General features: G+C 40.2%; 4 protein-coding genes across 4 annotated transcripts in view; all 4 read left to right on the top strand.

Moving 5' to 3' along the window:
- Positions 1–1498, top strand: part of LOC113040519 (uncharacterized) — a 7039-nt gene extending 5541 nt beyond the window's left edge. Inside the window, exons 13-17 of the mRNA XM_026198840.1 lie at positions 51–368; positions 460–669; positions 768–855; positions 997–1057; positions 1143–1498. Coding sequence (XP_026054625.1) covers positions 51–368; positions 460–669; positions 768–855; positions 997–1057; positions 1143–1331 — 866 coding nt within the window. The 3' untranslated portion in view covers positions 1332–1498. The remainder of the gene's footprint in view (positions 1–50; positions 369–459; positions 670–767; positions 856–996; positions 1058–1142) is intronic.
- A 5347-nt stretch (positions 1499–6845) lies between these two features.
- LOC113040518 (uncharacterized) lies at positions 6846–13898 on the top strand. The gene is made up of 4 exons (XM_026198839.1): positions 6846–7177; positions 10553–10615; positions 11873–12071; positions 13165–13898. Exons 3-4 carry the CDS (start codon positions 11876–11878, stop codon positions 13896–13898), a joined length of 930 nt encoding a protein of 309 aa, XP_026054624.1. The 5' UTR covers positions 6846–7177; positions 10553–10615; positions 11873–11875.
- Positions 13899–26407: 12509 nt separating this feature from the next.
- On the top strand, positions 26408–34572 carry LOC113039913 (vitellogenin-like). Its single transcript, XM_026198077.1, has 34 exons — positions 26408–26462; positions 26548–26568; positions 26674–26825; positions 26899–27150; positions 27234–27395; positions 27537–27685; positions 27787–27937; positions 28048–28205; positions 28289–28454; positions 28538–28663; positions 28749–28967; positions 29053–29270; positions 29350–29447; positions 29546–29670; positions 29802–29903; positions 29989–30108; positions 30249–30435; positions 30521–30623; positions 30703–30888; positions 30974–31085; positions 31167–31359; positions 31438–31727; positions 31814–31858; positions 31977–32054; positions 32152–32358; positions 32445–32587; positions 32680–32818; positions 32911–33040; positions 33131–33311; positions 33418–33512; positions 33599–33693; positions 33787–33952; positions 34044–34205; positions 34371–34572. The coding sequence occupies exons 1-34, from the start codon at positions 26423–26425 to the stop codon at positions 34472–34474; spliced, it is 4875 nt and encodes a 1624-aa protein (XP_026053862.1). The 5' UTR covers positions 26408–26422; the 3' UTR covers positions 34475–34572.
- Positions 34573–45722: 11150 nt separating this feature from the next.
- On the top strand, positions 45723–52774 carry LOC113039914 (vitellogenin). The gene is made up of 28 exons (XM_026198078.1): positions 45723–45792; positions 45921–45941; positions 46403–46554; positions 46667–46918; positions 47007–47168; positions 47258–47406; positions 47488–47638; positions 47721–47878; positions 47951–48116; positions 48197–48322; positions 48408–48626; positions 48712–48929; positions 49010–49107; positions 49218–49342; positions 49421–49522; positions 49627–49746; positions 49857–50043; positions 50127–50229; positions 50314–50499; positions 50586–50700; positions 50789–50978; positions 51064–51353; positions 51447–51491; positions 51575–51652; positions 51737–51943; positions 52033–52175; positions 52271–52409; positions 52497–52774. The coding sequence occupies exons 1-28, from the start codon at positions 45753–45755 to the stop codon at positions 52620–52622; spliced, it is 4068 nt and encodes a 1355-aa protein (XP_026053863.1). The 5' UTR covers positions 45723–45752; the 3' UTR covers positions 52623–52774.
- The last annotated feature ends 19049 nt before the right edge of the window (positions 52775–71823 follow it).

Below are 71823 nucleotides of genomic sequence, written 5' to 3'. Positions count from 1 at the left end.
TTTCGACCAAATGTGTAAATTTTGCGAATTAATAATCGGCGTCTCTTCAGGTGTTTCTCCGAGCGGCTGCTGGGATGTGACTTACTCCTCTAGAAGAGTCTGTGCTTTAGTTGGCTCAACAGTAGACATATCCTGCTCATACTCACATCCTTCTGGTCATACTGTAAATAAAACATTCTGGCATTACGGTCGGCCTGACGTAAAGGATCTGCGTGAGGAGCATCAGCTTGCTGGTCGTGTGGAGTATGTGGGGAACAAACTGAGAATCAAAGAGCTCAAGAGCATCGACTCTGGAGAATATCGATTCAGGTTCATCACTAATTCAGACCAATACTCAGGATCACCTGGAGTCACTCTTACTGTTACAGGTAACTGATAATGATGAATGAGGTTTTGTTTTCTATGTCAGTCAAATTCAGTGTTGGGCTCAGCTTGACTTATTACAATTGGGTTTTTCAGATACACAAGTGACAAGGAGCCCATCCACTGTCTCAGGAGAAGTAAAAGTGATATTAAACTGTTTAACTAAATGCACTCTGAACAACAAACATACTTACATCTGGTACAAGAACGGACGACAGGTAACAGATGGATTCACTAAAGTCAACAAGCTGTACCTGGACTCAGTCAGCGATGAAGAACTTCAACAGTATTCCTGTGCTGTGGGAGGTAACACATCTCTCATGATACATGTTGTTGAATGTAAAATGACTGTTGCAGCCTATTTGAGTGCAATTGCTCTTTTGAAATAAATTTGTTTTGTACAGACCAAGAGGAGAGCACAGCACTAAGAAACACGGCTGTCATACTGTGTGTTTTTCTGACTCTTGCTCTCATAGGAATCCTGTGGTACAGGTCGGTAAATTTCATTTGAAGTTTTAGGTTTTTGAAAAACACCAAACAGTAAGATTATAAGCTATACTGAAGGGAAATATATAATATTATATATGTTGTAATAAAAAATGAATTAAATACAAATACCTGTGTTTCTTTAAGGAGGAGAATATGTAACTTGTCTAAAACTCACATGATTGAAAAGGGGGAGGAGGGGGTTCAGGTAAAGTTGGCTGACACTAAATTTAATTTTGCATACACTTATTTAAAAATGCAGATTTTTTCTCATATTGTCTTTCCCCCATCAGTGTGACTCAGTGCACAACAACACTGCACCCTCTGACTTCACGCAAAAAGCAGATGCCGACAATCAAGACATTCTTTATTCCAGCGTTAGTTTTGAAAAAAAACCTGCATCTTCAGTCCCATACTTTGGATCTCCAACAGACGATACAGAAGCAGAGGCTGTCCACTATGCCACTGTAAGGTTCAAATAAAACACTGTTGCCTCTGGTGAGCTAATCATGTTATTGGATTTGGTATGTCAAAATAGCACAATTGACCATTGCCTTTGGCAGCTGATTTCCTACACTGTGGTTTTCTCATGTATCTCTCTATTTGCGTAATAAAATATTTACAGCACAAATCAATATTTGTTGTCCATTCATAAATTTTTCGGTAAGTAGACACTAAACATACATTTTGAGATCAAAAATCAGCAAAAGCTTTTCTTTATTTATGGTCTTCAGTATACATCACCAGGAAGGTCTGGCCAGAGCTGGCATTAAGATCAACAGCAAGGTTTCCATCAGTGCTGCAACTGAGAATACGTTGCTTCTTAGGGTACTAGAAGAGTTTAATGCCAACATGGAGCTTTGTTCTGTTACTGACCAGAGATATAATTGAAAAGAATAATATAATTGTTAAAAATGTACTTATTTGTTTCAGCTTACGAATCCTCGGCTGTTTGAGTAAAGTGGTATTTGGCCTATAGATATGTTTGTTGCTACTAAGCACTCCTCAGGAGTGGCTGCTCAGCTTCTGATTCCTATTAAGTTTGAGAACACCAATGATTTGGTTGGAAAGTTATTCACACCTTCTTTGGTCTCAACAACTGTTATCAACCTGCACAGAGGAATTCTGAACATCTTTTAGCTCAACCTCAGGAAGAACCAGAACATCTGAGGTTCAAGAGGTGATACTTGATGAAATGAAGATTAATTATCCATAATATGAATCTAGATGTTAAATATGAATCTTCATTCTGATGTAGGATGGAGTTCAGGGCATTTGTGAGGCCCAATATCTGATCACTGAAGATGAAGGAAACAACTGCACCACATTTAAGGTACACAATATATTCCCTTTAGTAGTCTGAAATGGCTATTTGTAGATTGTCATTCATTTTTTATTCTTCTAAGGAAATGGATCTTAGATGCTGTTCCTGTAGTCTGCACCTTAGTCAAAAAGACCTTCTTGGCAGGCAAACTTTCCATCCCTGAGTTCACTCAGGTCATTTTGTCCACTGTGCACATGGTCACTGCTAAGTTGGACACCATTACGTTGGTCACCCTGCTAGCATTAAATACATCACAAAGTTTCATCACAGTATTTGGAAACCAAATAACTTTGTTTCCCATGAGAGTTCAATTGGGTGCAGTTTTGCCTCTGAAGGCTATTGCCAAAAAGGAACACAAACTGGTTAATCAGATATTGAGTCATGCTTTGCTTTGTCATACTGATTGTGAGCTCCAGTCTTCAGGACACACCTCCCAGAATGTTTTGGGTGTCTCCTTGTTTAACGAAACAACACACACCGATGAGCTTTAAGTAGCAAGAAGTCTAAAATGTTCAGATATTTAGGTCCCAAGGACTGGAGTTTACTATATGCATTTAATTTTACATTTCAGGATTTTTGCAAACTAAGATCTCCACCAGGGGTGCGCATGGGTTCATAGATTGTGCTTTTTTGAGTTAAAGCCAAATACAATCTAATTCTGGATAGTAATCTTATGCCCCAGGTTTGTACAACTAAATATCATAATAATATTATATCCGATTACAGTCCAGTGACTTAAAACAGGACATAAAAACCTTTTTGGAAAATCAATGACAAGCTCTGCCATAACTCCCAGAAGAACTGGGTTCTTATAGACCGATTTCACTCTTAAATACAGATAAACAAAATTCTGGCGAAAACTTTAGTATGCACTAAATACAGTAATTAGAAATTAGGTGCATCCAGATCAAAAGGGCTTCATACCAAAACGTAACTCTTCCTCTAATCTTAGGTGTCTTTTAACATAATTTACTCTTCCAGAGGCTTGCAGCAAGATCTAGCCATTCTGTCACTGTATGCAGAGAAGGCATTCGATAAAATTGAGTGGCCTTACCTATTTGCCGTATTGAAGAAGTTTAAGCTCATATATAATTTAATTTCATGGAATAAATTGTTGTACTCTAGTCTGTGTGTAAAAGTTCTAACATCAAACAAGTATTCTTGTTTTGAATTTCACAGAGGTACAAGACAGGGATTTTCACTGAAACTACCTTTTCTAGTATCTTGGACAGAAAAGGAAGATTCGGGACCTGTCTGTAATTAACTAGTTCTTTGGGGTCTAGTTGTGTTTATTTCTGTTTTGATGAGAGGCTTAAAACAGCAAGTTTGAAGGTTTTGGGGACATATCCTACATGCTCTACACAAAATCTACAGGTGGCAAGTCTTGTGTACTCAGACATGAAAGCCTTGACAAGGAGCACACCTCCTGAGTTTGCTCTTATGTGAGTTTACGCTATTTATTTATTTATTTATTTTTGTAACATATAGATGTTTAAATCTTCAATGTCAACAATCTATCTTGGTCTTTTTTAGTCCCATCCCTTGCAGTGTTGCCATCAAGAATTAACCATCAAATTGTATCTATAGCTTACTACTGGAGGCCATGTACTTGAGCTGGCAGGAGAAGATCTTAAAGCAATGCAGAATGGCATTGCCTTCCAGTATGCCAAACCCCTGCTGTTGACCCATGGAATTTAGTCTGTACTGTACTCTGCTGCAGTGGCTGCTGATAATTTTAAGGGTAAGAGTTTCAAAAGTACAGCAGTCTATTTAAAGATTGATTGGAAATAGAGAATGGCATTTATACAAATCCACAATATTTAATAGAGAATGCACATTCGTATTGAAACATTTATTTTTCTTATTTGCCATTATGTCCAGTCCAGGCTCTTATTACACCACCTCTAATTGAAACCATCATTGTTGCTCATCTAATGAAAATGTCAGGTTAACCAATGAGGTTTCACCAAGCATTGTCTTACAGACTTCTGCTGTAATTGGACTGAATACTGGTTTTGTTCAAGCTGTATCCATGGCCAAAGAAAAAATCCATACATTTTTGCCTCTAAAAGTGGAGGCAAAGTTTGACATCACAAGTACGAATGTCATGCGTTTCCTGTTGTACTTCCAGTGCATGATTTGACAGCACAGTACAGACTATTTTTTGTCAGTATTTGAGTTATTGTTAATCTTTTCACCATGGTCTGTCACGTTAACAAATGGGGCTAATGTGATTCTTGTCCGACACTAGTTTTTCAACTTTGGCAGCAGTTGAAAATATCAAAGAGGGCAACGAGGAGAGAATTACACCAGTGGTACCATAGACGGTAGTTGTGCAACATTCCCAAGAAACACTTACCTCAGTTACTGTTGTTGGCAAGTGGAAAATCTGTGGAAAATTGTGTGGTGTGTTTCTGGCTTTAAGTAAAAATTGTACAATCCTTTTTTTTTATTTCAGAACTCTAGGAACTCTCTAGTGGAAAAAGCATTGAAAGTTTTAAGCCTGTTCAGGAATGATGTATTTTAATTCTATTTTATTAAGTGGCAAATGTCTTTGCGTGACTGCAGTCTAGATTCCTTGAAGACTTGGATCCTCCAGTGTTTTTTTTATTTTTATCATTGCACGTGTTGTCAGAGTTGATCGCAAGTTTTTGGGTACCAGCTCACTGCTTACCTGGACAGGTGCACTTTAAGGGTGCAAATCATTTTGGTCTGCTTTGCAGTGAAGGACAACTGGAAGATGAATGCTGATGGTGTATTACTGAGAAAGCACAATGTTGGTGTAAGAAATTTTATTAATTTTAGTTATCTCTTTTTGTTATGTCAGGGATGTACAATCCTGTTCCTGGCAGGCCAATAAACTTCAGAGTTTAGTTCCAACCTGCCCCAACACCCTTGCTTAAAAGTTTTTTTGTAATCCCGAAGACCTTGACTAGCTGGTTCAGATGCCTTAATTCTCTGCAAGATAGTGGCTCTACATGAGTATGATTGGGCACCCCTGTGTTAGGATAAAGCATTCAAAATGTGCCTCTATATAGCCAAGGACTGCTTGCAGAGTGTCAACAATATGCAATTACTATCAATTATCCTATACTATCCATATTGCAGTGGCTGGCCACCAAGATCCAAGTCTTATTTCCTATCTTAAAGCCAAGTGTGAGAGCTAACCCCCAGTTATCACCACCTATGCCAAAAGGTTTGGTTTCTCTTAATTTCACCAATGTCCCACTTAATAAATGTCAACACATTAACACATTTTTATTTTCCTTTCCTATTCAGGTGTGGCTGACTACATTCCTGCTGCAGCTCAAATGACTGGATTGGATATTACCAATGAAAAAAGATAAAACACTGAGAGGCAGATTGAACTGATCATACTTGTCCCAAATGAAAGGACCCTGGACATCATTACTAAGACCCCAACAGTGATCAACAATCTAATGACTGGTTTACTATACCATTTTGGAAGCACTTTCTAAGATTTGTGAAATTGCAGATGACTTTGTCAATGTCGTGGTTCGTCCAATTACTTTTCCGTTTGAGGCTATCCGGCCTATCCAGAAAAGGATGTCACAATCATAATTTTAAACATTTAGTTCAGCTACAAATGTATATATTTTTTATTTTTTTATTTAATTAAGTTTAAATTAAGTTTTGTATGTTTCATTTATCTACATGCAGTCAGATCAGAAACACCTTGATTACATTCAACCATAAGAAGTACAACTACGAAATTCCTCTTGCTACCAAGTCTTAGTTCAAGACTGCACTTCAGCGCATAAATTCATAGTCCTTATGAAAAAGGATTATGTCTTTGAGCATGAAGACCTAAACAATCAGGTGGCAGACATGTAAGTCCAGCTTACCGATATTACTAGAACCATTATTCAAAAGTAGCCTCACTACACAATACAATTTTCTTCCACAACAGTTGACATATACCAGCAGAAGAGTGCAGTGAAGGTTAAAATGAATGGAATTGAAATACCAACCAACATTTCGTACTGTACCAGCACCAAACAAGTTGAAGTTCTCTTCACATTATTTTAATATAAAAGTATATTGCTTGCATCAGAAATTACCTTTTTTTAAGTCTTGACATGTTTTTTTTATATATATATATTTCAATTAAACATGACCTGGGAAGGGAGTCTTCAATTATTTCATGCAATTTTATTAGGTTTTTTCAATGTTAAAACGTAATTAAGTATTGAAAGTAAAAGTACAATTAAAGGGAAAATGGAAAAGAAGCAAATATATATATATATATATATATATATATATATATATATATATATATATATATATATATATATATATATATATATATATATATATACACATTTTCATACAAAGCTTGAGCAGCAAGATTGTGTTCAGTCCTAACTATTTCTTCCATTTTGTATTTTTGGGTAAGAATAAGAAGCACTTCAGGAGGACTTAGGCCATTTCCACACTGTAAAATTTTTCCAGGATTTCACAAGATATAACTGTAATATTTCACAGTTAATTACATTATTACCACTTCACAGGCTTTAACTGTGATAATTCACAATATAATACCGTATTTAGACTTTTACTGTGAAAATAATGCAGACGCGGGGCTTTTACAAGAAACTACTGTGAATGCCGTCTTTTTTGAGTGACAACTGCGGCGTTTAAATGTGTTTAAATGTCAAACTTTATCAATTTGATGTTTTTTATATGATAGTGCATGTAATTTAAAAGTATGAACCAAATTAGCGTTAGTTGTAGGTTCTGTTGTCATGTTTTTGTAACTTAGCTGGAGCAGACTCGCGTCGACGTTTAAGCGCGCAAATTTGAATGAAAAGACGTTGGTTGTAGTGTTAATTATACCGTATTAGGTTAACTGTGAGATGTCTGATTAGATACAACGTCGAACATTTAACTTTAGCTTTACTTAAAGCTTATCTTAGTTACTCTAACAGCGTTCTCTCTTTTACCACAGCTTCTACATTGACCGACGATAAATAAAGTTATAAGGTAAGATGTGGCCTTAATGTGGGTATTATGACAGTTATTATCAACTAGATAAATTATGAGGTTTGTGGATTTGGGCAAAGGTGGATTAAATTCATCTCAAATTAGTAACTTTATAATTTTCTTCCCTGCTGTGTGTGTGAAACGGAGCAACCGTTGTCTTTCTCGTCAACAGAAAAATGAAGTGCGCATGTCCATGTATTTTATTTTTATTTTTTTTTATCTTGTCTCTGGAATTTTCCACTGCCAAAATAAATGTTTTGCGCGGCAGTTTTCCCGCTGTTAGACCAATGTGCACTTATCTGTGTTTTGCCAGTACATTAATGTTGGTTATAACTAGACAGTCCAAAGTAATTGCAGTGATTTGTATCTGTAGGATATACGTTTGTAATTATTGTCTTTTAATCGTCATCTGGTAATGGTGTTTGTATATTCAACTTAAATACAAACCGTATAGTTTAGTTTCCAGTAGCCTACAGGGTGGTGATGTAGCTTTCTAGCTACACTACACACTATTTTAAAGTTAAAAACCCAAGTAGTCCTTAATAGATTCTATATTTTCACATTTATCTTTAACTAATGTGTATATATTGTTCATTACTTTTTATGTGGTTCAGTAGTGTTTAGTAATTTAGGTGTGGGTGATCCAAATACAGTATGTTGGTGTTATAAGGGCAATCTGCTAGCTACATCCAAAATTGCTAGTTTAAAAAAGCCCTGTATTTAGTTTTTCTCAACTGAAGAACACAATGTTCAACTGTAAATTCAGTTTATGTGAGCATGTGTCTGAGACTGTTAGTGAGTTTATTCAGCACTCAAAGCTGCATAGCAATGCTCCTAACTTTAAGTACAACTGCGGTGTGCCTGATTGCTCTAGGATGTATCGCAAAACAAATATTTTGACAACTCATATGTATAGAGAGCATAAAGGGCTTGGATCATCTGTGCGACCTTGCAAGCAATTTGCCTTAAAATGTGTTGCTCCGTTTTGTACAGTTGCATGTGACACCGTAAGCTCCCTCATCAAGCATTTGAAGTCACACATACATGAGGGATTAGAAATCAAATGCCCAGTCAGAGGTTGTGATTGCAGCTTTACAGTTGCATCCACTTTAGCCTCACATTTTTCAAGGAAACACAAAAATCTAGATCACACCTTGTTAGATGTGTCCGATCCTGCTGAGCCTAGTAGTCTGCATAGTCAGCCATGTTCTGATACTTCTGTTGTGGATGATAATGAGCCAGAGGGGCCATTTGCTGTAGATGAAACTCTCTATTTGCAAAATCTTGCCCTTCTGTATCTTAACTTACAAGGAAAGTTATTGCTACCAGCCAGTACCATACAGACAATCATTGAGGACTTTCAAAATGCCCATGAAATTGGCTTATCACATTCCCTTATGATTTTAACTAAGAAACTGAAAGAAATTGGAATCCAAGAGGACACTATAAGCAACATCATTGATGAAATTAACAGGGAAGATCTTCTTAAGGTGGGTAACAGGGACATTTTGAGTACAGACCAAAAAAGGAAGGGTTTTTTTAAAACCAGTTTCAACTATGTTGAGCCTGTGCCTTTTCTTTTGGGCAGTGATGAAAATGGTAACGAGTGCTTTTCCCAGTATATTCCCATCCATGAGACGTTAGCTATACTGTTCAAAAGTAAATCTGTAAGAGAACAATATGTCGCCACACATTTGCAACCAGCTACTGAAAATATAATTCAGGATGTGAGAGATGGAGAGGGATTTAAGGGCAATCAGCTGTTGAAAACAGAGCCTTCCTCTGTTGGTGTGATCCTATATCAAGATGCTTTTGAGGTTGTGAATCCACTTGGTTCAGGGAAAAAAAAACACAAGGTTTTAGCTGTTTACATGACCCTGACTGACATTTTGCCTCACAATAGATCCACAATAGATCAAATGCAACTTGTCCTCCTATGTAGGGAGAAAGATTTTAAATACTTTGGCATGAACAAAGTTTTTGAACCATTGATCACTGACCTCAAACTTCTAGAGGAAGAAGGTATTTTGACAAATGATGGCAGAGTAGTAAAAGGAGCTTTACTCGCCATTTCAGGAGACAACCTGGGATCACATTGCATTGGGGGATTTGTCGAAAACTTCAGTCGGGCAAGCCATTTCTGCCGCTACTGTGAGATTGACAGAAATGCATTCATGAATGAACCATACACGTGTGGGACTTCAAGAACTGCACAATCCTATCAAAGTCATTTGCAAGGTTTAGACACCAGTGCTACTGCTACAGTATGCGGCATCAAGATGGACTCTCCTTTTAACCAGCTTAATTATTTTCATGTTTGCCAGCCAGGGCTCCCGCCATGTCTGGGGCATGACTTGTTTGAGGGTATTGTGTCTTATGACCTTGCCTTGTTTGTTGGTCACTTGGTTCAGGAGAAGCACTTTACCTACTTACAATTAAACAGATGTAAAAATCAATTCAAATATCAAGGAAATGATGCCAGCAGCAAACCAGCAGACATGTCTCCTGGTAGTGAACGCTTAAGTGGACATGCAGTTCAAAACTGGTGCTTTCTGAGGTTGCTACCTCTTTTTGTGGGTGACAGAATTAAAGATCCTTCTGAAAATGAAGTATGGCAACTCATTCTGCAGCTGAGAGAGATTGTGGAGCTTGTTTGTGCACCAACCATTACAACAGGCCAAGTGGCATATCTTAAAGTCCTTATTGAAGAATATATCTTCAGTCGTCAAAGGCTTTTCCCTGCCAGTCCATTAAAACCCAAGCATCACTATCTGTGCCATTACCCAGAGCTGATTCTTCACTTTGGCCCACTTATACGCCTGTGGACGTTACGGTTCGAGAGCAAACACACCTTCTTCAAGCAGTGTGCTAGGAAATTGCACAACTTTAAGAATCTTTGCAAAACTCTTGCAGAAAGACACCAACTATTGCAAGCCTACCTGAGTGCAGGCAGACTCTTTCCTTCAGATGTGCATGTTGATAAGGGTACAGAGTTTTATGTGAGTGATTACAATGACAGGATCAGGGCTTCAGTAGCTGGTCAAAATTTTGAGTCACAGTCTGCAGTAGCTTGCAATGAAGTCACAGTGAAAGGCACAGTATACCGAAAGGGGATGTGTGTTTTGCTTGAGAGTACTGATAGAGAACTTTCTGTGGGAAAGATTAATCTTATCATTGCTCTTAATGAGTCTGTGCAGTTTGTGACTCAGAAACATACTTTTGTGAAGCTGAGCGACATGGGTGTCTATTGTGAATTAGGAGCAGCCCAAGAGGATTATGTTTGCATCGAGCAAAAGGATTTGCTTGACTATTATCCTCTTCCATCATATAAAGTATATGATATATCACTAATTGCTCTCCACCATTCTTTTCCAGAGGCAGTTTGAACTAGCACTTGTCAGAGGTAGCCGGAATTGATGTGACGAGTGGAGCAAGCAGGTAGAAATGCACACACAAGAAGTAAACTTATTGGGTGTTCCTTTTAATAACATTTTTTTAAGCTATGGCACAGGTTCTGCTTTACTACCATATGTTCTGTAGTACATGTTCTCATCACAGTGATTAACAAAAAAAATAAATAAAAATAACTGATTGTAAAACTGTTCATATTTTAAGCTTGTTTAAGCTTAAAGTCATTCTTTTATAATTCATCACACGGTTAAAATTTATATGCCCAGAGCTGGTGGTTTATAGGTGTGATAAAAAAAAAAAATGCTGAAGAAAAAAAGAAAATGATACCATCCCTGCCTGTATTAAATAAACTATTAAACTATTTCAATAGTATATTTGTCTAAACTGTAATTGGTTTCTTTAATATCCTAGTTCATTACATCCAGATTCAATTAATACATTCCTTTTGTCAATTACTTTAGACAATGTTTTGCTTACTAAATGTGTTTTTCTATATAGGTGTAAATAGTTTGATTGTATTTCCCAAGTTAGTATATAGTGTATAGTAGTGTAAATAGTTAGTTTATAGTGTATAGCAGTGTATATAGTTAGTATATAGTGGAAAGATATCTGTTGTGGAAATGTTGGACAACTTGTACATTTTATTATTTTTTTCCTTATATAGCGCTTTTAACAATGTAGATTGTTTCAAAGCAGCTTTACAGAGATAAGTGTATAATTTAAGGTTACAGAGATTGTTTTGGCTTTATAGCAGTGTTAAGTTATTTTCCGTCTAAAGTTAGTTTTGATTGATCCGCTTCTGTCGCAATGATCATTTGTTATTAAATCAGTGGCCGCTAAGTTTGAGCAGACATACAAACAACAGATATGTAACATGTAACATTAAAGTGTGAGGAAACATAATTTGTTTGTAATCAACATGGAAAATGGACAGTGTGACTGAAAAGTGCAGTAAACTCTTGGAAACTTTTAGTTTGGTCAGGAATGATTGAGTTATATATATATATATATATATATATATATATATATATATATATATATATATATATATATATATTTATATATATTTATATATATATATATATATATATATATATATATTTATATATATATATATATATATATATATATATATATATATATATATATATAATGATGAGTTATATATAGTTCCACTCTTTTAGGTATAGTCTGTTGCAATAATAAAGCTCAAACATTGTGTATATAACCATAGTAATTTGACAAATGGAATTGTTTGTATGTCTGCTCAAACTCTTTTTTCAGAAAATGGATGAAGTAATGATGAAAGAAGTGGTGCTGTCATTCATACCTGGTCTCTCTGAAGAAACTCTGACTTCACTGCTGTATGGGTTGCAAGAGCTTGGTGTGGAAAGCAAGGAAGACCTTGCTTTGGTTCAAGAAAAAGACATAGAGAAATACCTTCGACCTATTCAGTGTCGAAAGTTACTGAATGGCTTTAAAGGTAACTATATTTTTGATACTTTCCCATTGAAAAGTTGAATAATCTAAAGTTAAATAAAATTGAATAGAATAAAAATAAAGTTAAAACTAATGCATATAATGCATAAAATTAAGAAAAAAACAACATTTTTGAAGAAAGGCAGCATTACATAAGTGTAAATATAGTATGAATATAGCATCTACTCGGTCGGTCAGTTGGGTTAGAAATCTGCCCAAAGTAAACAATTTCTTGGCCAAAGTTTTTTTTTGTTTTTTTTTATTATGATTTTGTAAATTCGTACCCGCAGAGCTTCAAACGGCATCCGACCCGTTTTCCGACAGCTGCACTAATTAAAATCCGCACCCGACACGCTTAAAATAGAACCGACACTCGACCGAAATAAAATAAGTTTAGCCAATCACATTATAGACACAATTACAAAAATGTTTATTGCCAGGTCATACAGAAGTTATTACACGACAATTAACACAAGGACAAGTTCAGCCGAAGCTGTCATAAGGCCGGTACTTGAAGAACATGGCTAACGTTACCATAAAACTGAGTAGCCTTATCACATTTTACCAATCGAACTGATGCGGCTACAACACTATATCTGCCACGCAATTTCGTATAGCCTACATCTGACCATTTTGGGTTCAAACACGCCTTCACACCACACATCCTGTACTGAACAGTGTTACATTTGAAAAATACTGTTCGATAGAACTGCTTTCTTACCACAGTTATCTGCGTGCTTCCTCGGCGATGAAGTTCCACATCTGCGGCTATCCAACACGAAAATGCATGCAGCAAATAAGCCTTTCACAATATTTTCTTCAGATAACTCCAAATTTCTCCCACACACATGCATGGTGTTTGAGACTCACTGTATGTCATGTCCATGTACTGAACTCTTGTTATTTAACTATGCCAAGATAAATTAAATTTCAAATTCTAGGGCACCTTAAAAAATAAAAAAAACATGAGCAAAAATAAGAAAATACATTTTTTTTTTGTCAAAGACTACATCCAGATCGGATTCAGAGCGATAATCAAACACAGATGGAGTACCTTCTCTCGCCCTTTATGTAATAATCTGTTCTCTTGTGTGTAGGACTCGCAATAGTTCAACTGGAACTGGTTCCTGTCACTCCAAACGTTGTCCCCAGCTCCTTAAACACTCCTTCCAACTTCCCATGCACTCAAGACACCATTTCATCTCCATCCTTGCCGCTTGGCAGACCATGGCATGTAGCCTTCGAGGTCAACTGGGATAGGATGCCAGCAGCTATTCGAAAGGCACTGACAAATAATACAAGACCATCACCAAGCGATAGAAAAGATATGGTTAGGGCAGTGGTTGATCAGATGTTGGATCATGAGCCTAACCCAAACAGAACAATGTGTCACAACATTGCTCGAAGCATTGTAAGGAGCCATCCGAAATGTTTTGCTGACGTTGCAAAAAATGGAGACATGCTTGGAGATGGTTGTCATTCTTTTCTGCAGCAAATAAAAACTAGGGTGGAATATAAAACCAGGAACAACACACTAGTGAGACGACGCAGAGAGAGGACGCACAGTCAGGTACCAGATGAAGGCAGAGGCATGACAAGAGGCCCTGTAGATCAGTACGGCTGTGTAAGGTGGTGTCCTGTGGAAGTCCCAGTTGGCGAAACTGAGCAATCATTAGATGGCATCAAAAGTCATCTCCTCAACATCTACTCAGAGGAAGGCATGAGTGGTGCTGAGAGAGCTGAACCTCTGATGGAGAAGACCTATATCATCCAGCGACGCTATCTTAATAGTGTACCTGCGCCAGCCATTGCAGTTGTAAAAGAAGATTGAGGTATTTTTTCCCTATTCCATCTTGTGAAGCACATGGCTCATTGAATGGGTGGAGTATAGTCTCAATCATCCGAAATGTAAAATGCACATCTCTTTCAAAAACAATCCAAAACTATAAAAATTCCCTTATTTTACAAGGCAGTATGTATGTAACGGGTTGCGACTATAGCCGCAGTTATAGGAACTTAGTTCTAGGAACTGTCCACTTCTAAACAGTTCTAAGAACTACTCCCCCCAAACTCGGTTTTGCTGTTTGCGTTCACACTGGCCAAGTGGCCATAGGAACTGGTAGGAGGGGTAAGGGAGTGACGCAAGCACGGTAAATTTTATTTTGACTGCGCGACAGACCTTTATTTTGGCGGCGCTGAGAACGCCAGAGCAAACAATGCTTGCATTCTCTGTGTTTATTAGTTAGCAATCTGTCTAACAGTACTGTTTAGTATCTTATTAGAAAGAACTGTTATAGAAAGTAGACAGTATATGAAAAAAAGGTTATTAGCCTATGCCGTGTGGTTGATGTCCAGTGTTGCTAGCTGGGCAGATAAACATAGCCTAATCATGTTTGGCTTGGTCCCCTCAAAGTTGTGTTGGATTTTCTCTTCAGCATAAAGGGTTAGAGACCCATCTATCACTGTTTTTCATGTTTGTATATTTAGTTTATGGAGTAAATATATAGGCTATAATCTGTGTGTTTACATTCTAGCTGTTTTAAAAATGGGGGGTGCTGGGGTTCCCAGGGTGTTCCGCGTGCGTCCGGTCAATCAGCGTACACTAACGTCACGGATAGTTCCTATAGTGCTGGTTTAGACCCTACTCTGAAGTAGGGCCTAAATTATTTCCTACAAATGGAGTTCCTAGAACTAAAATCGTTCCTTGTTCCTGCGGTGCGAACACGCCGACATCCGGGTACTTTAGCCAATAGTTCTAAGAACTGTGAAAAGGTTCCTCCGGTCGGAAAGCAGCTAAACACAGGTCTTTCTTCAGGGTTATTGTCCACAATATCTTTCTTTTGTTTTGTTACAATAATGAGTTAAAGGGGTCATGTTATGTAAAATTCACTGTTATAAGTTGTTTGAACAGCAGAGTGAGAACAATGAGCCTATACTGGCAAAAATCCACTCGCTCGTTTTTGAGGCCATATTCCATCCATGCAACATACACAATGTACCTGAAGCATCCAAAGAGCACCTGTATATAATTACAACAAAGATTCAGCAGCACTTCTACTCCATTATCTTCAGGTATATGTTCCCACTTTACTCTTCTGACCGATGTCTCCATCCTCGTGAAGTTTCGAGAGGCCCTGGAGAACAAATTCAACACCATTCTGAAGTTCTGCCAAGAAGTCAACTGTCATCAAGGCGTGAAAGATGTTTTGGCTTGTTTTGAACCGGAGGCTTCAGACAAGGCTACATGCATTCTTCTCCTTCTGATGGCGTACTTCAAAGAGCCCAAGGATGCTATTGTGCTTGATGTTGATGTAAGTATATTTTCACTCTCACATTAACATAAGCATTAGGCCTATTGTTTTTTGTAAATGGTAATAGGACTGTACTTATATTGCATCTTTCTAGTTTTCTGACCACAAAAAGTTATTCACTCTACACTTCACCATTCATACAGGTGCCAACCGCTCATCAGTCCAAAGAAACCAGTCACATTGTCATGATCACATTCTAAACTTTACCAAATGTGTACTGCCTAATCTAAGATAAATCAATGGGGGCCAAGGGAAGATTTGTTCACAAATATAGCTACTATAGGTACAGATTATTAACAGTTGAATCTTATTCTACTGTTATTTTTGCAGCCTTGTGCCACAGCCACTGATGTAGAAGGGACTGTGATGCTACCAAGCACCCCTCGCTTGATTGTTCAAGGTAATGTTGATGTCTTCCTCATTTTGAATGTATTCTGTCAAGTCATCCACAGATTTGTTGTGAGCAGTTTCTTGTAGTAACTATTTTCTTTCAACTGATAGTTCCTTCATGAAACTGCTCACAATAAGGTCTGGATTATCTTAAGTAAACCAGGTCATGATATCTGGAAAAAGACATTGCTGTTGAGTTTTTCAAAAAAACATTTTTGCACTTTATGATGCTCATGTATTAATTTAATTTAAAGGATCTAAATGTAAACAAAAAGTCAACATAAACAATCTGCTATCACTCCCCAATTGAACGACTTGGTCTTAAAAAAGTTTATATTGCAATTCTCTTGGCTTTAAAAAAAAATAATAATCTATTATGAAAAGGACAGATTTTTAATATCCAAAAGAAACTTTTAAGTGATAAGGTGTGTGGTGGTGTGAATTTTACTGTACACCTGAAACTTTATTTACTTATTTACTGTTCAACATTTGGAATGTATTGACATTTTCTTTTAAAGAAATGTAACACACAGTAGTTAGAATATGCCACAACTATTTTTACTCTAATTAAAAATAAATAAAAAAAATGATTCCTTTACTGAACAGTTGTCCATGATGAGTGTATCTGGTTTTGTTTCAGGTGACATAATGAAACCAAGGGCATGGATGCTGTCGTTGGAGGGTCAAGTGGTCATGGGACCTCACCTTGACTTTACAACTGGTCTGGCTGCTATTTTTTCCAGCTACTACAATTTTAACTTGAAGTATGCTGAAGATGCTGCTTGTACTCTGGAATTTATCCAAAGGTAACATCTACAGTAATATTGTACTTGAGGGCTTGCTTTTTATTTGTTGGGTTAAACGAGGAATGTTTGGATGTATTGTGTTTTGCAATCCGCTCAGGACCACAGCAGCCAAACGGTGATGACCCCCCTTTCTCCCCCTCAAACAAGTGGTGTGTTGCAGACTTAGGCCCCGTCCACACTAGTGCGTTTTCGTTTAAAAACGGAGACCTTTTGCTACGTTTGCACCTCCCGTCCACACTAAAACGGCAAAAACGGAGACCCAAAATGGAGAAGTTTAGAAACGCTGCCGACCCGTTTTTCGTTTTGAATCTCCGGAGGGCGTTTTAGTGTGGATGGGTCAGAACGGAGGACTTTAGAAACGATGGCGTAGTAGAGGCTCACGATCGGCTCAATGATTGGGTGTCGTCAGTCATGGCGTATATCTTTGCTAGCAGCTGTTGTGCAAGTAAATTCTGCATTTTACAATGCTATAACTGCCTAGATGCGCCAGAGGCAAGCTACCATTCCAGCGATCTGTGACAATTCCTGTGTGCAGCGGCGGTACCGACCGCACATGGAGCGTCGGTTTTGGGTTAACCCGGGAAGAACCAGCGCATGGTGGGATAATTTTATCTAATTTTATTTTATCTGCTGGGCAATATGGCCAAAATTTCATATCCCGATATAGCTCATTTGATATCCCGAAAACGATATACATGACGATAGAACAATTTTTCTGTTAATTCAGTTCATGAATAGTCAATATAAAATTGTAATCTGGAAATGCAGTTTGAAATGATATACAAAACAAATAAAAGGTAGTAGGGACTAAATATTTATTTTATTTATTTGTTTATTTATTGCAGCGTCTGTGTCTGGAGTTTGTTTCGAGCGCTTACGTCACCACTCAACGCTGCTTTTGCTCGTTGACTTTCTCTGTATTATTTTTCGTGGTTCTTGCGCAGGTGATAAAATAAATTAGTATTGTTGGAGTCCGTTGTTGGCACTGGGAGCCGGTAAACTTTACAAACAACTGTTGTCTGGTCCACTTCGGTCTTCTTATATCCAAACCACATCCATGCATGCGAGATGCGACAGAAGTCGCCCCTCTTTTAGGTACAAGCTCCTCGGTTTGGGTTGGCTGCCCTTCGCGAAGACCCACCCCCCTTAGTTACTGTCGCTATGTCCGACAAGCTACGCTGCTCTCACGCACACACCATGTTCTCACGCAGTGAAAAATACATCGCGGAGCAGAGAGGAGACTGACAACACGCTGACAGACAGGACAGAGCAGGTTACTTCTCAGTTACTTTTGATATTAAACATATTAAACAAAGTCTCACCTTTCGAATTTGGTATTTTTTTTTAATAAATTTAAACGATACATACCGTTTTGTGGCTCTTAAATGTGTCTGACAGATCGCTGTACAGCATCAGTTAAAGCTGCTCGTGAACCGATCATCTCTTCCTTCTAGTTCATTTATAGCATCAAATAAACATGAATGAACATAACATGGAATAAGAAGGAATGTTGTTTTAAACCACGTAAAGGCGTCAGTACATTCCGTTTTTCAATTTCAAATCCTCCCATGTTAATCTGCTATCTCTCCGTTTATATACTGTCTATGATCTCTCCTCAGTGCTTTGTCGGACAAAATGGCGGATGGCTGAGTATGATTGGTTAGATCGCCTGTCAATCAAGCTCCCTGCGAAGGGTGAATTACCCTGGTCTGAACCGCGTCTACTACTGTCTTCCTCCATGGTTGTTTATGTATTGCTGCGTGCATGGGCATGCTGTGAGGTGCATCTTGACGTAAAATTCTGCCGTAAAACGCCTTATCGTGGCTTAAACGATAGAGCCTTATATAAAACGATAGACATTTTATATCGTCCAGACGATATATTTCGTCATATCGCCCAGCCCTAATTTTATCAATGAAGTTGTGTTTACACCGGCACGCGTATGCCCAGTGTTGGTGAATGGTCACGTGATCCGTTTTCAGTCATTTTAATGTGGACGGAGATCAATTCTAATACACAGCTAAAACGCTGGTGTGGACGGAGATCGTATTCGTTTTAATTCTCCGTTTCTAAACGAAAACGCAGTAGTGTGGACGGGGCCTTAATTTGTGTGTCTGTGCTAGAGACCAGACCAGATTAGAGTGAAGGTCTATTCTTGACTGTGTTTGTGATGGAAATGTTTTTCAGTTCAGTTCCATGCATTTTTTTTTTCTGAATTACAGTACTTACACCTGAATTACACCTTTGTTTAAACTGAGCTAACTTTAGTTTGACTCTGTACTGCAAAAGCAGTGACCCACTGAAGGTGATGACTGGGAACTGACACCTTTTTCATCACACTTGAATTAAACTAACAGGTTTCTTCTGTCTTTTTGTTTGTAGGTGCTTCTTGGGCATCAACCCAGAGACGGGCACAAAATCTAAGAGGCAGAGAGGTCACATGAACCAGCAAGTCTGCACTCTTATCAGGAAGCTCATTGACTTCGAATGGATGTCAATCTAATGTAAGCTGTGTTCCAATTTAAGAACGGACTAATGAAACACAGTATCTGTGTTAAAGGAACACGCTGACTTTTTGTGACTTTATCTTATTCCCCGTATCCCCCAGAGATAGATAAGTCTATACATACCCTTCTCATCTCCGTGCTTGCCGTAAGTCTGTCTGAGGCACCCACCGCTAGCCTAGCTTAGCACAAAGACTGGAGGTAAACAGCTCCAGCTAGCATACTGCTCCCAATAAGTGACAAAATAACGCCAACATTTTCCTATTTACATGTTGTGATTTGTATAGTTACAGTGACTCTAACCATCTTCTAACCGTATACATACTGGGAACTATATTCTCAGAAGGCGAAGCACTGCTACTTGGGGAGTGATTTTCTCACAGCACCTGAGAAGCCATGTGGTGAGGAGCAGAGAGTTTGCTCAGAATTGGAGTAAATCACTCCACAGAAGTAGCAGTGCTTCGCCTTCTGAGAATATAGTTCCCAGTATGTATACAGTTAGAAGATGGTTGTGTCTCATATGACCTTGTTATTTGTACACACTGTGACTATACAAATCACAACATGTAAATAGGAAAATGTTGGCGTTATTTTGTCACTTATTGAGAGCAGTATGCTAGCTGGAGCCGTTTACCTCCAGTCTTTGTGCTAAGCTAGGCTAGCGGTGGGTGCGTCAAACAGAGGCACTCAAGGAGATGAGAAGGGTATGTATGAACTTATCTAACTCTGGGGGATACGGTGAATAAGCTAAAGTCCCAAAAAGTCGGCGTGTTCCTTTAAGCTAGATGTAGTTATGCAGTAAGAAGTTTACTGAAGCTATTAAAGGGTTAGTTCACCCAAAATTGAAAAATCTGTCATTAATTACATCCCCTCATGATGTTCCAAACACACAAATTAAGAACATTTTAAGCAATCTGAGAGCTTTCTGATCCCACCTATAGACTACTATGTTATAACCATTTTCAAGTCCGAGAAAGGTAGTGAAACCATCGTTAAAATAGTCCATGTGACTACAGTGGTTCAACCTCAATGTTATGATGCGACGAGAATACTTTTTGTGTGTAATGCAATCACATGCATGATCGAGAACACATCACGTGAACAGCATCGGATACTGGCACAGAAAGGAAAAAAATTGTTGAATTAAGTTGGTATTCTATTTTGTTTTGTTTTGTTTTGTTTCTGCGCAGTAAAAGTATTCTCGTCGCTTCATAACATTAAGGTTTAACCACTGTATACATATGGACTATTTTAACAATCTTTCCTGGCCTTGAAAGTAAAATAATTGCTGTCCATGGAGGATACAGAAAGCTCTCGGATTTCTTAAAATATCTTAATTTGTGTTCCAAAGATTTTTGGGGTGAACTATCCCTTTAATGTGTTCTATAGTGTCTCCTGATTCAATGTAGAGTTTAGACAGACTGCAAAATAAATGTGTAAAATTAATTGTTTTTACGTTTATTTGAATTTAACATGACTTGACGTCTAAAAAACGTCAAATTTACAGTACTTTACAATATTTTTAAGTGTAAATTTACATTACTTGCTACTGTGTTGAATTACTATGCAATTTAGCATGCAATTTTTACTTAAAGGGTTAGTTCACCCAAAAATGAAAATTCTGTCAGTAATTACTCACCCTCATGTTGTTCCAACCCCGTAAGACCTTCGTTCATCTTCGGAACACAAATTAAAATATTTTCGATTAAATCTGAGAGCTGTCTCACTCCTCCATAGGCTTCTAAGGGATTGAAACCCAGAAAATTTATTAAAGACATCATTAATATAGTCCAAGTGACTACAGTTGCTCAATCTTATGTTTACCAAGCAACGAGAATACTTTTTGTGCGCAAAACCCGCCCAAAAATAATGACTTTATTCCACTATTCATTTCCTTCTCTCTGGGCCTCGGGTGAATTCATGTAGTATAACAGCGTAGCGCTTCTGTGTTATACGTCACATGCATCACACACATGACCAGCGTCGGCCAATAGTGAGCCTACGTGTGACGTATAACACAGAAGCGCTACGCTGTTATACTACATGAAAAAACTCAAGGCCCACAGAGAAGGAAATGAATTGTGGAATAAAGTTGTTTTTTTTTTGTTTTTTTTACACACAAAGTATTCTCGTCGCTTTATAAACTTAAGATTGAGCTACTGGAGTCACTTGGACTATATTAAAGATGTCTTTAATACATTTTTCTGGGCCAGCAAGTTTCAAACCCTTAGAAGCCGATGGAGGAGTGATCCAGCTCTCAGATTTTATCAAAAATATCTTAATTTGTGCTCTGTAATTACTGACAGAATTTTCATTTTTGGGTGAACTAACCTTTTAACCTCAATCATGTTACTTTCAGTCCTGTTACTCACGTGAAAAATAATAGGACTGGGTAAAAGTAACAGGAGTGATTAGAGTCCAGATTTGTTGATTTAATATTAATTGAGAGTACTATTCACATAATTTTTTTTTAATAGTTGAAATTACTTAAATTGTAGACATTTTAGGATTAGTGTTACAATGCGAGCACCATACTTACAGGGAGTCAGTCCACCACAGAGTAACTTAAACTTTTTGTCTTTCTTATCTTTTGTATATAGTGGATAGAACCCACACTATCCAGGTGCCAGCTGCGAGGGAAGGAGCGAGACACCTGTGACCCTCTCTATTCCCACCTTTTTGTCTTTTCTTACATCTCTCTCCCTCACTCTCTCTTCTCTGTCTCCTTCTTTCTCTTTTGACACACATTCCTGTTACCCAGTGTCAATCCCTGTTGCCCAGTGTTTTATTAATGTAATTAAATTGTATTTTACTTCTAAAAAATAAAAGTTATGTCACTGTTTTTATCAGTTTTGTTTGGTCCATCATTTATGCTAAATCACAGTAATAGATAGACATTCACAGTTATGTACAGTAATTCTACAGATGCTTACTGCTAAATTACAGTAATAGATAGATTAATTTCACAGTTAAATACATGAATTCTACAGCTGCTTACTGTTAAATTACAGTAATACATAGACACCAACTGTAATTTCACAGTTAAATACATTAATTCTACAGCAGCTTACCGCTAAATCACAGTAATGCGATGTCATAATTACTGTGAAGTCACAGTATACAGCTGTCATTTCACAATAATTTACTGTAAAAATGTTACAGTAACTTACTGTGAAAGTCATGCATTTATTAACCTGCAATTTATTGTAAATTTACAGTCAAATAATTAACAGTGCACACTAATACGTTTTTGTTTGAAATCATATTATTTTCTCTCTGTTTTTGGCTTCCAACACTGAGACGGCGCTTTAAGTCGACAAAAATGTAGCTTTTGGAAAATGCTCTCCAAAGTGGATAAATTTGAAAAGAAAAACGTCTTTGCATCGTAGTGTGGACTGTGAAAACGGAGGCTTTTGAATACGTTGATGCATTTTTTGTCATGTGATGCAGTCATATGACCAATTTAGCCAAGATTGTGAACGACATTGTACAGCAGTTGTTTTGGATGCTTTCCATTTTGACAGTGTGTTACTCTGTGTTACTCGCAGCAAAAACTCCACCTCACTGTCGGTCCATTTAAAAAACTCAGTGCTTTCCTCAACATTGCGACAAAGTTTCATAGAGCCAGAAAGTAAATAAACGCCTTGCGGGTCTAAGCTTTTCTCAGGCGCAGTAGGGGGATGTAAGCATTTTCATACGTTTCAGCGTGGATGGAGCTACTTTTGGAAAATGTTTTACAATGATAGTGTGGACGCGGAGCATTTTTAGACGAAAACTCAATTTTGAAATATATAGTGTAGACCAGGGCCATGCAGAGACCTTTTGAGGGGCAGGTGCTCAAAGTATAAAAGGGGCACATGGAACAAGGCTTTAAATAGCGCGGTTCAAAATAGCAATACAGCAATATATTGTGATGCATTCCTTGCCGATTTGCGTATTGATATGGATGATTATGTATTGATACAGCAGCAAATGCTATGAAGCAGTTTTGAAAAAGAAAAAGATTAGAAGAGACAATTTTAAGTTTAAACGGAAAAAAAAAATCCACCTAATAATAGCTCTGGGATGAGAAACTGAAATGTCTTAAATTGTCCCAACCTGATGGCTTTTTCTTCTCTGTTCAACAGAATAATTAAGAACAGCTGTTATAGTAAAAACTACAGAAAACACTCTACATTTTCCTCTTTCTCACCAGCCTCTGTCTCCTGGCTTGCTTACCTGCTCTTTCTGTCACTTGTGCGTCTACATTTGCCTCTTTTTCTTCCTCTATCTCCATCTGCTCATCTGATCTATTACTTTCCAGTCTCTGTCCATCTAGGAACAAGGCACAATCTACTATTTCATCATCAATCTATTATTTTAACCATCACTACTATTCTTGCACCTAATCAATAAGTCCACCTTAAATATTGATACAAAACAACAAACAACTGAGTCATGCAATGAAAGCACTGTATAACTTATATAGGCTTATGTTTTATTTATTTTTCCTTTTTATTCAAAACAATTCCAAACATGATTAATATATCGGGAAATATCTCGATTCTCAAACGTGTAAGTAAACGCGTTTTGCACCTTTATAGATTGTTATTTGATCAATAAATGGAAAGGAAGTGTAATCTATTAACTACACATAAAACGCCGACGTTTTACTTAAGTGCCATATCATGCCTTAAAATATTTTTAATACGACTGAATTTGTATTTAATGTAAATTTTATAACAATATTGTAAGTTACTTATTTTAACACTTTCATTTTACAGAGAGTAAAGAACATTTACATTATCAAATAACATTTTCATTCAGTCTAGCCAGAGTTCAGGAACTCTCAAAAACTACCATTACAATCACTGAAGCACTTTACATTACATTATGCACATCAGGATTTTTTTTAGTTTTTTCTCTCTCTCTCTCTGAAGAAAGAATTCGCTAAATAATTCAGTCAGCGAACAAAAACAGCGCGTTTCATGATGACTCTTCTGCACGTCTCCGATTGGCCATTGCATTCGCGCAACAGAACCGTTGATTGGTTATCATGAAGCGTTGTACGAACGTCTCTGGCTCAGCGCCAGCCAGCGAACACAGATTTGAATTTAGCAGCTGATGCGGTGCACTGAACGATCTAATCACAACAGTGTGATTATATCAAATATATAAAAAATATTATTCTGCTGTTTTTTTTTTTGGTCGTTTGGAAGCTGCATTTAAATCAACTTGGCTCAGAAATCTTTGAATGGGCATGCCCTCTGCCCTCGATGCCTGTGAAACGTTTCTCCCTACAAAAGCACGCTAACGTTACTCTACACTACAGGCTACAAACCGCAATATAAACAACATATCTGCATGTTCTCACATCACGTCGTTCTTGTAAAATAATAATAAGTAAATAAATATCAAAATCACTTCGCTGAGTATGAAACACCACTTACCTGCTTCCGCGATGTTGAAAATTTCCTCTGACAATTAAAAAATAAGCGTGCGGCGTGACGAATCGTCCCGGTCGGATGAGGAGGTCGTCGTCGTCAGGTCAAAGGTCATCATGTTGGTCATCTTATTGACGGCTAAATTATTATTCAAAATTTTACTAATATTTATATTGGACATGAGCAGGTATTCACAAAAGGAGGAAATTTTGCTTTGACAAAAGGGCACTTTGGGCACCAAAGGGCAAAGGGGCAGGTGCTCAAGCACCCAACGACTTGAATGGTAAAGTAAAATCATCTGCGGTTGTGCTTGGCGCGCACTTGTTTGCACATGAGCAAAAGTGTTTTTAGGAATCTAACTTGCAAACGCCAGACGACTGATTCTTCAAACCTGCTTTCCTGAAGTTTGTGTTCTTCTGACTATTTTGTAGTAAGTAACGAATATACTTACGGGAAATGTATCGGAGCAAAAATATGAATTTTAATTGGGAAATGTAGTATAGTAAAAGTAAAAGTTACCTGAAATATAAAAACTCAGGTAAAGTACAGATACTCCCAATAAATACTTAAGTACTGCAACAAAGTATTTTTACTTCATTACAACACTGCCCACTCATGGGTGCTTCCTGCTGAGAGCTGCCGTGATGACAGCCCTAAGTGTTTAACTGATCATCTATGACAATAAGTCACTCCAGTAAAACACTTTTATTGTATACCATCTTCCCCAAAGTGTTACACGAGGTTTGAAACTGTGAAACTGGAGAAGCAAAGGTCAGATAGGCAAGTGTCCAAATGCTACTCTGTTGAGCCTGTGTTGCGTTGTCTGCCAAATAGGACTAGTCATATCACTATTGGGTACTACTGCCTGCTTTCTAGTAAGACCTCCGTCCACCACATTTTCAGATAATATTTCACCAATTTGTTAAATAGCTACAGTATAATTTTGACGTTTTTGTTTTAGATTTACGATTGAACCCTTCTGCAAATATGAGCAGCAACTATGAGAAGACAGAAGATCTGAAAGAAACTGCAGAAGCCCACATGGCCCGTCTGTGTACCTGTGTTTAACTGTATATATGTATTTTCTTTTTTTTTTGCCATTTCTCATTCATTTCTTTTTCGTTTTCGAATCATGCCCTCAATTCTCATACCAAGTGCCACCAAGTTTCGTTTTTATTATTCTAATAAAAATAAAAATGCCAATGGGTCCATACACTTATAGTGTTTCATGATAATGCCCTTCCAATCATTTTTTTTTCTTATGTACATGAAAATTAGATGACAAGCACATTTGATTTGGATGTTGATCAATATTAAAAACAATGACCAGGACTTCTTGATTTGTCTGCTGTACCAAGTCAAAATTGTATGATGCATGTCATGATATTGTCTTTTCACCTGTTATCGATTTACAACTATGTACTACTAAACAATTTTAGTTTATTGAAAACTTCATTGAACAAGGTTCAAAATTGGATAGGCTCAGGGAGCATGAGCATACAGTATATGAATAAATTATCATTTGAAATGACCTTTAAAATATATCTAGGGGCTATTTTATTCACTATACGTGACAGCCAATTATTCCATAAACTTGATAAGACTTAAATATTTGTATTAGTCATTGTAATAAATTAAATAATGAAATTGTTAAATTAAATAATGAAATATTTAACTAGAAAAAAAGAGGACTACGTTTCACTGTGGACTTCAACCTAAGGATGACCTAATGAGAGGACAGGGTAACCTAACCTCTAATTGATATCTATTTGTCAGCTAACCAAATAAAGCATAGTATTAGTTCAAAGATGCAATCATAGAAACATTTGTTAATCATTATTTTAGAATTATTATGTGGTCAGCAAAAAACAAAAACTATAAAGGACTGTCCTTTTCTTGCATTCTTCACAAACCACCAGCCATGAGAGCTGTTGTACTTGCCTTGACTGTAGCCTTTGTGGGTAAGTCAGATTTTTGAGTACTGTTATTATATTCAAAAACTTTATTTTCACGTTTTTGTCTCATTAACTTATTTGTTTCTTGTAGCGAGTCAACAGATTAACCTTGGTAAGTGTTGATTTGGTTTTCTTTTAAGCAAATTACTTGTACATCTACAACAGAATAAATGTCTTAAAACAGAATAAAATATAGTCAATATAAATTATGTTTCAGTCCCTGAGTTTGCCCCTGATAAGACCTATGTGTACAACTATGAGGCTCTACTCTTGGGTGGCCTTCCTCAAGAAGGTTTGGCCAGAGCAGGTATAAAGATCAACAGCAAGGTTCACCTCAGTGCTGTGACAGAGAACACCTTCTTGATGAAGGTAATTATAATCCCTGCTAACCACTACTGTTACAAGCAATCGCAATCATTTAAATGGAAAATGTCCCTTACAGCTCATGGAACCTGTAATCTACGAGTACGCTGGTATTTGGCCCAAGGATCCATTTTTTCCTGCCACTAAGCTCACCTCAGCATTGGCTGCTCAGCTTCAGATTCCCATCAAGTTTGAGTATGCTAATGGTGTGGTTGGAAAGGTATTTGCCCCTGCAGGAGTCTCCCCTACTGTACTGAACTTACACAGAGGTATCCTCAACATCCTTCAGCTCAACCTCAAGAAGACCCAGAACATCTATGAGCTGCAAGAGGTGAGAAAGTAATCCTAATTAAAAAAAAAATGTAAAAACTAATTTAAGTTCCGCAATCTTATTTTTTTGACTCGTCCTTCAAGGCTGGAGCTCAGGGAGTGTGCAGGACCCACTATGTCATCAGTGAGGATCCAAAGGCCAACCACATTACCGTAACCAAGTCTAAGGATCTGAGCCATTGCCAGGAGAGAATCATGAAGGACGTTGGCTTGGCATACACTGAGAGGTGTCATGGATGTACAAAGGTAAAGAAAAATAAATATTTAAAGTATTTCTCTTTTGACAACATGGACCAATTTTTTTTTTTTATGAATTATCTTGCACTTCTAAAAGATTTTCAATTAATTATTATCTAGAGTAAAATACTTATCTGTGTCTTTCAACAGAGGGTCAAGAGTCTGATTGAAACTGCAACTTACAACTACATCATGAAACCATCTTCCACTGGTGCACTGATCACTGAGGCAAAAGTTGAGGAAGTGCATCAGTTTTCACCCTTCAGTGAGATTTATGGTGCTGCCCAGATGGAAGCAAAGTATGTTTGATAAGCTGTGAAGTGGCAATATTTGTAACACATTTCATTATTTAAAAAAAACATGGTTCACTTACAAAAACAATTGTGTGTGTGTGTTACAGGCAAACCTTGGCTTTTGTTGAAATTGGGAAGACCCCTGTTGTTCCAAACAAAGCTGATTACATGGCACGTGGATCCCTGCAATACGAGTTTTCAACTGAGATTCTTCATACCCCCATACAACTCATAAACATTAACAATGCACCAGCACAGGTAAAGGTGTAGATTAATTTACTTGTAATGCATCAAAGCTTTTGATTGTAAAAAAAATCCATCCATATTGAACTGTCAAGAACTGATGCATGACCAATGCCTTTTTCTAGATTGTGGAGGTCCTGAAGCACTTGGTTGCGAACAATGTGGCCATGGCCCATGACGATGCTCCACTTAAGTTTGTTCAGCTCATTCAGCTCCTGCGTGCTGCCACCCTAGAGAATATTGAGGCTCTCTGGACTCAGTTCAAGAATGAACCAGTTTACAGGTAGAATTTTAAGGATAATGTTAACAAATTGTAGCTAAAGAGAATCTTTAAAAATTGTATCCATATAACAATGACTCTGTTAGGCGCTGGCTCCTGGATGCTCTTCCTTCTGTTGGCACACCAGTCATTGTAAAATTCATCAAGGAGAAGTTCCTGGCTGGTGAACTTACCCTTCCAGAGTTCATTCAGGCTCTTGTGGTTGCTCTGCAAATGATCACTGCTGATTTGGAGAGCATACAGTTGACAGCTGTGGGTATATATAATTAGACAAAAGTTTTGTTTTATGTATGTTGACAAAACCAAACAAATCATTTTCATATCCTTTTGAACAGAGTTTGGCTATTCATGAGAAACTCTCCACAATCCCAGCTCTCCGTGAAGTTGTAATGCTTGGATATGGTTCCATGATTGCCAGGCACTGTGTTGCAGTTCCCACTTGCTCTTCTGAGCTTCTCGGGGTAAACAGTTCAAGCCTTAAATATCTGATAGGGATTTGCCATTTGCTGTTTTCTTATTGTACTGTATGTGTATCACATTCCTCAGCCCATTCATGAGATTGCTGCACAGGCCATTTCTAAAAATGACATTCCTGAAATCACATTGGCTCTTAAAGTTCTGGGCAATGCTGGTCACCCTGCTAGTCTTAAACCCATCATGAAGCTCCTGCCAGGACTGAGAACTGCAGCTACATCTCTGCCCCTTAGAGTCCAGGTTGATGCCATCTTGGCCCTGAGGAACATTGCCAAGAAAGAACCCAAACTGGCAAGTGTCAGACATTGTATGAATGAATTATTGTAAAATGGCCCATTTTCTTCCAATAATAAACTGACCTTGTTTCTTGCCACAGGTTCAGCCAGTTGCCCTGCAGCTTGTGTTGGATAGAGCTCTCCACCCAGAAGTGCGCATGGTTGCTTGTATCGTGTTGTTTGAAACCAAGCCCTCAGTGGCTCTCATGTCAAGTCTTGCTGGTTCTTTAAAGACTGAAACTAACATGCAGGTTGCGAGTTTTACCTATTCCCACATCAAGTCCTTGACCAGAATCACTGCTCCCGACATGGCAGCTGTGTAAGTAAAATTATTTGTTTGTTTTATATAATCTCTTCACATGATCAGAAGCTGACATTAAGCTGTTTATCCATTTTAGTGCTGGTGCAGCTCATGTTGCTATCAAGCTTTTGAGTCCCAAGCTGAACAGGCTTAGTTGGCATTTCAGCAGAGCCTTCGAGTTTGACATCTATCAGAGTAAGGCTTGAAAACTAAGGCATTTGTAATGTATCTCTTCATAAGATTTCATAAAATACATACCCATTAATGGTATTCTTACCTTTGTTCCTGTGCAGCTCCTTTTATGGTTGGAGCTGCTGGGAGTGCCTACATGATCAATGATGCTGCAACCATCCTGCCCAGAGCTGTTGTAGCTAAAGCACGTGCTTATCTGGCTGGAGCTGCAGCTGATGTTCTTGAGGTGGACTGCCTACCAAAAATATTACAAATCATTACTTTATTTTCACCAATTTTATCGATTGTATTATTGAAATCGAATTTATTGTTTTACAATCTTTTGATAGTCTTCTCTCAATTGCTACTTTGAAACAGATTGGTGTGAGAACTGAAGGAATCCAGGAGGCTCTTCTGAAATCTCCTGCTGCAGATGAAAGTGTTGACCGTATCACAAAGATTAAGCGCACCCTGAGAGCAGTAAATTATTCGAATTTTATTGTTTGCTAATGAATTTAAGACATGACATTAAATATAATCCCATGATTTCTGTATGCTCCTTCAGCTCATAAATTGGAAGGCTTTGCCAACCAGTCAGCCACTGGCTTCAGCCTATATCAAACTGTTTGGACAGGAGGTGGCTTTTGCCAGAATTGACAGGACCCTCATTGAACAAGCAATATCGGTACTGTGTTCAAGTTCATGTATCCTCTTTTATGAGCATAACTCTAAAGTCAATTTCTCCCTGACTTATTCATTCAGATGTTAGATTCTTAAATTCTTTTTAGATTTATTTTGTGCCTTCTCATTAATAATATCCCCCAGCTTTCCACTGGACCCAAATCACGTGAACTGTTGAAGGCGGCTCTTAAAGCTTTGCAGGAAGGAATTGCTTTGCAGTATGCCAAACCTCTGCTTGCAGCTGAAATGCGTCGTATCTTGCCAACAGCAGTTGGTTTGCCCATGGAGCTCAGTTTCTACACTGCTGCCGTTGCTGCTGCATCCATCAATGGTGAGATTTTTTTTTCTCTTAGAATTTTTCCATGGAAATGAGGGAGCCACCTCTTAGTTTTATATTGTTTTGTTCATCCTTCTAGTTAAAGCCACCATTACACCTCCTCTCCCTGAGGAGATTGAGACCATGACTGTTGAACAGCTGAAGAAGACTGATATTCAACTCCAAGCTGAAGCTAGACCAAGGTTCACTTTTACAAATGCATTAAAGACCGTATGCAAACTTGGTTTTCAAAAATATAACCTCTCTTATTCTTATTTTTAGTATTGCTCTCCAGACCTTTGCTGTGATGGGAGTGAACACTGCCTTGATCCAAGCTGCTGTTATGGCGAGAGGAAAGATCCGTATAATTGCTCCTGGAAAAGTGACTGCAAGAGCAGACATTCTCAAGGGCAACTACAAGGTGGAGGCTCTGCCTGTTGAGGTTCCTGAACATATTGCTGCTCTGAGGTAACAAGATCTCAGTCATGCCAGCATTGCAGCAATGAATATGGAATATCTCTACAAATTTAAGTTTTCTCCAATATTTTGATAGCTTTGAGACTCATGCTGTGGCCAGAAATATTGAAGATCCTACTGCTGCGAGGATTGTTCCATTGGTGCCGGAGTTGTCACTGCAAAACCGCCAGAGACATCTTGCTGGATCGGTAAGCCACACATGTACTGTATACTGCATATGGAAGTATGAAAAGACTTCTTTTGATGTTACGATGCTTTTTTTTTTTTAGTCCTCTGAAATCTTTGATCCTGAGATGCCACGTGATGCTCCTGCTCCATTTGACAAGACTCTCTGTCTTGCTGTCCCATACATTGAAATCAAGGGATGCGTTGAGGTGCACTCTCACAATGCTGCTTTTATTAGCGATGCTCCTCTGTTCTACATAATTGGACACCACTCAGCACGTGCTACAGTGGCAAGAGGTATTTTTAGAAAAAATACTTAAATTTGCATGATGTATTTCCAGATAATGATAATTAGTTTTGTCGTTTTGGCTTTAGGGGAAGGTCCTACAGTTGAAAGACTGGAGCTTGAAGTCCAAGTTGGTCCTAGAGCTGCCGAGAGGCTCCTTAAGCAAATCAGTCTCATTGATGAGGAGACTGCAGAAGGAAAGGCTTTCCTGTTGAAACTGAAGAAAATCCTGGAGACTGAAGATAAAAACAGGTCTGTCTCTTCTGAAAGCAACAGCAACAGCAACAGCAACAGTAGCAGCAGCAGCAGCAGGAGCAGCAGGAGCAGTAGGAGCAGCAGCAGTTCAGGCTCTTCAATGTCCAGCTTTCGTGTGAGCAAGGTGAGGACCAGGGATCTTGCTTGGCAGCTAACATTTTTATCATCAGTCTCTCATTTTTTCCCCCATCTTTTCTTATGGGATTTTAGACTGCCAAACCCATGGATCCCTTCAAGAAATTCCACAAAGATCAGGCAATTACTAAATAATACTTTGTACTCATTACTTTTCAAAAATAACATGTTTGTGTATCTTTATTTGGAGAGCCGGAGTTCCTTCTAGTTCAGTTAATATTATACAAAAACTTTGCAGTATATGGCACACCATGGATCCTCAAAGGCAGTTAGCAGTGGAAGCGCTGCATCTAGTTTGGAGCGTATCCAGAAACAGGTGAATCGATATCTGTGATTTGTTTCGTCCATAACAAAATCTACAAAATAATTTCAAACTTCTTGAATGAAGTTTAAATGCTTGTTCATTCTTTCAGGCTAAATATCTTGGGGATGCTATTCCACCTGTTTTTGCTATCATTGCCCGTGCTGTTAGAGTAGATCACAAGTTGTTGGGTTACCAGCTTGCAGCCTTCTTTGACGAGCCAACTTCAAGGGTGCAGCTCATTGTTTCATCCATTGCTGAGAATGACAACTGGAAGTTGTGTGCTGATGGTGTCCTTCTGAGCAAGCACAAAGTCACTGTAAGATCATTTAGCTGGAATTCCTAAAAAAAGGTCTAATTCCATTCTTGATGATCTTGATGACTGCTGTACATTTTTATCTGCAGACCAATGTTGCCTGGGGTACAGAGTGTCAACAATATGCAGTCATTATGAAAGCTGAAGCTGGAATCCTTGGAGAATTCCCTGCTGTCCGTCTAGAGTGGGAATGGGAGAGGCTTCCAAATTTAATCACCAACTATGCCAAAAAGTAAACACCATGATCAAAAACTATTTTGTGATAACTGCATACATTTTATTTTTTAAATATTTTCCCCCACTTACATATAACTTTTTAAACAGGCTGTCTAAGCATATTCCTATGGCAGCATTACAATCAGGGTTCAGGTTTGAAAGAGCCACAAACAGTGAGAAAGAAATTGAACTGACTGTGGCCTTGCCCAGTAAAAGGTCCCTGAATGTCATAGTAAGGGTTCCAGAGGTGAGTGGGCAGTAATATTTAAACTATGACTCACTCAGAGATAAAATAAGAAAAAGTACTGTAAATATTGTAACAAATTTCTGCTGTTTTAGATGACACTGTCGAGGATGGCTATTCCCCTCCCTGTCACTGTACCCATCAATCCAGATGGATCTCTTTCTATTTATATTGATCAAGACATTATGTTCAGAGTCCAGAATTATATCTATGATCACACCGCAGGTACAAATATATAACATGACTTACATGACCTAAATATATTCTAAAACCATTCATAACCACACTTGTTTTTTATTTCCTTTTTTTTTTAAGCAAAATGCAGCATGATACAAGACACAATCACTACGTTCAACAACAAGAGGTACAAGAACGAAATGCCCATTTCTTGCTACCAAGTCTTGGCTCAGGACTGTACACCTGAGCTGAAATTTGTTGTTCTCTTGAAGAAGGATGAGTCTGAAAAAAACCACCTGAACATTAAACTTGCTGACATGTAAGTTCACTGTCTTGTTAACTGGTAGCCATATAATATGCAGGTTTTCTTACTGTGGTTATCATTTCATCACCACTGCACTGAGTAAATCACCTGTCTTTAACAGCAATGTCGATCTGTATGCTTTGGGCAACCAAGCAAAAGTTAAAATTAATGAAAGGGAAGTGCCCATCAGCAGCCTTCCCTACCAGCATCCCTCAGGTAGGTTCTAGTGTCCATGTGGTCTCCTTGAATAACTTCACATAACATGTTCAGCTAATGTAAATTAAATTGCCCTTCTTGTTTAGGCTCCATTCAGATAAGGGAGAAGGCTGATGGTTTGTCACTTTATGCTTCTGGTTATGGGCTTCAGGAAGTCTACTTTGACAGTGGTCATTGGAAGGTGACTGCAAGTTAATAAGCATTTATCAGCTACTGTGTTTCTGCAACAAAAACCCGTCATCCAGAGTTTGAGTATGTCATTTTTCATTTATAGATCCAAGTTGCAGACTGGATGAAAGGACGGACTTGTGGAATCTGTGGAAAGGCTGATGGAGAGATCAGACAGGAGTATACCACACCCAGTGGATACCTGACCAAGAGTCCAGTCAGCTTTGCCCACTCATGGGTGCTTTCTGCTGAGAGCTGCCGTGATGCCAGCCGTAAGATTTGTCTGACACTGTGTATTACAAAAACAGCATAGCATCCATTTTAAAGATATTTAAAAAAAAATTAATCTGTTTCCTCAATCAGAATGCCGCATGAAACTTGAATCTGTAAAGCTGGAGAAGCAGGTGATATTGAATGGCCAGGAATCTAAATGCTACTCTGTTGAGCCTGTGCTGCGCTGTCTGCCAGGCTGTGCACCAATCAGAACCACCCCTGTCACTATTGGATACCACTGCCTTTCCACACGTAAGTGAAGGCTGACATGACTTTAGTCCAGTGATTTTCACCTGGTTTTGCTTTACAAAACATATTTTACATCTTAAAAAGCAAAATGATTAACATAGGCTAAGTGTGAAAATATCTAATTTTGGTTTCTAAACATCATATGCATTTTATCATTCTGTGTTACAGTCTCTAACCTCAACATGCTTGATGGAGTCTATGAGAAGAGTGTAGACTTGAGAGAGACTACAGATGCTCATCTGGCCTGTCGCTGCAGTGAACAGTGTGCTTAAACCCACTTATTGGCTCAGTAGTACCTAATACAACACTTTTTGAAGCTGCTGTAAAATAATGCCTCATTTTCAATAAATGTGAACAAGCATTCTGAAAATTTGTCTAAAGACTACGTTTTTATCAACCGGTGCACAATATTTCCTACAGTTGTCTACTTCTGTTGTAACCACTATAAATATTGAGGGAACACACAACAATGGGTTTTCAATGACAGATTGTCATAATATTTTAAGAGCACTAAAAATAATAAAAGCTACACATACTGCTAAATACTACCTAACCTGAACCTCTCAGATACTGAATAGTAAGGCATTTACCTACACAAACTAAATTAGTGAAAACTAGTATAAATAGTTTTTTGAGTTATAGAACTGTCTTCAAAATGGTACCACCTGAATCAGCTGTTCATAAAAAACTCTCACCCATGTAATAATTTTCCTTTGTATCACTGCTACTTTCGCTCTTTTAATTCAAGCATGAATTGGGTATTACCACCATCTTGAGTCTCGAAGTGCATGTCAAGTGAAAATGGCCTCTGAGAACTATTTTGAGACATGTTTGAACTATTTTAAGCATTTTAAAGCAAGAAGAAAAAAACACTGATTCAAAGAAAAATAAACCTGTTAGTCAGTTAGTAGTAATAAACCCAATGCCATCTTTAATGTTTATCTTGCACAGGGATCCACACAAATCTTTGATCTTAAAAAAAAAATAAATGGAATAGTATTGGCTGAAATGAAGGTGAAGGTAGTGATGTAACATTTTTTTGATAATTCATCTTTTCATCACATACTGTTTGAGGAAGGACACATGGAAGATTGCTTACTAGTTGTCTGCCGTTTGGTTTGTTATTGTAGCCCAGTGTATCTTTATTTTTCTGTTTATAATCTATCTTAATATCCCTGTGTCATATAATTATCACCATACTTCTGATATTATATAAAAAACTAATTTTAAATTATTAATAATCTAAACTTTAGCTCTGCGCATTAGCATTTTGTTAGCCTGTTAGCTTGTCATTCACACAAGTGATGTGTTTTTCATGAACGGTTCTTTCAATTTGAACTAATCTTTATTGTGACTTGGGAGCGATGAGTCATCTCGGAAAGGGATTCGTTTATGTGCAGCATCCTATTAGTTCTTTACGGGAAACAGAAATTATTTTTTTAGTTTACCTGTGAGTCTTCTGGTTTGGGTTTGAGTCATTTGTTAATCCCTTTAAAGACTCTATGCTGTCTGCACCAGAAGGTGAAATTATTAGTTCACTTCATTAGTCTTCGGGTCTGAGTCATTCGTTCTTTTGTCATGTGATGTGACAGCAGTATTGGATACAGAAATTAGTTAATAATTCCCTACCTTCCTTACAGTCACATTTACAGCCGTGTAATGTTTTTCGAGTGTCAAATTGAAGCTTTTTTATTTTTCACAATTCATACATTTGTGAATTTCTATCATGATGTTAACATTGAGTGTGGTAATTAAACATTATCCATATGATGAGTAAATATCACTCTGATGAAGCAAAGATACCTACATATCATAACAGCATAAAGTTAATAATATGTAATGTTCGTATCAAATAATGAGTGGGGAAGTGGGCACATGACAAAAGAAACAAAAGAACAAATCAAGCCCAAGTACTTGAGAAATGAACTTCAAAACTGAGGTGCAAGGACATCTGTAAAATATGTAACATATGGGAGATGCTACAGACAGGGAAATCAGTTCAGGAACTAGATGGCTCAAGTGAGTAGGTTTGGGGATACCAGCTAAGCGTGCAGACACCAGCGGTGCATCCCTCAAACTGGATACCAGTCTGTCACACAGAAAAAAATAACCTGTAAAAAATCTGAATGTAACAGACAGGACATGACAAGACTCTGGACGATCAGCTGTGATTTGACTCTGGACAAACAGCTGAGACGTGTCTTGATTCTGGAAGACCAGTTGAAATGTGATGTGACTCTGGACGTTCAGCTGAGACATGCCTTGACTCTGGACGATCAGCTAAAGCCTGGTTCACACTACAGGAGTTTTAAAATCATAACCGATTTTGAAATCTGGTTGCAACACACACATGAGGAGAATCTTTACAGATTATCTTCCCTCAAATATAAAAACATACAAACACTACAAGATTTGAACACCGTGGCACATCACACACTGCAAGATATTATTAAGATTATCGTGCCAGAGGGAGTGCCTCACGTGATCGCCACTGAAGTTTTTTATTTTATTTACTTTTTTAGCATGCTAGCTTTGTGCACGCACCCGGTGCATACAAAACTGAAGAGACTTCACTCCAGCACTTCTCTTTCTCCTTACAGTTGTGATGCATTTTTTGCCACATTATACAGACAGTTGTGTTATTACAAAATGTCAAGAAACAGTTTCCTCTATCTCCACTATCCAACGAAGCTGCACATCAGCTATTTTGCCCATTGGCTGTGAAAGTACTGACGTAATCATATAGCCATCATCATCCCGATTTAAATCTTAAATATCAAACATGTTTGATAATAATCGTGGCTGCCCCGATTTCTGTGCGAGCAGATCGGGAGGTGCAAGATTCGATCGGTGAACACATTACCAGATAATCCATGTAGAGCATCGGGACAGATCAAGGTGCATGACAAGATGTTTGCTCCGAGTCTCGGGAGGGGGAAATCGGGGCTAATTCGGGCTAAAAATCCTGCAGTGTGAGTCAGGTTTAAGATGTGACATGACAATTGCCAATGTCCACATTAAAAGCTGCTGGATCCTTGTGGGGCTGAGTACCCTGTTACGGAGAGAACAGCAATTCTGTTAAGGAGAGACACCAACCTAAACAGATCAACAATCATCTGTTGGAACTTCTGCTAAAGCCAACTCTTTCTCCAGAACAGGGGGGTATGTTGTGGCCAAAACATCCTTCCGGAGCTGGACCTTCAAGGCAGAGCGATGGATGCATCTGACCCTTTCCAAATCATCCAGTGATTAATTTGGTATATACCGACCCACCCTCTTTAGGTGATTTTATGACCTGATACACCACCGGGCTCCACAGGTCCTGGATTTTATGGCGACCTCTAATGCCATACTCTCGTAAATAGACTAACTGGCCCTCCCCCAGTGGTGCATCATGGACATGGGCATCATGTAGCGCCTTATGGCGACCAGCAGCTGTTTCCAGTTTTCCCAAGCCCCTTCAAAAGCCACCTAAAGCCTGGCCTCATGTTCCCTCATCCACTCATGTATACTACCGGCCCCAATCTCCTGGACTCTGCCCAAGAGGGAGTCCACCTGGGAGCCTTGGCTCTTGTCCAAACATTATAAAGTATGGGGATTTGTCAGTTGCCTGATGATGGGTAGTGTTGTAACAGAACAACACTTGTGGGAGGCAGGCGGCCCAATCCATCTTCCGGGACACCGGCAAGGTACGTAATAGGTTGTGCAATGCCCTATTAAAGTGCTCGCACTGCCCATTCCCTGTTGGATGATAGGGAGTAGTGCAAGACTTTTCCACCTTATATAATACACAAAGCTGCTGTAACAGGGAGGACTCAAAGTTATGGCCCTGATCCGAATGGATCCGACTAGGGACACCAAACTTATAAAACCACTCAACCACCAATACTTGGGCTACGGTCTCCACCCATTGATCTTGTGTAGGCACAGCCAAGGTATACTTTGTAACAACGTCGGTCATGACAAGCACATTCTCCAGCCCCGACCGTGTTGGTTCCAACACAGTAAAATCTATGGCCAAAATTTAATTCGGCCTTGAGGCCAGAATATGGCCCATGAAGCTATTGGGAAGGAGTTGTGTATCCTTAGCAGCCTGACACTGTTCACACTCCCTACACCATTTTGCCACATCTGATGTCAAACCTGACCAAAAACAGCGCTGACGCACTAATTCAGTGGTGCGTTTCACCCCTTGGTGCCCATGCTCCTGGTGTAACTGTGTCAACACTTCGTGATGTAATAGTGATGGTAAAACCACCTGTAACAGCTCTTCGCCACCATCCGAGCTGAAGACTCTACAGTACAATACTCCGCCCCGCTCACAAAAGCGACTCCATTGACGCAGAAAATTCAGCTGCCGATGCTCCTCAAAACTAGGGGGAACCCCACGCCTCCAAAACCTCAATACCTCAATTATAACAGGGTTTTCCTCCTGCAAGGCCTGCATGTCCAAAGCCAAACTAGGCAAAACAGCGACTGCTGCTTGAGACACCACTCCTATCTCTCCAGCCTGCCTTACAATGGCTGGGAGAGCTGTACCAGGCAGTACTTTTCCAACTCACCCCGACTGGAAGGACCCTGTCGGGATAGTGCATCTGCATTCCGATTTCTCCTTCCAGCGCGATACCTTAGCACAAAATCAAAGGTGGCCAATTATGCAGCCCATCGCTGCTCTGTGGCCCCAAGCTTGGCAGTAGTCAGGTGGCTGAGGGGATTGTTATCAGTGAAGACAACACACCTCTGCCCCAGCAGATATTCTCTGAACTTCTCAGTCATTGCCCACTTAAGCGCCAGAAATTCCAACTTCGTAGAGCTGTAATGTGACATGTATGTGACATTTTGTGCTCAGTGGGCCTAAGACTGCGGCAAGCATAGGTTATGGGCCGTACCTTCCCTCCCTGTTCCTGAGACAACACTGCCCCCAACCCTCCATGGCTAGCGTCTACTTCCAAGATAAAAGGAAGGGATAAGTCAGCATAAGCCAATACCGAGGCAGAGGTGAGCCTATTCTTCAACTCATCAAAGCTCACCTGACACTGTTCAGTCCATGCCATACCATCGGCTTGAGTCCTGGATTTACGACCAGCAAATTCAGCTACTAAACGGTGGAGAGGTGCAGCCAACTTGGCAAAACCCTCCACAAACCGCCTATAGTAGCTTGCAAACCCCCGAAACGACCAGAGGTCTACGACATCTATAGGGCGCTGCCATTGCTTTACTGCCTCTATCTTGCTTGGATCCGTCGACACTCCTCTGGCAGAAATTACATGTCCCAGACAGCTTACCTCTTGCTGAAAAAACCTACACTTTAGCCTTCAACCCCTCTCACTCCAACCGACTTAAAACCACCTCTAACCTCTCTAGATCTTGTGTCACGGAGGAAGAAAACACCACTATGTCATCCATGTATAAAAGAAGAGACTGACACTGCTAATCCCCAAATACCCTCTCCATCAACCTCTAGAAGGTGCTTGGGGCATTACAGAGCCCGAACGGCATGCGATTCCATTTGAAAAGACCAAAGGGTGTACAGAAAGTGGTCTTTTGTTTATCCCCCTCCGTAACAGGAACCTGATTGTACCCACTGGCAAGGTCAATGGTGGAAAACCATGTGCCCCTGTCAGTGAGTCCAAAGTTTCCTCTATGCGTGGCAGCGGGAAAGCATCTTTTTGGGATTTTGCATTTAGCTGACGATAGTCTACGCTAGGGCTGAACGATATATCGTTATCGTATCTATATCTAGATATGAACTTTCAAGATATTAATATCGAAAAAAGCAACGATATAGACGATATAGATTTCCCCTCTCCGCGCTTGCCCTGCATACAACTCTGGCAGTCACAACAAACATCAGTTTTACGTGTGCCCTTGACTGCACCGCTAAAGCCAGCGTGCACACATTAGGGACGTGGGAACTATATTGTGATGGGGGGCGGCGTTTCCATGGTGACGCATCATTGCTTGTCACGTGACACACTGCAGCAGCAACAGCGCTGAATGAATGATGATCTGCTTTTATATAATTTTTCCTTTTTTATTCAGAATATTCACAAATGTGTTAGTTATGGCATGAAATATCTGATATTCCGATTGTCAAATACATGCAAGTGGAAGTATATTGTTGTATAAACACCTTTATAACGATCGCGTTAGTTGAGCTGTATGCGCGATGGGCGTCGCTGTGTTAGTTTGTGCCGCAGACGCAGTTCAAAGAATCAGATCTGTTGGATTTACAACCTCTATGTTTACAACACGTGAATTCATCTACTTCTCCCGAAATACTTAAAAGTAAGTGGCTGGTGAACTGGGAATAGAATATGTAAACACTGAAGTTACTTACACAATGTGTATCTGGTATGAATAAAACGTGTCGAATTATAATGGAAAGGATTATTATTACCTCTTCCATAGACATCAGTGTGTATTTTATAAACTCTAAATGTATTGTTTTAAATGTATCGACAAAGTAGTACCTCAGTACGGGAGGGCCGGTGACCACGCTGAGGAAACTGCATCCCTGCAACATTCTGAGTGAGTTTATCTAATTGCTGCTACTGTGATTTCAACATCTCCCGCAGCTCCCTCATCTCTGACTGAGAATGCCCGTGCACCCCAAACTGGATGCCATAAGCCATTGGAACTGACTGACTCCTACTCCTCGCTCCCCCTGGCATCCCCTCCTGTTCCCACCTAATCACTTCCCCACGCATTTCTAATATAGTAGAAGCAGGCTGGCGGCAAACTAATTGCTTCAGTTTCCGGCGGAGGGCACTATCAGCGACATATTTGACAAACTGATCACGCAACACAATATCGGCATCAGGGACAGCATTAGGAGATTGTTGTTTAACCCTCTTCAGGAGAGTCATCAAAGCCAGGGAAAACTCTAACAGAGATTCCCCATCTTGCTGTCTCCTGGAAAAAAATGCTTCTTGGACTGCTACATATGAATGAGAGCAGCCATACAACTCACATAAAATCTTCATAATCATATCTGGATCTCCCCGTTCCCCACTGGGGCGATGTCTAATCTCCTCCCTCGCTTCACCTTCTAGGTGGTCAAAGAGGACCACATGCAAGCCTCAGCCTCCTCCACCCACTCATCAATACCTATACCAGAGTTGCCAGTAAATTTTGGACACCGTCTATCTCTAGGCACAAAGACAAACCGTTCTGGTATGACTAAATCAGCCTCAACTGGTTGGGGTAGACCAGATGCAGTTTCTGTAGCAACAGGAACAAAACTAGGGCCAGGTCACTCGCGCTCCCGACGCAAACGGTCATTGTCTGCTTTCAACTGTGCCACTAATGCTCGCAACTCCTGCATCTCATCCTCCATACTTGTCATGGCCACAATTAAAGATTACACCCTGCCTAAAAGGTCAGAACACATGCTGCTGTTTTGCTTCTGAGGGAAAATACAAATATTAAATGCAAAAATTATGCCCACGTCTCACTCAGGAAGATCCTTGCCCAACCAGGTAAACCCTGCCGACTACGCCAAAGTGTGGTGGATATTACAGATCTTAAATTTTACTAAGCCACAACTAGTTTCATCCGACCACGCCACCCTGGTGGGGGGCCAGGGAAATACTCCCAATTAGGACACACAGGTACGTCTTACCAATTGAGGGAAGGGAATTAAGTGAGACATGACTAACAATAATAATAATAAAAAAAAAATATTATAAGAACATTAAAATTCTCTCTTCCGGCACATTTAAGTTTATAAAAATTATTCTCCAGGGCCAGGTTTAGTGGGAACAGGGCAGGCTGGCTGCAACTCTGGGGATCATCTAAACCCACCTAGATTCACACCAAGTCAACCACAGCACTCACACCCTGTAGAAAGAGTACACAAACATACACGGCACCCTGTGAAGCTCCCAAAGAAGAGTGGCTAGCCTCCCCTGCTCCACACAGAGTCCTCACTGGCTCCTGGAGAAGATAATAAACACATTAACCAAAAATTACAAACTACAGTGAATAAAAACAAACAAATTACTTTTACAAAACACTGGACGTGGTCACTTTAGTACTCAGGCCTCCTAATTGGCACAGGATACAGCTGGCACAAGCAGCAGTGCCTAAAGGGCACCAGAAAGTTCAAGACCGTAAACTAAGGACTATAACCTTTACATTGACCCAGTAAAATGCATTGGACCGAACCAGAAAATAAACAATTGTACAATAAGTAGACAAAAACAGCAAATTAACACTGTTTGTTAAAGAAATAAACTACAAAAAAAAAAAAAGGAAATGAAAATGTCCAGAAGCAAAACAGCAGCGGTGTCACGTGTAGGGTCTTCAGCAAGGGATCAGCTTAGAGATTGTGATTTTCCATTTCCTCTTTTACATTAACAAAGAAAAACATTAACCTAGAATCTAAACCCCATGAGAGAGAAAGGGAAAGAAATACTTACATTTACGGTTGAATGAAGACCAAACGCAAAGCTATATGGTTACTCCAACAAAGTGCCAAGTCTCAATGCAACAGCTAGCATTCGAACACCTGCTTTTTTAGCAATTACTGAATGTAACACACACACAAATTCCATAGTTGCAAGTGATCAAAGAATTTAGTATTTCACCAATCATACCTACGAACTCTGCCACAAAGCCGATGCCACCAGCCTCACTCTAACCAAACGGCCACCTAGATTCTTAAGGGAAACGCCAAGGAGAGGAGAACCCAGAATCATTAGGATAACATTACACCCATCAAAATAAGAGTCCTTATATAGTATGGCCGCTTTCACCTCATTGGTCTGCCAATCACACCCCAACCGGGGCCAACAGCAGATAGAATAATTAACGTGCCACAATAGGAAGCATGCAGATCCATATGCAAAGCTTTATTTAACAGACATGGTCAAAAACAGGCAAGGGTTGACAACAACAGCAGAAATAGCACAGGCAAGATAAGAGAGAGTATTCCAGAGACAGGCGTGTGTCAAATGACAGTGAACGTAATCCAGAGGGCGAGGCAAGCGGGCAATCCACAAACAAGCAATAGTCCAGGCAAGGTTCAAACATAGTCTGAAACGACAAGACAAAGGGAAAATCCATTACAGACAAAAGATCAGGTAACAGGCGTTGAACAAGACTTAGACTAAGAACTAGAACTGGGAACTGGCTCTGTGATGTAGCTATCGCTAACACAGTGATACATTAAACAATACTCGGCCCTGAACAGTGGACAGGGCCTCATATTTAAAGTGTGTGTGATTGGTTGCAAGTGAGTGTGTGGTCAGTTGGATGAAACATGGGAAATGTTGTCCAAAGTGATGTTTGAAAGTCTGTGTGACATGAGTGTCTATATAACAGGAAAATATAATTGACCTCTGGTGGCAAGGGAACAGAAATCCATGAACAGGATAGTTACAAAGTTCAGCTTGTGCGCAGTCATATTACATGTGCACTAATGCTCACTCTGAATTAGTGCACTATTGCTATTTTTTATTTTAATTTTTTACAAATAACATGACACAATGCCTTGCGAATGTATTATTACCCCTCCTTTTTTCAAGTTTTATATTGCTGCCTTATGTTAAACTGCTTTAAATGACTTTTCAACCCACACATCAATCTACACCCCATACACCATAGTGACAAAGTTAAAATAGAATTGTCACAACAATTTGTGAATTTATAAAAAAAAAAAAATACTTATTTAAGTACATTACATAAGTATTTGTACCCTAAACTTAGTGGCTGGGCCACTCAAGGGCATTCAAGTTTGTCTTTAAGCCATTCTTTTGTGTACTTAGAATCATTGTCCTGTTGGAAGATGAACCTTCTGCCTAGTCCGAGGTTGTGAATGCCATGGACTAGGTTTTCAGTAAGGCTATCTCTGAATTTTGGTGTGATGAGCTTTCCTTCTACTGATGAGTCCCTCAGTCCCTGTCACTGAAAAACAGCCCCACTTTAATGCTGGGACGGTACTGTGGAAGGGATTAGCAATGCCTGGATTCCTCCAAACATGATGCTTGCAATTGAGGTTCATCAGACCAGAGAATCTTGTTCCTGGAAGTCTGAGGGTCCAATAGGGCATTTATTTTTTTTATTTTTTTAGCAACATACTGAATGCAAGAGAAGTAGACTCTGCTGTATAATACAGTATGCAAGTGGTGTGATAGCGTTATTTTTCATTGGATTTGATTTTGAATTAGACTAAATTGGATTACATGATTTGATATAAAATGTTTGAATGAAATAAAAAAGAGTGGGTAGCTGGCATAATAATGGGGGCAAAATAAATATTTTTAAGAGGTAAATTTTATTACCAAAATAAATTAATGTGCAAAATTGTTAAATGACCATGTTTTCAACAGGTATTCAACAGTAAGTAGTGAAATAGGTTGTAAAATTTGCATTATGTATTAATTATGGCCAATTAGAACATATAGGACCACAGAAAAAATGCTAGTCAATCATATCATGACAACCCGGGCTGGCTGTGTCACAAACACATATTCCTAAACATTTCTTGTTACTTTAAATTATTTATATGAAGAATAATACATTTTAAAAAAACAATTACAATATTTCAAGTAAAACTGTGACATGGTTTGATGACATGAGCATAAGGTAACCTAACCTTAAACTGATAGTCTAATGCCAAATCTGTCAACACTGTGGACTTTGATAGCACAAAAAACAACAAAAAGGAAAAAAAAATGCATTGAAATACTGCCATGTAAATAAAACTGGCCTACTCAATAGAATAGTAGCAACTCACAGGACAGTGGAGACCATCACAGGACCATGGTCTTGAGTGACCTTCTGAATAACAAAAAAAAATTATGATGGCCTCTTCCAATAAATTTGTCACGTTGAGCTGGTTAGTGTGGTTGTAGCCAGCATTTAGTGGGGAAAATGGATTTTAATGCAAAATAGGCTTCAACATTTCTTAAATAAAATAAACTTCTAAAATTGAATTGTGAACATACTGTATAATAGAGTGTTGCTTTCTTAATGATGGCCCATGGAGTTAAAAGTGTTCATGTTAAAGTTAAGTTGCAATAAAAAAAAATTGCAATTATTTATTATATGATAAAAATGGCAGCAACATTTATAGAACCATTATATTAAATCTAACTTAAAAGTTTATGTTCTTGTCTTTTGTAAATGTACTTCTTTGCATTATAAACCTGTCAGTTCATAGAAATTATCATTCATCATTTAAAGACAAAGCCACAATGTGTTCAGTAAACCATTGTTTAATACAAAGAAAAATTAGAAATTTTATGTCATGTTTTTCCCCTGCTGTATATATCATTCTCAGAAATGTATGTGCATTAAATAACTTAACTTTACTTTTCCTTCAACCTTTTTAACTTAATTTAGCACATTCAAAACTGACATTGGACATTGTTCTGGAGGATGACATAACAGACCAGGGTAACCTAACCTAATTGATATTGATGTTCAGATAAGTTGACCAACCAAAGGCCTTGTTAATAATTCTTTAAAAAATTAATACCTGGTCAGCAAGAAACCACTATAAAAGTTTGGTTTTTCTGAGGTATTCTTCACAAACCATCAGCCATGAGAGCGGTTGTGCTTGCCCTGACTGTAGCCCTCGTGGGTAAGTTAAAATCAGAAATTTTCAGATTTCTATTTTCCTAAAATATTTCTCTTTATGTATATTTAGGATCTCTTTAAAAACTAAGCTAGAAAAACTATTTTCAAAGTGTATTCTCTCATTTATTTTAGCAAGTCAACAGATCAACCTTGGTAAGTAATATTAAGCACTCACTATACTAATTCTGTTCTTTAAAAAAAAATCTAACTACCTTTCTAATCTTTTTGTATTCTATTTTCTTTTCATTTATTATGCAATTGTATGTGAGTGTGTGTGTGTGTGTGTAAAGACCTCTAACACTAGCTTGCTCTATTCTTTTATTTTTTTATTCTATCTGTTTTCTTTTTATTCATTATATTATTTAAAATACCATGCTACGTGTACTGTGTTAACCTAACTGAGACTTGTTATAGCACTTATATATCATTGCTCTTTTTGTTGTTTTTGATTGCTTTCACTGTCCTCATCTGTAAGTCGCTTTGGATAAAAGCGTCTTCTAAATGAGTAAATGTAAATGTAATATTTCTTGGAAATTGTGGGTCTTTTTAAACTGGTAATTTTACAACTATTGCATTCTTGCTTAAGCCCCTGAAAAATACTCTACCTTTTTTAGTCCCTGAGTTTGCCCCTGATAAGACCTATGTGTACAAGTATGAGGCTCTACTCTTGGGCGGTCTTCCTCAAGAAGGTTTGGCCAGAGCAGGTATAAAGATCAACAGCAAAGTTCACCTCAGTGCCATCAATGAGAACACTTTCCTGATGAAGGTAATGATTATTAAAACCGTAGATTTCAGATCACACTGACTGAAAACAAAATACCATAATTGCATGTTAAAAACAACAATGCGCTAATTTAAATGGAAAATGTCCCTTACAGCTCATGGAACCTGTAATCTACGAGTACGCTGGTATTTGGCCAAAGGATCCATTTTTTCCTGCCACTAAGCTCACCTCAGCATTGGCTGCTCAGCTTCAGATTCCCATCAAGTTTGAGTATGCTAATGGTGTGGTTGGAAAGGTATTTGCCCCTGCAGGAGTCTCCCCTACTGTATTGAACTTACACAGAGGTATCCTCAACATCCTTCAGCTCAACCTCAAGAAGACCCAGAACATCTATGAGCTGCAAGAGGTGAGAAAGTAATCCTAAATACATTTATAAAGGCATTAAGATAGCCTTTTTGAGTTCTGCAGTCTTATTTTTTGACTCATCCTTCAAGGCTGGAGCTCAGGGAGTGTGCAGGACCCACTATGTCATCAGTGAGGATCCAAAGGCCAACCATATTACCGTAACAAAGTCTAAGGATCTGAGCCATTGCCAGGAGAGAATCATGAAGGACGTTGGCTTGGCATACACTGAGAGGTGTCATGAATGCACAGAGGTATGAACAAGACTGGAAAGACTTGAACTATTTCCTCAACAATATAATTTTTAAAATGATCATTTCATCCCATACCTTTCTCTCAACAGAGAATCAAGAGTCTGATTGAAACTGCAACTTATAATTACATCATGAAACCAGCGTCCGCTGGTGTACTAATCGCTGAAGCAACAGTTGAGGAAGTGCATCAGTTTTCACCCTTCAATGAGATCCATGGTGCTGCCCAGATGGAAGCAAAGTATGACTGATCCTTTGTGAGAAATATGAACTAACAATATACCCTACACATATTATTACTTTTTTTTTTCACATTTTTCAGACAAACCTTGGCTTTTGTTGAGATTGAGAAGACCCCTGTCGCTCCAATCAAAGCTGATTACTTGGCCCGTGGATCCCTGCAATATGAGTTTGCAACTGAGATTCTTCAGACCCCCATTCATCTAATGAAGATCAGTGATGCTCCAGCCCAGGTATTACTTTAACTATCTCAGAGTCAAAGCCTTTGATCCACACTGAAGAAATCAACTGAGACTAGCTCTTACTTTCTTCTAGATTATCGAGATCCTTAAGCACCTTGTTGCAAACAATGTGGACATGGTCCATGAAGACGCTCCACTCAAGTTTGTTCAGCTCATCCAGCTCCTGCGTGTTTCCACCCTGGAGAACATTGAGGCTATCTGGGCTCAGTTTAAGAATGAACCAGTTCACAGGTACATATTTGTCAGCTGTAAGTTTAAGGTCTATTTTTATTATGTATAAATTTTAAACATTGACTCTGTTAGGCGCTGGCTCTTGGATGCTCTTCCTTCGGTTGGCACACCAGTCATTGTAAAATTCATCAAGGAGAAGTTCTTGGCTGGTGAACTTACCCTTCCAGAGTTCATTCAGGCTCTTGTGGTTGCTCTGCAAATGGTCACTGCTGATCTGGAAACAATGCAATTGACAGCTGTATGTTCAAATAACTATACTTTTAAAATGCTCTGGTTCAAATATTGCCTAAACTAATTAATCCATATCTTGTCTAACAGAGTTTGGCTATGCATGAGAAAATCTCCACAATCCCAGCTCTCCGTGAAGTTGTAATGCTTGGATATGGTTCCATGATTGCCAGGCACTGTGTTGCAGTTCCCACTTGTTCTTCTGAGCTCCTCAAGGTAAACAGTTCATGCCTTAAATATCTGATAGGGTTTTGCCATTGGCTTTTTTCTAATTGTACTCTGCATGTATCACATTCCTCAGCCCATCCATGATATTGCTGCAGAGGCAACTTCTAAGAATGACATTCCTGAAATCACATTGGCTCTTAAAGTTCTGGGCAATGCTGGTCACCCTGCTAGTCTTAAACCCATCATGAAGCTCCTGCCAGGACTGAGAACTGCAGCTACATCTCTGCCCCTTAGAGTCCAGGTTGATGCTATCTTGGCCCTGAGGAACATTGCCAAGAAAGAACCCAAACTGGCAAGTGTCAGTCGTTGTAGGAATGAATTATTGTAAAATGGCCCATTTTCTCCCAATAATAAACTGACCTTCTTTCTTGCCACAGGTTCAGCCAGTTGCCCTGCAGCTTGTGTTGGATAGAGCTCTCCACCCAGAAGTGCGCATGGTTGCTTGTATTGTGTTGTTTGAGGCCAAGCCATCAGTGGCTCTTGTCTCCAGTCTTGCTGGTGCTCTGAAGACTGAAACCAACATGCATGTTGTGAGCTTTGCTTACTCCCACATCAAGTCCTTGACCAGAATCACTGCTCCTGATATGGCAGCTGTGTAAGAAAGACACACAGTTTTTTTCATATTTTTTATATATCATGTCAAATAAGCATTTTAATAATGGTTGTCTATTTCAGTTCTGGTGCAGCTAATGTTGCCATCAAGCTCATGAGCCGCAAGCTAGACAGACTTAGCTACCGTTTCAGCAGAGCCCTTCAGCTGGACTTCTATCATAGTAAGTTTTGCAAAATTCTCAAGAAAGCTAACAAATGATGTGTTGGGTGTTTATTAAAATGTATACTGTAAAAGACGGCATCAATGATATTCTTACCTATGTCTGTTCAGCTTCACTTATGGTTGGAGCTGCTGGCAGTGCCTACATGATCAATGATGCTGCAACCATCCTGCCCAGAGCTGTTGTAGCTAAAGCACGTGCTTATCTGGCTGGAGCTGCTGCTGATGTTCTTGAGGTGGGAAAACCTTCTTTTAAATTTGATTCATGATTTAAAAATGTGTTCTGCCTTCACTCAATTCATGCTCTCAAACAGATTGGTGTGAGAACTGAAGGAATCCAGGAGGCTCTTCTGAAATCTCCTGCAGCTGATGAAAGTGTTGACCGTATCACAAAGATTAAGCGCACCCTGAGAGCAGTATGTTTTCATGTCCTATGCACTATGTTTAATCTTATACTTATAAATAATATAAAAATCATGACATTGGCAAAATATGTATGACTTATGTTTTACCCCTTAAGCTCACAAACTGGAAGGACTTACCAAACAATCAGCCATTGGCTTCAGCCTACATCAAATTACTTGGACAAGAAGTGGCTTTTATCAAGATTGACAAGACCATCATTGAAGAAGCTATACCGGTATTGTGTTGTAGTTTATCTCTTCTCTTTCATTACTATTTCGTTTTGAGATCTTTCTCACAAATAATTCAGATTATTAGAATTAAGATTCTCATTAACACTATCCCCAGATTGTGAGTGGAACCAAACCACGTGAACTGTTGAAGGCGGCTCTTAAAGCTTTGCAGGAAGGAATTGCCTTGCAGTATGCCAAACCTCTGCTTGCAGCTGAAGTGCGTCGTATCTTGCCAACAGCAGTTGGTTTGCCCATGGAGTTTAGTTTGTACACTGCTGCTGTTGCTGCTGCCAGTGTCAATGGTATGTTTTTCTTATAATTTTAAATCCTTTCTTCTTATATGTTAGGGTCGCCACTTTTGATGTTGTTCCGTTCATCCTTTTAGTTAAGGCCACCATTACACCTCCTCTCCCTGAGGAGACTGATACTATGACTCTTGAGCAGCTGAAGAAGACTGATATTCAACTCCAAGCTGAAGCTAGACCAAGGTAAATTTTTTGCAGCTGTGATTTGAGATTTCATGTATACTACAACAGATTTACAAACAAGCTTAATACTTATTCGTATTTCAGTATTGCTCTCCAGACCTTTGCTGTGATGGGAGTGAACACTGCCTTGATCCAAGCTGCTGTTATGGCGAGAGGAAAAATCCGTACAATTGCTCCTGGAAAAATAGCTGCAAGAGCAGACATTCTCAAGGGCTACTACAAGGTGGAGGCTCTGCCTGTTGAGGTTCCTGAACATATCGCTGATCTGAGGTAACGAAATCTTAGTGATGCCAGTGAAGAAAAAGTTTTTTGTAGTGACTGCTTTTTTATGAAAGTGTCTTTTACTTTTATAACAGCTTTGAGACACTCGCTGTGGTAAGAAACATTGAAGATCCTAGTGCTGAAAGGATTGTGCCCTTTGCACCCGAGTTGTCCCAGCAAAAATCCCCAAATTCTTATGCTGGTGATTCGGTAAGCTTTAAATATACATTTAGGGGAAGAAAATTGCTTTAAGCTCCCAAGTGTAAAATCTTCTTGATATTTTGTTTTTTCTTTCCAGTCATCTGAGAATTCAGATGAGGTTCCTATGAGAGCTCCTGCTCCATTTGACAAGACTCTCTGTCTTGCTGTCCCATACATTGAAATCAAGGGATGCATTGAGGTGCACTCTCACAATGTTGCTTTCATCAGAAATACTCCTCTGTTCTACATTATTGGACACCACACAGCCCGTGCTACAGTGGCAAGAGGTATACTTACAGAATTTATTACATTCATGAAACTCAATAATTTTCAAATAAAATGATAATTAAGGGTCTGTTGCTTTGGCTATAGCGGAAGGTCCTGCTGTTGAAAGACTGGAGCTTGAAGTCCAAGTTGGTCCTAGAGCTGCCGAGAGGCTCCTTAAGCAAATCAGTCTCATTGATGAGGAGACTGCAGAAGGAAAGGCTTTCCTGTTGAAACTGAAGGACATCCTGGACACTGAAGATAAAAACAGGAACTCTTCTGAAAGCAGCAGCAGCAGCCGCAGCAGCAGCAGTAGTAGGAGTAGAAGCAGCAGCAGCAGCAGCAGAAGCAGCAGCAGCAGTTCAAGCTCCTCAGGGTCCAGGTCTCGTGTGACCAAGGTGAGGACAAGGAATGTAATGTGTTGCTTAAATCACCAATATATGTCTCATAAATCTGTATATTCATTTCTCTGAATATTTGTTTATTTTCAGACTGCCACTATCATGGAGCCTTTCAGGAAATTCCACAAGGATCGGGTAACTACTAATAATAATTTTGTCAACAATATAGTTTCTTAGATCAGACACTCATCACGTTTATTACCTTATTTTTCTTGCAGTACTTGGCACCCCATGGTGCATCAAAGAAAGTTAGCAGTGGAAGTTCCGGATCTAGCTTTGAGCGTATCCAGAAACAGGTGAATCAATGAATTTCATTAGTTTGATCATAATAACAGAAAATTCTAGTTAAAATACGATATTTATATGGTGTATGCTTACAGGCTAAGTTCCTCGGAAATTCAGGTTCACCTGTTTTTGCTGTCATTGCCCGTGCTGTGAGAGTTGACCACAAACTGCTGGGCTACCAACTTGCTGCTTATTTTGACAAACCAACTGCAAGAGTGCAAATTGTTGTTTCTTCCATCGCTGAAAATGACAATCTGAAGATCTGTGTTGATGGTGCTGTGCTGAGCAAGCACAAAGTGACTGTAAGACTGGAAGTGTGATTAAATGATAATCCTTAAAAAATTTTAGAGAATAAATTCTTCTCAGGTTTAAGCATAACTCTGTTTTTCAGGCCAAGCTTGCTTGGGGTCCAGAGTGCCAGCAGTATGAAGTCACTGCTAAAGCAGAGGCTGGTGTACTGGGTGAATTCCCTGCTGCGCGTTTAGAGCTGGAATGGGAGAGGCTACCAATTACTGTCACCAGCTATGCTAAAAAGTAAGGTTCATCAGCACAGGACAACAAATGTATGAAGTGATGTAGAAAATGACACTGACTTAATAATTATTATCGGTGTATCCTACCCCAATTAGAATGTCCAAACACATCCCTATGGCGGCTTTCCAGACAGGATTCAGACTTGAAAGAGTAACGAACAGTGAGAAAGAGATTGAACTTACTGCAGCCTTGCCAACTCAGAGGTCCTTGAATGTCATTGCCAGGATTCCAGAGGTGAAATAGTTTCCCTTTAAATTATTATATCTCATAATGATATACACAGAAAACACAACTAAAAATTTTTTTTTCCTGCTGTTCTAGATGACACTGTCAAGAATGGGTATTCCTCTCCCCTTCACTATTCCCATCAATCCAGATGGATCTCTTTCCAATCATATTGATGAGGGCATTCTCTCCTGGATCCAGAAAAATATCAATGAAGATTAATAACATTTCACATTTTTCAGAAGAAAATGTTGAGCTCTGATAATGTATATTTGATTGTTCCTTGACAGTTTAATTGAAAGCATTACTGCTGTTGTCATGTACAGTATTTAATGTAATGCAGTCTAATGCTAATAAATACCTTGCAAGTGAAACTGTGTGATCTCCTTTCATTTTAAAGCAACACTACAATAATAAGTAACAGCTATAACCAGTGTTGGGGGGATTGCGATTACTTTTTAATATTTTTTTTCTGAAGTTGCACATTATTATATAAATTTACACTTTAACATTTGAGTTACTTTTTTTCAGAAGTAGTTACTTTCCGTTTAAATAATTTGCATTTAAACATTTTAAAGTACTGAATTAAATTGAACATAGTCATGTCAAATCCTACACTCATGTGTGCACTGGATAGACACTTTCCAGAAATGAGAAGGTAGGAGCTGTACATATATGTTATGTAAGTATTCTAATTTTTTACCGTCGAAGAACACAGGAGTTCAATAAAAATAGTATTATTGTATCAAACATAAAATTCCAGTAAGAAAATGTGATAATGATCTAATTAGAAAAATTATAATTTTGGAATTTTTATTCTTTAAAAAAAGTTTGTCTTTGTCACAGGTCATTGTTGTAGCCAAACATGTACAAAGGAGTAAATGTAGAGATAATTTAATAAACATCAACACATTTAGACTATTCCAAATAACATTAATCCTGGGGCCTGTACCATGAAGCTGGATTAGGTGGCTAGCCAGCTATGTTTCAGCTTAGTTTCCGCCAACCCTGTGTTTTAGGTACTATGAAAGTAGCTTGGCTTTAATCGGTGTTCGTTGCCATGGTATCTTACGCTGCACGGCTAACCTGCTCCGGGGCAGGTTATGTTCTGGATTCAAGATCTCAAACTGAAGGTGAACTAATCAGATGTGAGAGAAGTGACACATGTCTGACACAAAGTCACTCCAGTTTATCTTGCTCCAAATTAAAGGTCACTTATGCTTAAAAAAAAAAAAAATAGAAGTCTGGCTTTTATGATAATAACAGAGTCATTTTATGATTTATATAATTATTGTGATTCATATCATTATTTATCTCTTACACACAAGTAATTTTAGTTTAACAGTTATTATAAATTATTTTAAATAAATATTAATGTATACAAATCATGTAATATAAATAAGCTGTAGTATCAAAAGATTGAACTATTTTAAAAATTACAAATCTGAACTTACATGTTCAAGTCTCTATCACTATATATTTTCAAATGTATAAACTAAGTTAACAAGTTCCACTTGTGACTACACTTATGGAGCAAGATCATTTATTTTATTAGACCTCCTTCATTTTTCATATGACATTTAAATTTGTCATATTTTTCAATCTCTCAACCTTTAGCAAAACCTTTAACCTTCAGTTTTGAATCTCGCTGGGTCTCTCATGAGAAGTAAATCAAACTTGCTTTGTATTGCAAGGCTCGTGATTGGCTGTTCGCCAGTGATGTCACACATTAATGTGTACGCACTCCACAAACACAGGATCAAAGCCCGAATTGACAAAGTAAGCTGATGAACAGCATCATGGTACCAACAAAGTCCGATTGGAGAGGTTTGGTTTTGTCAACATAAAACTAATCCTGTAACTCTGAATTTGTTCAGCTACCATCATGGTACAGGCCCCAGGATGAATAACAGATAGAAACTGAGGGTTTATAAAAACATGGAAACAAAGGAGCAAATGAGATGATTAATCAACACAGGTGAACTAATCAGGGGAACTAAGTGAAACCTGGGGCATGTTCAAGTTCAAATCGGTGCGCAACGTTTTGCTACGGTTTCCGGATTGAACGTCATCTTTCCTGGAAACGGCGTGCACCGGTGTGCAATGGGGTTTGAGATGCGTTTTCTCTTGTTTGGTGGGTGTGTCAGAACTGCAGTCCAATCAGCAGCAACATGTATATAAAGCATGCGTGAACTCGCACAATGGCTTCAAGGAAAATAATGTAGAAATGTGTTCATTGCAGCTTGGTATATGCAACAACTGAGTATATTAGAAGACATGTTTGTCGTAAGTTTTATTGTAAAAATATAGGATATCAACATAATTATGTAGTTGTTTATATTTTTTAGCTTCATTGCAAGTGTATGACATTTGGTATAGAAATAAACAATGGTAATTAAGTGCTTTTCCTAAAAATGAGAAAGAAAATACAGGGTATTAAAACCGTATTAACTACAAATAAAGTCAGTATGTGAGGCTAAATAGATGGCTCCGAAAATTCTTCACAAAGAAACCAAAGAATGGCCTTCTCAGCTGCCATAGTTGCAACTCTTGCGTCATCAGAACAGTGTGTTCAACGCATCACAGTTTCGGTTTAAAAAACGTTGTGCAATGTTTTGTCGGGGCTGAACGCAGCCCAGGTCAAAGGAAGAACAGAAGCACAGAACATAAATGCAAGTTTTATACTGGGATTAATGAAGAACTGGTTTTAAAAATCATTTTATAAGAGCATTTTAAATCCGTTTCTCTTATAAGTTTGTATTGCATATTAAGGGTGTCGCGTTATAGCCGTATTGACGATAACCATGATATTCAAAGCAACAATTATCTATATATATATGAAAAATCAAGGACACGAGGGCAGAATCATGACAGAACCCCTCCCTTAAGGAGCGGCTTCCAGACGAGGAAGACGAGGGGTCTGGGCAGTTCTGGGTGGCGTAGAGTGGGAAGTAATCATGGGAAAAACATGGGTTGTCCGGGTTTGTACTGTGACAGGGGGTACAGAAGGCAACTGTGAAGTGGAAAATGGTCTGGGGTTCAGAGTAACAGACCCAGAATCAAAGCTTACATCCGAATCCACACTCATCTCGGATTCTGCAGCAAGCTGGCTCGGGATCAGCGCTCACTGCAGCTGGCTCGGGATCTGGAGACAAGACAGGTCTGACAGGGACTTTTAGGATCTTCACTAGGCGTGACAAATATTCTGACAGGGTCTTGGCAGCAATGACAACAGGCATCTCTTGACAAGCCGAAACAGACTGCAACACCGCTTCAGCAGCACAGTCAGCCGCGGCTCTCTCCTCAGCACTCACGACTGCAGACTCAGACAAGGTTCTCTCTGTTGCTGGTTCAGAAACCTCCTTTACTAAGGTAATCTCAGGAACAGTACTTTCCACCACAGTTTTCGGAACAGCGTCCTTTGCAGCAACCTCTGGAGCCGCGCTTAAAGCAGAATGCTCAGAAACAGCACTCTCAGTGACAGCAGTGGGTTGGAGAGGCATCACGGACTCAGGGGGAGACAGGGACGGAGGACCGAAAGAACCCTTCTTCCTCCTCTTTCTCCTTGGCCGCGGTGCAGAGACAATAGCCGGATCTGTGACTGGTTGGGGAAGTTCAGCAAGAGCCATGACTGGTAGTGGAAGGACAGTCTCAGGCAGGGTTGACTCCGATGCTGAGGAATCCAAGGCAGACTCCCATGAGAACAGTCTCCCTCGTTTCTTGCAGAGACTGATTGGTGTGGAAGGTGTCTCGGGATTCGGGGATGGAAGAGCCTGATCCTCCAGTGTTGCAACAGCCAGGACACGGCCCTCCGAGATCACTGGCAGCTTGGCAGAAGGTGGGGATCTCGAGGGGGAATCATGCGGCTCCTCCCGGGAAAAACTCTCCCATAGTCGGGCATAGTTCCTCAGGATCCACTCACCCTGGGACGAGAATGGAAGGGTGACCCTCCTCTTGTCAGTGGGGGATGACAACCAGCATTGCTTATTGGACTCCAGTTGTCGCTGAAGTTCGGAGGGCATCCTGTCTGCGGAGTTCTTTCTTTGGCGGTTCATTCTGTCATGTGGGGGTGCGGGGATGAACAATCCACAGAGAAACAATCCACAGGTTTGGCTAACGTGGTCTTGCTTGTGGTTGGGCTTTCACTTTCTCAGTATCAACATGCCTTGTGCAAAAAACATTTTTTCTTTTTTCCTCTGCCTTATTTTTGTTTTTGTCTTACATCTGTGATGGATATTGAATATTCTACTTCTCAACTGAGGGCCTTTAACTGCCGCATCCGCGTCTTGATTCGGTGACGTATGAATACTGTCATAGACTAGGGATTCTCCATCGCCCAAGATACACACATCGTTCGCGACGCACACTCTTGAGTTCCTATTGTTCAAAGCCTGACTCTCCTCCTTGCATCTGGACAAACAATAGACTATCATCCATGCCAAGACAACTGCCTGCCGGTCCCTCCATACAGCGTTTTCTGATCTATCTTACTGATAGCGATCAGCAACATACACCTAATTTGAATCCCTCGCATCATCACTTTGCCCTTTTGAACTGTCGATCAATTTGGGACAAAGCCCCTTATCTCAATGAAATGATCACTGACAATAACCTTGACATTTTTCTTCTCACTGAAACTTGGCAAGTTCCTGAAGATTATTTTTACAGTTAAATCTACTTACGCCAGATGGATATAATTATCTGTCCAGACCGCGACACCATGGTAAACGGGGTGGTTTCGCTATCATCCATCGTGATAACTTCCGAATCAAGCAACTTGACTTTCACAACACCAATACATTTGAGTACATGGTTTTGAAGGCTGACTCTCTCATAATTATTTTGCTCTATCGACCTCCTAAGGTCCAGTTACTTTCTATTTTTGAATGCTTTAATCTAATTCAGCATGTTCATTTTCCTACTCATACCCGTGGTCATACCCTTGATTTGATTTGTACATCAATGGCCAATATCTCTTCTATCACCTCTACTGACACTGGTATTTCTGATCATAAATTTCTTGATTTAAGCTTCAGCCTGCCTATGCATAAGAATTGTTCTACAACTGTCATATCTTACCGCAACCTCAAAGCTGTTGATACTGCATTATTTTGTTCCTCCGTTTCCTCTTCTAATCTCTCTGATGTCTTTGATATCTCCTCACCCTCACTGTTACTATCCAACTATAACTCCATAATCTTGGATATCTTAGATAAGCATGCTCCTGTCAAGACCAGAAGTGTCCCTTCCACACATCCGTCTCCTTGGTACACTCCTGAGCTCCATATCTTAAAGGCCACTGGTAGACGGCTTGAGCATTACTACAGGAAAACTGGCCTGACTGTTCACCATTTGGCATTCACTAAACATATCAAGAATTATAAATCGGCCCTGAATTCGCCTCGTTCCAGTTTTGTATCTGCTACAATTAATAAATCAAGCAACAGGCCAAAAGCATTATTCAACACAATAAATAAACTTACCAAACCTCCATCTCATGTTGCTCTAGCTTCTGATGAACTTTGCACTTCATTCTTGGCTCACATGCTAGAAAAGACAGATGTCGTAAACCAGTGCCGCTTTAATGATGCCACTAACATTAGTTATCTGCCGAATCAACCTGGTCAATCCCTGCCTCTTTTTTCTCTGTCTACTCCTTCTTTTGTCTCTGAGTTAATCTTGAAATCCAACCCTTCATCTTGTTATCTTGACCCTGCTCCTACTACTCTACTGAAACGTTGCCATTCAGTTATTTCTGCACCTATCTCTCACTTCATCAACGCATCTCTTACCTCTGCTTCATTTCCTCTGTCACTCAAAACTGCAGCTGTTACCCCTGTCTTTAAGAAACCCAACCTTGATCCCTCAGTTTTATCTAATTATTGTCCTATTTCAAATCTCCCCTTCATAGCTAAATTACTGGAAAGTACTGTTGCCTCCCAACTTCAGTCTTTTCTAGTTGAAAATAATCTCTTTGATCCTTTTCAATCTGGTTCCATTTCCTGGATATAAAAAGGGCGCCTTGAAACCATGACAATATCCTTTTCGTCTTCAGGGACTGTTTTGTCTGATTTAAACGTCTGCTTACAGCGAAAATGAAACGCACATCTAAGGCAAGTCCTAAAAGTTTTGTGAAATGTGCTGACCCGTGCCCAAGATATTTGTCGCCGGGTGACACTCACGAGATGTGTGTGTACTGTTTGGCTGAAGGGCACGCACAGGATGCTCTTGAGGGAGCGTCCTGTGCAAATTGTGAGCGTTTTCCTATGAGAACGCTCCGCTCTCGTCGGGTTCTCTTCTCGAGGGAAGAGAGTTAAGCGTCTGGTCCTCGCGGATCGGGTCCCGCTCGTGCCGAGGCAGAGCGGCGACGCGCTTCATGGGGCTCCCAGATGGAGCTCGCTGACGGTCTCGAGAGGGGCGTTAACCTCTCGGACGCGTCATCGGCTGACGAGAGTGAGCTGCAGGTGGATGACGGAGACTTTTCTCCTACTAATACTGCAGCGAGTGCTCTTCAGGCCGGGCAAGAGATGGCTGAGGAGGATGATTTAGATCCTCAACCTCGTCAGCCATCCTGCCCCGTGTACGCAGAGTTGGTGGAAGTTATGGAGCACGCCACTGACAAACTTCAGTTGCCATGGCGGCGCGCTCAGGGAGAGATTGTTCGCGGTCGTTTGGATGATCGGTTTCTCCCTGAACATAGACCACCAGCTCAGCAGAGCCTTCCATTCCTTCCTGATCTCCATTCAGAGATCGAGAGGGCATGGAAGAAACCGTACTCTGCCCGTATTCATCGACATCAGCGGGGTAACTTCGCTGATGTGGAGGGGATCGGTGAGTACGGTTATGTGTCGATGCCGCCCGGTGACGAGACGTTTGCGAACTATCTCGTTTCTGGGCGGGTGTCAACACTAAAAGCTCCGACTCTGCCATCCAAGCCCCTTAAAACCACGGCTCGCTTGAATGGCAGAGCGTACACGGCAGCAGGTCAGGCTGGTGCTGCCCTTCATACCATGGCAGTGCTCCAAGCCTACCAAGCTGACCTGCTGCAGGATCTCGACCAGGGGGCAGGGCTGTCCCCTGAGGCGGTCGCTGAGTTGCGCCGGACCACAGATTTGTCCCTCCGGGCCACTAAACAGACTGCTGCCGCGATCGGCCGATCGATGGCGGCAATGGTGGCCACAGAGAGGCATCTGTGGCTCGACTTGGCTGATATCGGGGAGAAAGGAAAATCCCTTCTCCTTGATTCACCAGTTTCGCCTGCTAAACTTTTTGGCACCTCCGTTGAGGCGGTGTTTGGAAAGTTTAGGGAGGCGAAGGCGCGCTCAGCTGCATTTAAGACCTGTATACCGCTGAAATCCGGGCCCCAGCCCAGGCAGGCGGGAGGACCTGGTCCGTCTTGGTCTGAGGACCGTAGGCAGGACCAGAGGTCTAGTGTCGCCTCTCGTGCCCCCCCCTCCATGGAGGAGTAGGACACAGAAGAGGCGAGCCTCCCGCAAAAAGAGGGACTGAAGGGAGGTCATTCAGCACAAGCGCTGCAACGCTCAGCGGAAGTAGGGTTTGATCTCCCTGGAGGGCCTTTTCTACCAGCCCTCTCCCTCTTCTTGACTCCCCAGGCGTTTACGTTACACCAGCCCTGGGGATGGGCCTTATGATGAGAACTATGTTCTGATGGGCCATCGTAGCAACTGGTTGATGTGAGCGCCTCTTTTAGGCATGTAAAAGTGGTGGACCCCAGATTCATTGAGAACTCTCTGGCGAGTCTTCACTCCGCACGCCGCAGGTGAACTTTTTGGTTTGTTAAATTCTGTGTGTATAACTAACACTGATTGTATTTCTCTACAGAACTTGTTCCCTGTATAGACCTAGGGGGTCATTCTTAGAGGAGCAATTAAAGTATGGACTTTAGGGCCCTGAAGCCTCCCCCAGTTGGTGGCTAGAACGAATTAGGAAGAAGCTCAAAGAAGATTTGGCTTCTGTGCTGAGTATGTGATGGCCTTCCTGTCATAACATTTTATATGCGTGGTGGGCCAACGCTCATTTCTGTTTAACCTTAGGGCTATTAGCCACCCAGGGGTAGAGTAGTTGGTCTTCCTATAAAAAAAACTTTTTTGCTTTAGGTTTAGACTGACGCTGGCGCTTCAGATAGATTTTCAGATAGATGTCCTGCCTATCGGTTTGTGACATTGGTATCCTGAGTACTCGCTCCCCTGAGTTCTGTAGGGTTTCAGTAGGTTGAGTGTTTCACAGCCTCTCAATCAAGTAGGCTGTGGCTCCTCCAAGCCCTCAGGTAGATCTATGCTTGTAGGACGGCCCTCACCCGGGCCGCCTCTGTAGCTGGCCTAGGCTATGCTAGGGATGTTGGAGGTGTGTTGCTAAGTATAGCTGCCGCATTTATTATGTGTTAGGCTTCCTCCCCTAGATTCAGCCTCCTCCCTTAAATGGGAGTTGTTGGCCAAGGCCCGCCCCTTTCTCTGCATTCAGGGGTGATAGAGTAATGCAGGGTGGTAGCCGAGGTAGGATCAGTCTGGCAGGGTTAGGCCATCTTTCGCTCTGCGAAACGACAGTTTGTCAGACCCTGCCGAACAGAGATGTTTGGGCCTCTAAAGCTGGCTCCACTCAGCCCGTTGAGCTAATCACTTGACCGTTGGGTTGAAGTGGGTTGGCTTGCAATTTAGCCCCCCCGCTCCCCTAGGCTGGGCGCAGGATAAATCCCTGTAACCCTTGGAGCCACTTGCAGGTCCGTTCCCTGTCTAACATTGCAGGGGCGTATGGTTGTTACTCCCCCGCTAACCCAGGGTAGTTTTGAGTAGTTCATTCTCACCTCTGTATTTATCTACCTCACACCACGATGGCTCCGGTTGAGCAGGGAGTTCTAAACTACATTTCATTCCGGTTTTTGAACTCTGCTCCCTTTGAAGTCAGAGCATTGCCATGGGCTGACACCTATGCATTTAATAGGTAGGCCCCTAATGGGGCCTCCACTAGGCAGAATGGCGTATGTTGTACTCCCCTGCTATAAGGGTATTGCTCTTTGCTGAGTACACTGCCTCTGGCAATGTAATTAGGTACCAGGATGCTGTAGCAACAGCTTTCTGCCACGAAGACTGCACGGTTGGGTAGTAGGCCCAAGCAGGCCTCCTTGACCGAATAGCCCCCAATAGGGCTCCTAGGCCGGCTCACCTTCGGTGTTTGGCCCTGGTAGTTCGGGCAGAAGGCTCACTGCCGATTAGTAGGCCTTAACAGGCCTCCTCGGAGGTGGGTCACAACATTGTGGAACATACACTAGGACAAAACTATAGGAAAAGTTTTTAATAGTATGGTTCCAGCAGTGTTCGTTAAAGTAGCAGAATAGATTCGCTATCAGCTAGTAGGCTCGACCAGGCCTCCCTGTTAGGCGAGTCCCCAGCAGCAGTTACATCCAGCTGATTAGACGGTTTCAGGTAGTAGGCCTCTTCAGGCCTCCCTGAAGGTGGGCTCCCACTTTTTGTGGTGGTCATGTAGTAGGCTTTACTAGGCCTCCCTGAGGGTTTAATCCCACATACTGTGGTTACCAGGTGGCAGGCCCCACAGGCCTCCCTGAAGTTGCATTTCCGCTTCTTTGAACTGTCAGGTAGTAGGCCTCATAAGGCCTCCCTGAAGGCAAAGCCCCAAAGACAGTCAACTGGACTGCCAGTCTGGCTCAGTATCAGCTATGGGTTTCAGGTAGTAGGCCTCTCCAGGCCTCCCTGAAAGTAAGCTTTCCTGCACTGTGTTTATTAGGTAGTAGGCCTCACTAGGCCTCCCTGAAGTTGAGCTCCCACATACTGTGGTTGTCAGGTAGTAGGCCTCACCAGGCCTCCCTGGAGTTGAGTTCCAAATGACTTCAGTTTCCACTTAAGGTAGTTATCTGGTAACAGGTAGTAGGCCTCTCTAGGCCTCTCTGTAGGTGAACTCCCACATATTGTGGTTATCAGATAGTAGGCTTCACCAGGCCTCTCTGAAGGTGAGCTCCCACATACTGTGGTTGTCAGGTAGTAGGCCTCACCAGGCCTCCCTGGAGTTGAGTTCCAAATTTCTTTCAGTTTCCACTTAAGGTGGTTATCTGGTAACAGGTAGTAGGCCTCTCTAGGCCTCTCTGTAGGTGAACTCCCACATATTGTGGTTATCAGATAGTAGGCTTCACCAGGCCTCTCTGAAGGTGAGCTCCCACATACTGTGGTTGTCAGGTAGTAGGCCTCACCAGGCCTCCCTGGAGTTGAGTTCCAAATTACTTTCAGTTTCCACTTAAGGTGGTTATCTGGTAACAGGTAGTAGGCCTCTCCAGGCCTCTCTGTAGGTGAGCTCCCACGTACTGTGGTTGTCAGGTAGTAGGTCTCTCCAGGTCTCCCTGGGAGTAGTTTCACGGTGATGCTGGGTTTTGTAAGCTAGTGGCCACTTACTTTCAGTTTAGCAGTCCTTATCAGGCAGCTACCGGAGGTGAGCTTGCGCCCTGGCTCGGCTCAAGTTTTTATTCTCTGCTACGGGTTCCCTCCTGGAACCTCTTTATCCTGCTACAGCCTGGTTGCCTACCAGGTAGATCTTATGCTCCCCTCACTGAGGGTCAGTGTGAGTATGTGGTCTCCTGAGTCTGGTCAGTCGGTCGTAGGCCTCTCATGAGGACTCCCAGTTAGATCAGTCCTTAGGCCCTCACAGGCCTCCTCAGTGTTTTTGAAACACAAACACTGGGTAGATCGCTGGCAAGGGTTGTAAAGCACTATGCTGAGTCATACTCTCCAGGATATCCCGTCTCTGAGATCCGGGCCAAGTGGTTCACTGCCTGCTCCGCAGTTCCTCAGGCTGGATGCCTTCCTAAAGGCAAGTGTCCAGAGGCTCTGTCTTCAGACAGACAGGAAGTGGCCAGCCTGTAGTGTCTTATGTAGTGACACCAGGTCAGGCCTGCCTGGTGGCATTTCAGGTGGTACATTCCCCTGAATAGTGACTGGCTGGGGTTCCCTCGGGTTCCCTAGCCACATTCCCTAGAAGGGACCCCTTCTGAGAAGTTGAAGTTGTGGTCCTAGGCCCTGGAGCAGGCCCAGGTAGACCTTTCACTAAACTATGTTTATGGAGGTTTTCTGTGGTATCATAAAGCTTGGGCTATGACCGCAGGGAGTGCTGTCACTGACAGCCCTGTGTGACCTGAGGGTGAGTGGTTCTAGCGTTCATTGAATTGCTGGTTCTGACAGTTGTCACTGCCATTGGGCATGCACTCCCTTTAGCATGGCGGCGTGGGTATTTCGTTCCCCATAGCGTCGATGACGTATTGTCGAAGTTCCCTTCGAAAGGGAACGTCTCAGGTTACAAATGTAACATTGGTTCCCTGAGAACAGGGAACGAGACAATACGTCTCCCAGCCATGCCTCAGGGTCTGCCTGCCAAACAGTCCCTTCAGACGAAAGGATATTGTCATGGTTTCAAGGCGCCCTTTTTATATCCAGGTTGCACGCTCATCATTCAAGCTGATGATTCACGGCTGTCGCCGGTCAGCATGATTGCTGTGAGTTGATATTTGATTTCAGACACCTGTCACACCTGAGGCGTTCCCCATAGCGTCGATGACGTATTGTCTCGTTCCCCTTCTCAGGGAACCAAGGTTACATTTGTAACCTGAGACGTTTTCGCCCATTGAATAGTACTGAAACTGCACTGGTTACGGTACTGAATGATCTGCTTCTCTCTGGTGATTCTGGTTCTCTGTCTATGCTTTTGCTGCTCGACCTCAGCTCCGCCTTCGATACCGTCTCCCATCAACTACTCATTTTGCGCCTTTCGGATGTGGGTATTTCTGGTGCTGCTCTTTCCTGGCAGACTGTTCTACATTTCACTTCAGAATTTTCGCTCACCCACTGTCCCCCTGAAGCAAGGTGTCCCTCAGGGATCCGTTCTTGGGCCATTATTATTTATAATCTATATAATACCCGATTCTCCGCCGTCATGGTTTTAATTATCATTTTTATGCTGACGACATTCAATTATATACTACCTGTACATCAACTTTATCTTTCACAACTGACAAAATCTCTGCTTGTGTACATGAAATAAAAGATTGGCTTCATTCAAATTTTCTAAAACTTAACATGGACAAAACTGAGATTATTTTCACTGGATCTTCATTACTCACTAATAAAATTCCTACCAACTTCACCTGTGAGATCGCTGGCTCTCTTATCAAACCATCTAGTACTGTTAAAAATTTTGGTGTCATTTTGGATTCCTCTCTATCTTTCCACTCTCACATTAATTCCATCACTAAATTGGCATTCTTTCACCTACGCCGTATCACTCAGCTCTGTCCCTTTATCAGTATCTCAGATGCTGAAACTGTCATCCATGCATTTATCACCTCACATCTTGATTACTGCAATGCACTTTTCATTGGCCTACCAGCTAGCTCAATTTCCAAATTACAATATATTCGAAACTCTGCTGCCAGACTACTCACCCACACCAAGCTTTCTGCACATGTTTCCCCAATTCTGCATGATCTTCACTGGCTTCCTGTGGCTTACCGTATTAAATTCAAAATTCTCCTTCTCACTTTTAAGTCTCTGCACGGCCTTGCTCCCCCTACCTCTGTAACCTGCTTCTCCCCTTCACCCCTACTCGCTCTTTACGATCCGTTGATTCCAACCTTCTCGTTGTCCCTCGGCATCGCCTTGCTTCAATGGGTGGCATATCATTCAGTGTTGTTGCGCCCAAAATGTTGAACTCTCTCCCCCAATCACTCCGTTTTGTTAACACTATCTCTGAATTCAAATCCATGCTCAAAACACACCTATTTTCTGAGTTCTTAGTTTTTTTTTCTCTGCTGGCTGCTGCCCCTTCTACCCAATTTCTCACTTACTGTACTTGCACTCTCAATTGCCTACTGTTGTTCTGATTGCTCTTTTTGTCAATTGCCTTTATTGTTGTTTGTTTATTGTAAAGTGTCCTGGAGCTCCGGAAAAGCGCTATATAAATAAAACGTATTATTATTATTATTATTATTATTATTATTATTATTAAGTATTTCAATGTGAGGCACATGATTATGCCAGGTAATTCCCAGAATACGCTGGAGGCAGCTTATGTGGAAGTGCTCTAAGGACTTGATGTGATGGCAGTAGATTACCCATGCTTCACAGCTATAAAGGAGGGTGGTGACAAAGACCGCTTGGTATACGGCAACCTTTGTGGAAGGATGAAGGTTCTTATTATGAAAGACTCATCAAAGTCTACATCAAAGTCTCCCAAAGGCAGCTGATGCCTGTTTGATTCGATGCTGTTATCCTCATAGAGAAAGCTCCCCAGATATTTGAAAGATGACAGTGAAGGCATGAGATGTGGGTGGGACATTGGTACTCCATTGGCAGACCACTTCTGTCTTGGTTGGTTTGACAGTCAGCCCCATCCTGCTGTATGCCCTCACCACCACAGCACGGCCAGTTTGAAGATCCTTCGGAGTATGGGCCACAAAAGCACAATCATCAGCATACTGTAGCTGCAGGACCTGCTCTCTACTTATTTTTATTGTTGCATGTAGCCTCTTAATGTTAAAGAGGTTGCCATCTAATCTGAAGTCCACTGCCATACCACTGCTGTTTTCCAACTCATTTTGGAGAAGCTTGGTGACACACAAGAGGAAGATGTTAGAGAGAACTGGCGTTAGCACACACCCTTGCCTCACCCCTGTATGTACATTGAAAGGCTCAGACTCTTGTGCGCCTATGGTCACCCAAGCAGTCATCGCATCATGGATTGGCGGAGGATGTTAACAAACTTATCTGGACATCCAAACTTGAGGAGGATATCCCATAAGAGCTCTCTTTGCACAGTGTCAAATGCTTTCGAGAGATTGACAAAGGCCATAAACATGTTCTGATGTTGCTCCCAGCACTTTTTCTGAAGCTGCCGGGCTGTGGAGATCATGTTGATCGTGCTCCTGTTCTTTCTAAACCCACACTGTGATTCTGGCAGCACTGACTCAGTGATGTTGTTAATAAGTCTCTGATGCAGCACTTTGGCCATGACCTTACCACCAACAGAAAGGAGTAATATGCCCCTACTATTACCGCATACACCTTTGTCATCCTTATTCTTATAGATGACTACAATTATTTAATCTCTCCATTGCTTTGAGATGCTCTCATCAGTCCAGGCCTTGGTGATGTACTGGTAGAGTACATATATACCCTCGCTCCTTCAGTAGCTCAGCAGGGATGTTATCAGCGCCAGGGGAGCTGTTGTTCTTAAGGGAACGGACAGATGATAGAACCTCCTGGAAGGTTGGTGTTAGACTAGGATCATGGATGGGAGGAAGTTCAGACAGTTCATCCAGGATAGTGGGGTCAGCATCAGAGTCCTGATTAAGCAGGGTGTCAAAATGCTCAGCCCACCTCAATAGGATACTATTCTTGTCATTCAGAAGTGTTTGACCATCAGATGTTTTCAGCAAAGTGATACAGCAATTTGTTGGACTGTTGATGGTTTTGACAGCATTATAAAAATTATGCATGTCACCACAGTCTTGGTGGTCCTTTCTCTTATAGCCGATGTATGAATGCTGAATCGTAGAACAGAGAGCTAATATAGTTCCACTGTTGTTCCATTGTATTTTCTGAGTTCAGACAAATTTCAGACTCCCTAAGCTTCTCAGCTAGGAGACGTTGAAACACACTTCTTGCTTCCACGATTCCAAAGCGTTTACAATTTAGCCTCTTTTTTTTGGAATTCTGCTGTCGCAAAGGGGAACTCACTTCCATATTGAGCTTCGCCACAATCATACGATGGTCAGTCCAGCACTCTGCACTTCTCATTGCACGACTGATGACGACATCCTTGAAGTCATTACTCCTCACCACGATGAAATCAATCATGTGCCAATGTTTAGAGCAAGGGTGCATCCACGAGGTCTTATATTTTGCCTTCTGCTGGAATGGTTGGTTATGGTAAGGTTATGCAGCAATGGCGATGTTGTAGTGGCTCAGCTCAGCAGCGATCAGGAATGTTCTCCTGTGTGGTCTGTCAGAGATGCTATGCGAGTCCAGGAGAGTCCTTACATTCCATGTTGCCAATTTTATATTGTATTGTTTTTTATTTCGACCGCAGTAGTGGAATAACCCATTAGGCGTGGTAATCTATCCAGGTTAATGGTTGAATGGGCAGTTTTTAGGCCACCTTTTCTAGGCCCTTCCCCAATGGGGGTGAGCAGTGCGGTCCCTAAATAGGGCTGCTCTGTACCACAGGGGTCTGCCAAAATACCTAACACTCAGTCCAAGTTAATAGTGACCAAATACCCTGTGCCACTGCCGTGCAGGGTTCAGACTAAGGTAATCAATGAGCTAAGAGCTCCCAGTCTATTCAAACCTCCCCCCATTGTCAGATTCCCCATCAACGTCAGACTTTAACCATATATAAGGTCCAGGTATTGTCACCATGGTCAGAGGTGAAGACATGCATAAGGAAGGTTTTAAAGTGCCAAAGGAGGTGCGCCATCCCTAGTAGCACTATCTTCAACATGATGAGGTAAGTCCCAATGGCAAGGGTGGTCCCAGGACAACCGACCCCCCCATCTTGGCTCAAGGAGGCTGTCTGGTCCTTCGTCTGTTAAGGCCCACCTATTGCACACCTCCAGCGCATTGCTTTGCTGTCAGGGTATGCTCCCTTAGCCTTATCTCAACTGATTAACCACAAGGCTTGGGGCTATTTTTCCATAGCTGGGACAGTGGTTGATGGGCGCCAGGGCACATCCACACAGTGGTGGGCCTGCACACCACACCACTTGGCTCCTCTTTTCACCCTCTATCAAGAAGGCTAGCCAGCTGCAACAGCTGTAAGCAGAGAGTAACAAGAAGAGAGCACAGTGCAGCATGTACTAACTACCAGCACCATTACACTACTACACTACTGCACTAGACGCTTCACACACACCCTGTTAAAATTCATGAATCCAGCAGTTCATTAATCCACAATAATCCTTAGTGTGTTTTATAGTTCTTATTTGTAGTATATGTATCATTATTATCTTATCAGTATCAGATAGTTTTTTTTTCAAATTGTTCTTTACATTTCATCCATTGTTATTAAGGATATCTGATCACTTCTGTATTTTCTTTGATATACTGATCTCTGCTACCACTAAATCTAGATCTGTCTCTGTCATAAGGAGATGCATAAATGAGAACACAAGTGTTCTATTAATGGAGGCTATATCTTTAACACCAAACATTTCTGCAGACTCTGTTGATGTTGTCCTTGATTCTTTCAACTCAAAAGTTAAGAATGTTATTGATGATATTGCTCCAATATTAGTCAGTAAGAAAACTAACAGACAGAAATCAGTTTGGAGAAGATCAACAGCAGTTCAGACTATGAAAAGACAATGCAGAGAGGCTGAGCGGATGTGGCAGAAGACGAAACTTGAAATTCATTATAGCATCTATAAAGACAGCCTTCATGCTTTTAATATCAAATTAGCCACAGCTAGACAGACTTTCTTCTCAAACCTTATAAACAGTAACTTAAACAACACTCATACTCTTTTTGCCACTGTTGAGAGGCTGACAACCACCCCCCCCCCCCCCCCCCAGGCAGATTCCCAGTGAAATGCTCTCAGACAGCAAATGCAATGAGTTTGCTTCCTTCTTTTTTGAGAAGATCATCTATATCAGGAAGGCGATTAGCAAATTCTCAAGTAATGCAGAGGTCAGACAGATTCGGCCACAATATCAAAAAGATACTATGTCTATTTTTGAAGCAATTGATAGCAAAATTTTGGAAGGCATAGCGCAGCACCTAAATCGTCAACCTGCTATCTTGACACACTTCCCACATCTTTTTTTTTCAAAAGTGTGCTCAACAACAAAAGTGGTGAATGCCTCACTTCTTTCTGGGACATTTTCAAACTCCCTAAAAACTGCAGTTGTTTAGCCCCTCCTGAAAAAGAGCAATCTTGATAACATCATTTTGAGCAATTTTAGACCAATATCTAATCTTCCTTTTATAGGCAAAGTTATAGAAAAGGTAGCTTTTAATCAGCTGAACAAATACTTAACCTCAAATGGATACCTGGGCAATTTTCAATCAGTTTTCGAACCACATCACAGCACAGAGACAGCACTCATTAAGTTAATAAATTATATTAGCTTAAATTGTGACTCAAAATATCAGTACTGCGTGTGACACTGTCGATCATAACATACTACTAGAGAGACTGGAAAACTGGGTCGGGCTTTCTGGGATGGTACTCAAATGGTTCAGGTTCATACTTAGAAGGGAGAGGCTATTAAGTGAGTCTAGGGGAGCATAAGTCTAAGTGGACGTCCATGACATGTGGAGTCCCACAAGGCTCAATTCTTGCACCACTCTTGTTTAGCCTGTATATGCTTCCACTAAGTCAAATAATGAGAAAAAAAAAACAAATCACAGCTATGCTGATGATACCCAGATTTACCTAGCCTTATCTCCAAATGACTACAGCCCCATTGACTCCCTCTGCCAATGCATTGATGAGATTAATAGTTGGATGTACCAGAACTTTCTTCAGTTAAACAAGGAAAAAACTCATTGTAAAGTCATTGCATTTGGAATCAGAGATGAAGTTTTCAAGGTGAATGCATACATTGACTCTAGGGGTCAAACAACTAAAAATCAAGTCAGGAATCTTGGTGTGATTCTGGAGACAGACCTTAGTTTCAGTAGTCATGTCAAAGCAGTAACCAAATCAGCATTCTATAATTTAAAAAACATTGCAAGAATTAGATGTTTTGTTTCCAGCCAAACCTTTAGTTACTTATGCCGCTCGCAGATGTGCTAAAACACTAGTCATATTTAAATCTAGACTTCTAAAACACTAGTCACATTTAAATCTAAACTCATCTGTTTAGCTGTGCATATCTTTTTAATTAAGTAAATTTTTTTAATCATTTTAAAAGTTTTAAAATTGTTTTATTTTTGTTATTTTTCTTCATGATTATTTTACTTTCTTTTTTTTAAAGCACTTTGAATTACCATTGTGTATGAAATGTGCTATATAAATAAACTTGCCTTGCCTTGCCTTGCAGATACACTGAATGACCAAAAAAATCACCATCACCAGTCCAGTAAAAATGACTAAAATGTTCTATCATTAATTAATACTTGATTATCATATTATAATGCTTGACTGACTAAAGTTAAGAGTGTACGTTCAGATATTTAAAAAACTGTGCCATGTATATAAATCAGTCTGGCGAGTCAATAAAAAATATAATTACTAGCCAATGGCGATTCAATTGCCAAGTTGTCCATAGATGGTTGATTAAAATACACTTTGTTATCACTATCAAATGTAATCTTTTGCAATTGCAATGGGTTGTAAATAGTTATTCATTGTTTATAAGAAATGTCAGCCTTTTTTCTTTTTTTTTCAATAGCACTTTGTATATGCATGTGGACATTGTCTTATTATTACAGTATACTGTGAATTCAGTGTAAGATTGGAAAGCCTATGGATAGTTTATGGGAATGTACATGAATATTGTATACACGTGCACACACACAAAGAAAACATCATACAGACTTGGAAACCCATCCATGTGTATACAAAAAAAAAAAAAAAAAAAAAAAAAAAACTCAAACTTGCAAGCACAACTATGCACGTGCAAACAAACAATATAAGTACACACACATTCACTCACAAATATTAAGTCAAATCACATCTCTCTCTCTCTCTCTCTCTCTCTCTCTCACATACATGGATTAATAATGTACATTATAATCACGTGCATAGGTTTGTGCAATTCAATTATTAATATTTTTTCTTGTTTTCTTTGTATTCTTTGTATTTGTATTCTTTTTTTTATTTTTATTTAGCGTTTGGACTAATCAGACACACAACTACTAGTTATATTTAACAAATAATATCTAATGTCCCCTCATCTAACAAAAGGGTCTATGACCCAAAATGCAACTACAGTATTGTTCAAAATAATAGCAGTACAATGTGACTAACCAGAATAATCAAGGTTTTTCGTATATTTTTTTATTGCTACGTGGCAAACAAGTTACCAGTAAGTTCAGTAGATTCTCAGAAAACAAATGAGACCCAGTATTCATGATATGCACGCTCTTAAGGCTGTGCAATTGGGCAATTAGTTGAATTAGTTGAAAGGGGTGTGTTCAAAAAAATAGCAGTGTGGCATTCAATCACTGAGGTCATCAATTTTGTGAAGAAACAGGTGTGAATCAGGTGGCCCCTATTTAAGGATGAAGCCAACACTTGTTGAACATGCATTTGAAAGCTGAGGAAAATGGGTCGTTCAAGACATTGTTCAGAAGAACAGCGTACTTTGATTAAAAAGTTGATTAGAGAGGGGAAAACCTATAAAGAGGTGCAAAAAATGATAGGCTGTTCAGCTAAAATGATCTCCAATGCCTTAAAATGGAGAGC

Source organism: Carassius auratus, chromosome 22 (assembly GCF_003368295.1).
Source record: "Carassius auratus strain Wakin chromosome 22, ASM336829v1, whole genome shotgun sequence".
Classification (NCBI taxonomy): domain Eukaryota; kingdom Metazoa; phylum Chordata; class Actinopteri; order Cypriniformes; family Cyprinidae; genus Carassius; species Carassius auratus.
Note: the sequence above shows the minus strand (reverse complement) of the source record. Positions and strands in the feature narration are given on the sequence as shown.

What these genes read in the sequence shown, in the direction of transcription:
- LOC113039914 (XM_026198078.1), top strand. Translation starts at nt 45,753, where the DNA reads ATGAGAGCGGTTGTGCTTGCCCTGACTGTAGCCCTCGTGG. An exon ending in GGTGTCATGAATGCACAGAG is followed by an intron (nt 47,169 to 47,257) that starts GTATGAACAAGA and finishes TTCTCTCAACAG; the next exon opens with AGAATCAAGAGTCTGATTGA. An exon ending in CCGTGCTACAGTGGCAAGAG is followed by an intron (nt 50,979 to 51,063) that starts GTATACTTACAG and finishes CTTTGGCTATAG; the next exon opens with CGGAAGGTCCTGCTGTTGAA.
- LOC113040518 (XM_026198839.1), top strand. Translation starts at nt 11,876, where the DNA reads ATGGATGAAGTAATGATGAAAGAAGTGGTGCTGTCATTCATACCTGGT. An exon ending in GTTACTGAATGGCTTTAAAG is followed by an intron (nt 12,072 to 13,164) that starts GTAACTATATTT and finishes TCTTGTGTGTAG; the next exon opens with GACTCGCAATAGTTCAACTG.
- LOC113039913 (XM_026198077.1), top strand. Translation starts at nt 26,423, where the DNA reads ATGAGAGCTGTTGTACTTGCCTTGACTGTAGCCTTTGTGG. An exon ending in CTTGACTGTAGCCTTTGTGG is followed by an intron (nt 26,463 to 26,547) that starts GTAAGTCAGATT and finishes TGTTTCTTGTAG; the next exon opens with CGAGTCAACAGATTAACCTT. An exon ending in CCAGCTTTCGTGTGAGCAAG is followed by an intron (nt 31,728 to 31,813) that starts GTGAGGACCAGG and finishes ATGGGATTTTAG; the next exon opens with ACTGCCAAACCCATGGATCC.